General features: G+C 29.5%; 1 protein-coding gene across 2 annotated transcripts; it reads left to right on the forward strand.

The window, feature by feature from the left end:
• The first annotated feature begins 1,553 nt into the window (after nucleotides 1-1,553).
• On the forward strand, nucleotides 1,554-53,433 carry LOC123293242 (homeobox protein Nkx-2.4). 2 transcript variants are annotated; one of them, XM_044873993.1, is made up of 6 exons: nucleotides 1,554-2,085; nucleotides 4,269-4,531; nucleotides 15,755-15,915; nucleotides 31,777-31,872; nucleotides 49,941-50,027; nucleotides 52,943-53,433. In XM_044873993.1, the coding sequence occupies exons 1-6, from the start codon at nucleotides 1,787-1,789 to the stop codon at nucleotides 53,375-53,377; spliced, it is 1,341 nt and encodes a 446-aa protein (XP_044729928.1). In that variant the 5' UTR covers nucleotides 1,554-1,786; the 3' UTR covers nucleotides 53,378-53,433. The 2 variants fall into 2 exon arrangements, with proteins under 2 accessions (XP_044729928.1, XP_044729927.1); XM_044873992.1 differs by having other exon boundaries at nucleotides 1,725-2,085; nucleotides 4,272-4,531.
• The last annotated feature ends 526 nt before the right edge of the window (nucleotides 53,434-53,959 follow it).

Raw genomic sequence — 53,959 nt, forward strand, 5'->3', positions numbered from 1 at the left:
ATATTCTAGCCACACGGGAACCTTGGCACGTTTTCCTTTTTGCAGTCAAAGTTACAGAAATACTTCTACAACCCCACTTCGAGATAGAAGGGAGAAAATTAAGCATCGCTTATCATTTTTATGAGAAAACGAACGAATTAGATATGCAGTTCCTTTTCGAGTATTTAGCGCAAAATTCTTCACTGAAATTTGTTTCAGTTTTATACAGGTTTATTATTGAGATGCACGATATACTTTGTGGCAATCAGTTTTCTGCCTGTACTGTCCAAGTATAGAACTTGACCTTTTAAATACGCCAATAATAATCACAATCAAATTTTATAACACTGGAAACTCTCACACAAAAATAAAAGGTATCATGAAATCTACTTTCAAGTATAAACAAAATTTTTGCAACATTTAAATCGTGCACTCAAAAATGATGACACACTCCAAAAAAAACAAAAAACAAAACAAAGAATTTGAGTACCACACTTGATTGTAAACCTCTTCAGGGGTAATCGAAAAAAAAAAAAATCAATCAAATATAAAACCACACAAGAGATAGCTAGAGCCGAGCATCGTCCAAAGTGATCTTTTCCTGAATGAACGCAACAAAAAAACATTAATGAATACATCACATACCGACCATCGGAATGTTTTTTTACACAGAAAAAAATTGTGTGTATTTGTGTGTGGTTTACTTCAAATCATTTTTTTTTTTTTTGATGATGTGAAATAACGTAATAACTCCTCCCACCACACTTTAATGATGTTAATGATTGAAAGGCGTTTACATTGATATAACACAATGTATGTTACATAGCACAGTCGAAGTTTAAGCTCCTCCCCTTTTTTTAATACAAGATAGAGATATATATTTGAATAAAGATAGATTTATACGTTTTCCTAGATAATCCATCCTTGTGTAGTTGAGATGGATAGTGAATAAAGATAGATTTATATGAATTGATATATTTTTTATCCTTTTTTTTGTGTGTATTGAGTGTGGTATGTTATATTATGTGTATAGAATTGAACATGTTCTCCAGTAACAATATTTGTTTCGATGACAAGTGGCATGTACCTACTTTTATAGTACGTACTCCAGAAGTAAACTTATACTCCGTGTGATGAGAGTTAAGCGCTCTTATAATCCAGAAAGAGTAGAAAAGGAGAGTTCTTCTTTACTTACCGTACTTCAAAATCAGAGTGTAGAAGTACAGTATACCACTTTTAAGCACACTTTAATTCTTGTTGTTGTCGATAAACCGCTCAAACTCGTGAATGTTATTTGATTTATTTATATAGAGAACTTATTATTATTATTATTATTATTATTATTAAAACTAAGGTGGTAGTTCGAAACGTTTTTTTTTTTTTTTAACCTGAATGGTATTCGTTTAAATTGATATTGACCGACGGACTGACCGCGTAATTGATTTATTTTTTTGTTTGTTTTTGTTTTTGAGAGTGGTGTGCGATTATGGAGTGAGAGAAACTTTGAGGTGGTTTTCGGTCGTTTTTTTTGTTTTTTGATATATAATTTTTTTTATTTTTTGGACTCTAAATGTCCGGGTTATCGGGTTTATCTGGTGTTAGTGTCTCATCGACATCAAGCGGTAACGCGAATGATAACAGTGCAAATAATAATGTTGGTGATAATAGTGCGTTTGATCCAAGCGGAGTGACTACCGTCGTCTCAAGTGCAAATGATAATCGAACTACAAATGATTTACATCAGCAAGTACATGTACATCATAATTCCGGTTTAATTTTACCGGAATTAAGTGGCGTTGAATTGGCAATGAGTTTAAGCCCAAAGAATACACATCATCATTCACATTCGTTAAATCATCATTTGAATCATCAATTAGCAAATCATCATCATCATTCATTGAATCATCATCAAAGTTCAGCACTTGGACATCATCATTTAAATCATTTAAATCATTTGCATGCAGCACAAAGTGCTGCGGCTGCTATGCACACAACGCCATTTAGTGTTACGGATATTTTGTCACCAATTGAAGAGAGTTATCGTAAATTAGAATTAGCTGCAGCGTCTGCTGCCTCAACCGTACAGAATCCACCATCACCGTACAGGTATTTATTTAAAACAGATACTTCCTATAGTTTTTTAATGTGATTTTTTAAACATCCTGTATAAAGACTTAATTAATTAAGGAAGTTGATTCAACTACATATTTCAAAAAATCAATACTTTCCAAGTTTTCGAGAAATTTGCAGTTTTTTGAAGAAAGTAAATCATACACTTTTTAAAGTACTTTAAAAAACCATAAAAATGAAAATGAGTTTCAAGCTATTTCCACGAAAATTAACGGCGTAACAATGAAAACAAAGTTTCTCGTACCGTTCTTTTTATGTTTTATTGAGCACAAAAAATGATGAATTTACCACGGGAACTAAAATTGATTAATGTTTGCCATTTTCCAATTTAAGTTATTTAGGTACTGGCAACATGCTCAAAAAGTTCTGGCAGTTATGGATATATATTATTTGAAATATTGCAATTTTATTGCAATATTTTTTTTTGGAAAAATACAAAAACATGTCTTTATCGTTAAATAACTTGACAAAAAGTAAATTTACAAAAAAAGTTTAGAAGGTAAAATATTTTGCTGAAAAAAAGCTTTTCTCTTAAACTTTTTTCTGTAACTTAATTATTTTTTGAGTTATTTAACGCTAAGACAATTTATTTGTATTTTTCGAAAAAAATTTTGGCATTTCAATTGCAATATTTCAAAAAAAGGAGTATCCGAAACTGCCAGAACTTTTTGAGTATGTTGCCAGTGCCTAAATAAAGTAAATTGGAAAGCGGGAAGCATTAGTTTTAGTTCCCGTGGTAAATTCATCAGTTTTTGTCCTGAATAAAACTTAAAAAGATCGGTCCAAGAAGCTTTGTTTTGTTTTCATTACAACTCTGTCAATTTTTATGAAAATGATTTGAAACTTTTTTAATTTTCATGGGTTTAAAAAAGTGTACGATATACCTGTGTAAAAAAAGCCAAATTTTTCAGTAATTTGACGTTAAATACTCTGATATTCAATAGCTAATAACTCGGAAAGTATTGACTTTTCGAAATATGATTCAATGAAAACTTTTGCTTAGAAGTTTTTCCTATATAGGTTTCCGCTGTCAATGCAGTCGTGAGATTGAGAAAATTGAAATAATGATAAGTTTAAAAACAATTTTTAAAGAATATAATGCGTTATTTATTGAAATATAAACTAAAAGGTACAAAATAACTTTTAAATGCTATTATACCTACGTAAAATAAAAATGTGATAAAACTTTCTCAACTTATTCTTGAGCGAATTAATTTTTAAAATTAGGGTAATTATGAGAATGTAAATAGGCGCTTGCATTGAATCTATTTTTTAATTTATATTTCCAAAAATTTTTGTTAAAGCTTTCTGATTTCATACCGAAATTCATCTCAATTTGTTACTTTTGTTTAAGATTTAAAAAAATACTCGAATTATCTCCGACGCGCTCATTATTTTTCAGAAAATATCCATTTTAAGGATGTCCTGAATCAATTTTGTCAAAAGACAAAGTTTTTTTGGTTTAATATAAGATTTTTTGTTATACTATAAAAAAAGGTACTTTACTTGGTTCAAGAAAATATCCATAAGCAGTCTTATTTACTTGAATTAAGAATTGAGAAATATATTTACTTGCTATAAGAACATGTGCTTATTTCAATACAATAATTTTCTTTTTACGGCGTCTCAAACATAGATTATGTGAAAATATGCCCGATATCAAAGGAACTTTTATGATTTCCCTGTAAAAATGTACAAAATCCAATAAAAATTGGAAAACTAATGTGTTTTGTGTTGTTATATTGAACTCAAAAATTTCGATCCTGCAAGTTAACAGGGCATATTTTTGAGACCAAGTTCTTTGAATTGCTTTAATAGCCAAATTAGATCCTAGAAGGTAAGAGATAGAAGAAAATTTTAAATTAGAAAAGTTGATCCTCATAAAAGAACTAACAATTTTTGTTTAATCTAAATTGATTTCGGAGAATCTTAATTGACTTAGAGAACTAGATCCAAATTGATGTCAGAATATGTCCTCCATCAAACTTTGTAACTTTTGTTAAGTCTTCTGTAAGTTATTTTATGATTGGTTAACTACAAAACAAGTTATTAACCATAATAAGTCAAAATGGGGGACAGCTTGTAGAAATATTTATTTTAAGGCCCCCATAAAAAAAATTTAAGTACAAATAAAATAATTTTTCATATTTTCTCTTAAGCAGATCGACGTCTAGTGGTAGTTCAATCAATTCACCGGTTGCATCGTCCGTGGGTGTGCCAGGCAGTACAGGACCCGGCGGTGTTGGAAATAACGGTTCAACAGGCGGTGCAAGCAGTATGGCCGCGTATGCGACGGCTGGACAATTTGCCGCTGCGGCACAAGCACAATATTGTAGTCCGGCGGATAATATCACATTGGGACCACATTATTCAACGCCCCATGGATGGTATCAAAGTACAGCGGCGGATCCACGATTTGCTAGTAAGTGTTTTGTTTTGTGTGTGTGTTTGTGGAAAATTTTGTTTTTTAAGCCTAGACTAATTAATTGTGTCAAACAAAAATTGTTGGTTTCAAAGGCACACTTCTTGTACAAGTTTTCATTGCGTTTTCCCGTGTATAAAAATACCCGAGACTTTCAAATTTTGAGGGCGGATTTTATTGAAGAACTTGAAAAAATTGGTCGAAAATTAAGAGTAAAAATGTTTCGATATATATATGATAGTTTTTGAAATATTTTTACCTAAAGATTTAGGGAAAATGATTTTTAGATATAGATTCATTTCACCACTTTTATGGAAAAACGAGTTTCGCTTGTTATAATTTTCTTTATTTCTTTATAGGAAAAATATTTGTCATACTTTTAACTAATTAATATTAATTTTCTAAATTAATCTTTTTGAAATTAGCCTTGTTGACATAATAAAACGTAAATTTAAAAAAATTTACGCGCTTATAAAGCACATTTATGAGAATTTTAAGATAATCCTCAGAAAACTAGATATTTTGAGAACGTTTTTAAGAAAATACACGTTTTATTCATGACGAATTTACAGAAAAATAGTTTTTTTTGTTAAATTAATGGAATTTTTCATGTAATTTATGGTGGAAGCGACGGGAAATTTAGTTGTATATTATTATTCGATATGTTATTTATATTTCCCGTTGCTTCCACCATTAAATTTGATATCTTTACGCGACGAAACATATGGTTAGTATTTAATTTCGCTTGATTATAGATTTTATCCTGCAAAATTATTTAGACGTACGGTCGACTTATAGTAATTCAAGGAATATTTGTTAGAAAATAGTTCAATTTTTCAGAGAACTTTAAAAATTAATTCTTTTTTCCCAAATGATAATTCTCTATAAATAAAAATAGTTTTTCTTAGTGTTTTCGACTTCTGTGACAGGAGTTTTTTCGCAAAGATATATTTAATATATTATTTATAGTTAAATTAAAACAAAGGCAATTTGATATAGATGTGAAATATTTTCTTGATAAGAATTCCTTTATATTGGTTTATTTCTGTTGGTTTTCTAAGTATGTTATGTGGGAACACACATATACTTACTTAGAAAATGTATAGGAGTGCCTTCATGTGTGATCTTTTACCTTGGTATGTGTGGTTCGAATTCGGTATCTTTTGAAATTTTATCTTAAATGGTTTTCCGTCAAGATATTTACTGGTTTGTTGTTTTATAACTTGAACTTTTTTTCAACCCAATTTTTTCTTAAAATTCTAGAAAATTTGTTGGCTTTTACAAGAATTTTATCGAAATTTTTAATAAGTGGAAAAAATATTCTTAATTTTTAAATAGTTGAGTATATGTTTCTTTTTTTATTTATGGTAGAAGCGACGGGAAGTTTAATTACATATTAATATTCGATATGTGATTTTAATTTCCCGTTTCTTCCACCATTTAATTCGATTTCAAACCAATCTAAGCGAATAAAAGCCAGAAGTATAAGTCATTTAATTTTCATGTGTGCAAAAGTAAATTTTAGACTACAAAGATTCCCTTAAAAAAATTTAGATAATTTATAAAGAGAGAGAGAATAATATGGGATTGGTATGGGATTTTTGAGAATAATATGGGATAGAATAACAAATTTTCGGATAATATAAATTCCGTGTGATATAGTTTGCTTGTTAACTAATAAACATAACTTAAAATGACTTCAATATCAATCGATTCACAGAAGTATATATGTGTGTTTCATCCCAGAACGTTGGTCGGTATTAAAATTAATACCAATTATTATGCAATTGGTAAACTCTAGCGGGATTAGAAAAGTAATTAGGTCTGTTTTGTCTTAACAACAAGTTTATCTTTTTATATAAATTTACAAATAGAAACTTATTATTTTCTCGAAAAAATTGATTTGGAAGCGGGTATGAATTTTGGTTATTTATTTTGTTATTGAAATTAAGTATGTCTGGCTTAAGTGAGAGCGGTTAGTGCGTTTACTAGGGTCCATTCTCGAAAATACTTGTTTTTTATTTTTATTTTGAAGATCAACGCCAATTTTTTAGTTTTTTCAGGTACGGAACCTTAAATTTGCACTTTTAACATAGCTAAAAACACTCTTCATTTAAATTATCGAACAAGAGGGATGAAATGCGAAAAAAAAGCCAGATTGAAATGGTTATATCTCGGTCAAAGGTTCAAAGGAAATTTAATCTACTCTTGATTCGTATTCGACAAATTTGTCGAGAGTTATTGTTGAATAATTTTCAATAATATCGTTTTCGGCAATATCAATTTCGTTTACATCGTCACCAATTAATCCACATGCCATTCTTTACAATAAATTGAATAACTAATTTGCAATTTTTATTAACATTTCGAGTTGAACGTATTCCAAAATGATATCGATACCACTAATAAATTAGTTATTCTATTTGTAATACCTGTCAGTGTACATTACATATACATTATATTTATTAAATATAGCATCAAATTACATATCCTGACTGACTCTGACTGACTGATATACGTGATTTTATTATACTTAAATGGATAATTATTAGTTTAATTGTGTATATACTATATTTATATTTTAAAACTTACAAAGTTCTAAAGTGATACTGTGATATTGATACTTATGATATACAGAGTGGCTCATTTAAATCTATAATGGCTAATGGCTCGTTCAGAAGAAATACGACTTAAAATTATGTCATTATAGCATTTAATCGAGAAAAAAAAACACACGCTGACTACAGAAAAACGTTTTAATCAAAATTTGTTAAGGGCAATAGAAGACATTCGATTGTATCCATGACTTTGACTTGCGTATTTTTTTTGGATTAAAAGCAATAATGACATATTTTTAAGTCGTATTTCCTGCGAAAGCTAACATTTTTAGAAAAAAATATTTTGAATAACAATTATTAGTTTTTAACCGACTACAAACAAAAAAGGAGGAAGTTATCAATTCGACTGTATTTTTTTTTTTTTTTGATGTTTGACCTCAGAACTTTTGACTGGGTGAACCGATTTTGACAATTCTTTATCTATTTGAAAGCTAGTGCTTCCCGTGTGGTCTCATTTCATTTTGGTCCAGTTCTGACAACGTCATCCATAAGAAAACCATAAAAGTCTTAAATTTGCATTACGTATGCACGACAAGAGGACGAATAACTCTATATCACGTCAACCGATTTCGATGATTCGTTTTTTTAGTGAAAAATTAGTTAGTGTACTTCATATTCACCAAAAATCGGAAAATAAAAACAACTTTTAACAAAAAGAAAACCGACTTCAAAAGAAAAACTTTTCCAAAAGAAATTAATATGCACTAAAAAGTATAAAAATAACGATAATATAATGTAGTTAAAATTATTGTTATTTTTGGAGTCGGTGTCCGTCAAGCTAATGTAGCAAACTGTTCTGTCAGAGTTGTTTCTTTGGCTTCATGAAGAAACCCAAAGAACTAGGTTCAATCTGATGTCAGAACGTGATGTCTACTAACAACTCTGCAACTATTGTTTAAGTTATGTTTTGATTGGTTTATTATAAAATGAAATATTTGGGTGATGATAAAATACTTGTTACACCCTGTATATGGTGTAACAAGTATTGATATAATTTTAAAGTCTATGACTAATGTTATTTAATACATTTAAATATCTATGTATAAAATAAACTATTGAATAAACTACCTATTAGCTAAGGCACCTTCTCTGACGAAGTGAATGACTTTGATTGTAGGTATATGGTACACTTTAAAGTGTGATCAAAAAGTGTCCAATTACCAAAAAAAATGCAATTAAATACATTAGGTATTAAACGTTATAGATATCTACTAAAAGTTCTTATATTACATGCTTCTTGAATCCTAACACTTCATATTAAATTTGTTTGGGGCGCTTAAAAAAAAAATCTCTATCAGTTTTGCTTTTTAGGATATTTTATAATAACTTTACCTTTGCCATGTATCTCTAGCACCCCACGCTTTTTATTAAAATTATTTATTTCTTAATCACTCTAATTTTCTTTTTTTGAACTCATTTTCTACTTTTTAATTCAGATACTTACACAAAAACGTTTTTGTTTAGTTTAATTTGATGACGTAATATGGGTATCACTATAAGAAATAACACAAATAACTTTGACAGATATATTCATAGACATCTGATTATAATAAATATAAATACTTATTATTTATGTATATATTAGACCCAGCTGTCTACACAGAACTAATTGATGGTCTATGACTCATACCGATATGAAATCACAGCAGGGCTTAACCGCGTTTTAGGTCACGTGATATAGAGTTTAAAAATTACGATTTTTAATTTTAATATTATAAAAGAAAAATGTGCTTTTATGACTCGAAATCAGAATATTTAAGTTTATTTTTACATAAATTTTAACTTTTTTCAAATTTCATGATTTATTTCTGACTAACTATAATACCCTATTAATATTCTGGAATGTTATCTGCGCTTCCCCCTGGTGATTTAGAAAATTGCCTGAAAAATAAAGAACTAAAAAAAAGATCTTTATTGATAAATTTTTAATACGGAGACGCAAATTTTTTAAACTGTCTCCGAGCACAAAATTTGTTAATCCATCTCTGACGATAGAATTGATTTGACTCTTTTCTCGCCTTTACAACTTTTCCAAATTTGTAGCAGAAGGTGTTTAGAGAGTAAACTAACAACCAGTAAAGAATGAAAATAGTTTTTAATATAAAATACAGTTTTCTCTTCTATTAATAAATAAATAAATAAATAAATGTAATAATATATGACATATTATTGACAGACTTTAACAATATTAAACAAAACAAAATAATATATAAAACTAAACAGTTGTAGGTAGGTATGTGTGTGAGTTTGAGTTTGAGTTTGAGTTAGAGTTGGTAACTGTATTTACAAAGCACTTCAAAACTTACTAAATATCAGCAACAACATACATACATCAGAAACATACAAGTCCATCATATATTATTATTATGTATTTTATATTATATATTAGTATATATTTATTGGGTGATTCATTTTATATGAAGTAGTCATCGATTTTGTTAGGATTGTATATGTTTCAGATTCGTGTATAATAAATAATCGAATTAATCTACGAAACGAATGATAAAATTGCTAACAGGAAAAAAAATTACGTTGTTATAGAAGAAAACATGAAGGTTATAAAGAAGGAGAACGATCGCTACGTGTTAAAGCATTAGCGCGTCTGTCCCTGAAAATTTGTAGAATTTATAGTTCATTTTTCAGCCACCAGCCGCGCTGTCATCAAGAAGTAGTATCTGCGAAGTTAGCTGTTTATGAGTACAAGTAGATGAAGTTAGTTGCATAATGTACAAATTGATAGATCATTTCAAATTAGCGCACAACAGCCCGCTTTTATTGATACTACTTAGCGGTCGCAGCGCCTCACTTATTTTATCCATATTTCGGGGACAATATTTTCTATAGCGATCGTTCTCTTTCTTATAACCTTCATGGAAGAAAACAAGCGAAAAAAACATAGCATTTATTGTTTACGGCTAATCAATGGCTAAGTTAACCGTAAAATAAAACTGTTTTCGTGTGATTAAAAATCAACCTTGTATATTTTTGGAGTTTACTCCTTAAGTCCAAATAAAACGCGTGGTATGAAAAAAAAAATTAACGATGAGTAAAATCTAGTGATCAAAATGAGTAAAATCTATCGTTTGTACCTTTCACTTTTTAGTAATGTGTGTGCATAACTTCAAACTTGTATACGCTGTCAACAAAGCATCTATTGTTTGAAACTGACAATAATCTGACCGGCACAGCATACTATACAACACTTAAAGGAGTAAACTCCAGGCATGCGTCGAAGCTAACACATTCAAGTTTTACTTGCTGCTTTTCCAATAAAAAAAATGAAATTGACCTTGGTTTCACTTTAAAATAATAATGCCTGAATCGTTTAAAATGAATCATTCAGTATGTGTATAATAAATACAGTATTATGAAAAAATTTATGTGTGAGGATGCCAATTCCATTTTCTTAGTACCATGAAATTGTATACGATTAGGGATTGAATTGATTTATGTTTTATAAAAACTAAAAAGTACTGTTGTTCTGAAACCTAGCATCGAAAAATTATAAAAAGAAGAAGTGTAAGTGCTAAAATAAGGGTTTAATCTTGACGTGCAATTGTTATAATAAAGTTATTCCTTATATAAAAATAAACAACTTTTGTTTGAAACATTGCTAAAATAAGGGATTACTCTTGACGTACAATTGTTATAATAAAGTTATTCCTTATATAAAAATAAACAACTTTTGCTTGAAACATTTTTTATTTTTTATTTAAGTGCAAATTAGGATACAATTTTGGTATCCATTTTCTCCAAAACTATAAAAGATAAGGAGTTGTAAATTTGCAAATAATTTCAAATAGTGGTATTGTGAAACATTTTCGAAAAAATTCTAGAAGATAATTTTTGCAAAACTGCAACGAGTAGCATAAAAATTGATCTAGAAATTGCACAACAAAAGGGAATATTAAAATCCTGTCTCTAATTTTACATACTTCTCTTTATACAAATAGAGTTCTATCAAAACTAAGTGGCACTGAACAAGAGAGAGTATAGATACGAATGCACATACATATACATCATACACTCTCTCTTGCTCGGTGCCACTTTGTTTTGATGAACTCTACCTCAATTTCATTTCATTCTCTTTCATGGCTTGTTGTTGATGGACATGGTCGAACAATGAAGGAAGGTATTCTTCATCAGTTAGTTAAAGACACTCCTTTAGTTTTTGTGTATAATATTTTTGCCGTCTTCTTCAGAACCAGCTTCTGTATGTATGCATGTACAATGTACATACATCTAATGTAGATAGATATATCTACTTTTATTTACTGTCTAAAAATACAGCAATGTTTAGCAACTTTTATTTTAACAAATATTACTTACATTGCCATTATTTTCTTACATAGTGACCAAGCAACCTACACAATATTAACTGGATATTATTTTATTATGGTGCGTGGGTACACTAGTTTTGCATTATAAAATCCATAAGCCAATAATAAAGTGAAATATTATACTAACTATTTCTCACATGTTTGATCGCCTAAAAAGATCAAATTTAATGGTGGAAGCAACGGGAAATATAAATAACATACTGAGTAATGATATACAACTAAATTTCCCGTCGCTTCCACCATAAATTACATAAAAATTCTACAAAAATCGAAAAACTAGTTTTCAGGAAGTTCGCACATGAAATGAATAGCATTTTTATGCTATTTCTTCTTAAGCTATTTGCTCTAAATCTTTGGGCATCAATATTTCCAAAAACTATGGTATATATCGCAAAATTTTACTCACAATTTTCATCTAATTTTCACAAGTTCTCTAATACAATCCACCTTTTCTACTTAGAATTCTATCTATTTTGTTTGGATTCTACCATTAAGAGATATAATTACCTACGATTTAGAGTATAATATCTATTAAATACATAATTATATCAAAAGAATTATAGAAAAGAATGGCAACATCTGTTGCCATTAATATTAGTAAAAGTTAATTTTTGCAATATTTCAAAATTTGTAAATGCAATCGAAAATAATAAAATAGAAATTGCATTAAATTATAAATTTTTATTATTTATAATAAATTATGAAGTGTTTTCACATGTTATTATTAAATATTATATAAAAACTATATTTAACTTCAGAATACTGTTTTACAGAGTGTCACTAAAAAGTAATTACAACGCTTTATCACATGTAGCTTAACTAAAAATAAGTCGGTTTAGCTAAACATGCTCTAGTAAAAGTGGCTTAGTTTTATCTTGAAATTGCAATTTTGAAATCGTTTTTTAAACCATGTATATATGAAATATACAATATAGTATATTAAGTTTAGTCCCAAGTTTGTAACGCTTAAAAATAATGAAGCTAGGAAAATAATTTTGTCATAGCTGTTCACTAAATCACCTAATTAGTCCATTTCCGGCTGTCCGTCCGTACGTCCCTCTGTGGACACGATAACTCAAAAACGAAAAAAGATATCGAGCTGAAATTTTTACAGCGTACTCAGGACGTAAAAAGTGAGGTCAAGTTCGTAAATGAGCATCATAGGTCAATTGGGTCTTGGTTCCGTAGGACCCATCTTGTAAACCGTTAGAGATAGAACAAAAGAAACATTTTTTCGTAAACATCACTGTTTACCCGTGAGGGCGCCAATTTGGCGGAAATTTTATAATATGTACTATACTTGATTAACAGTTATGCATGTGTCACATGTTTGTATGTGTAATATGATAAAGAAATCAACACTGACTATGCATGGTATTTCAACAATTAACTCAGTCAATTGTTTGTTTTCACTTGTTCTATCATAACTTTAGTACGGATAAAATGGTCTACATTTCTAAACGACCATTAATATTCCTACCGAACTTTTTTAATTTGTAGACACTCTATAAATTCAATGTCATAAGTGAATAACAAAATTGTTAATATTTTTGAAAGCAGAGATTTTTATAAAGAATAACTTTTTTTCGTAAACCTTATAATCAAAGAGTTTACCATATGTAACCATATTAAGTAGACACCCTATACACACATATATATAGATGAATAATAAATATTTGTATTAGAAATTCTCATGTGTGTCCATTACATTACACACACATATAGATAGTTAAATTTTACAAAGGGTGCAGGAGGATGAATTGTATACTTTAGCTTTAGTTTAGTTTAGTTTACAATTCGAATTCGTTCCAAAATATTAAATAAACAAATGAATGTATCGTTCATTTCATATTAACCCTCCATAACATCGAAATATATCTATCTATCTAGAACTGTTGTTACTGTTAACTGTGTGTGTGTATAAACACTAAATCGAAAACATGAAAATACCGTTTTCACAATTCGATTCAGTTCAATTATATTTATTTATTTGTATTTATACAGGATGTGTTCTATAATGACTGTACTCGAACAAGGTATCAATTAGTATCCATCTATACTATTACAATTCGAAAAATTCCTTTTGTATATAAAAAAGTCTTGTTGTTGTAGTCTTATCAGTCATAATATTTTGTGGGCCATATTTGTTTGCTTGGAGGGCAGTCAAATACAATATTTATAATTTTAGAAAGACCCGAGCCCGGACCTTCTTATCAAACCACACGTATAGGGCTATTATATAAAATCATTGACACTCAATGATGACCAATGAAACCTCACTCAATTGTAATTAAACAGAAACTTTTCTTTCATTCAGTGTCGACACGTTTTGATATGAAAATGAACCTACTACTTATAATAGAATAATTGTAACTGTTTTAACTATTTTTCTTTTTAAATATTTCAAATTCACAAGTTATAAAATAATGCACTCACTTGGTTATATCACTGAAAACTAAAATCCAACGTTAAAATCCATATTTGTGTCTAGGTGAACTGCCTTTTTGTATGCGATAGTTTTTATACAAAATATGAATGTTTTTTTTTTTTAAATGTGGGCTATCATAGGACCCGGGTAATTATTGGTCACATTGCCATGAGTGTGGAACTCGATTTTATAGAAAATAAAGTACAGCTCTTTTTAGTTTATCAAATATCAAATATGTATCTATACATTTATGTGTCTGTCAATTCTCGTTGCGGTCGCAATTTAAGTCGGATTTGAATAAAATTTGATACCAAGAAAGTTTTTGGTATTTGAAAGGTCAAGTTTATTAATAAGAAAAATTGGCCGATAAACAAAGGATGGAAGGTGCGCAAAGTACAAAGTTTTGAGCATAAAAGTACTCCTGTGAAAATTCTTGAAAAACTAAAAATTCAATATCATTCGATTTTAAGTGTTATTTTTCAATCTCTGATGGAATTCGCTTAGCTAACGTAACTCTTGTCCAACGTTTATTTTTTTTTTTTTGAAATGATGTTGCCAAAATGTATTCTCAGGACCCAACACCTATTATTTTCTTGGGAATATTCTAAAAGAAATACAATTAATTGTTCGATATGTGCGTCCAGTACAATCTAAAGGATTATAGTGGATATAAGATATACGAACAAAGCCTTGAATCAATGCAGTATCGAATCGATGTCGATATCGATATTGATATTATATATTTATTTACATAAACTAATGGAACAGAAGACGACATTGTTATATATTTTTATTTTCTAACAGTAAGTAAAAATTCTAATAACATATCCTGGATGCTGTCTGTCATGTTTTTGATATGTTAGTGTTTCCTTTATTATATCCTTTATAAGGTTTTATAATCCTTTATTACAATTACAAGATAAATATTAGGATATTTTTCAAAACAAAATCATAATATTTTTCTTTAGTGACACATGAAATATATCTATTCTTGTTGATAATATGAGTACTAGAGGTAACCCGCTCGCTTGACTACAGGCAATTACAACTTTACTATAAAAAAAAAACTTTAAACAAAAAGAAAACCGACTTCAAAAGAAAAACTTTCCCTTAACAAATTAGTATACACTAAAAAGTAAAAAAATAACGATAATATAATGTAGTTAAAATTACTGATATTTTTGGAGTCGGTGTCAGTCAAGCTAATGTAGCAAAGTGTTCTGTCAGAGTTGTTTCCTTGGCAACGGCTCCAAAAATAACAATAATTGTAACTACATTATATTATCGTTATTTTTTTACTTTTTAATGCATATTAATTTATTTTGTGGAAAGTTTTTCTTTTGAAGGTTTTCTTTTTGTTTAAAGTTTGTAATTTTTTAGTGAACCTTAAGTGCACTAACTAATTTATCATTAAAAAAATAATCATCGAAATCGGTTGGCGTGATATTAAGTTATTCGCCCTCTTGTCATGCATACCTAATGAAAATTTAAGACTTTTATGATTTTCTCATGGATACCGTTCTCAGAAGTAGACCAAAATGAAATGGGACCTCACGGAAAGCACTAGCTTTCAAATATATAAAAAATCATCAAAATCGGTTCACCTTGTCAAAAGTTCTGAGGTAACAAAAAAAAAGTCGGTTTAAAACAAAGATAAACGTGTTATAGCCTAGACTTTCCGTACCCACACTTCTCACTCTGTTTTGTTTATAATTTCAAAAGGTTTACTCCAATAAACGATCAGAAAAAAAGGCAAAATCTCTAAATTTTGACCTATAGCACCGATGATTTTCGGAAAACTTTTGACATTGTATATATTAATTCGTAATTTGTATAGTTTCCAGATTAATGGGTAGTACAGCCGCTTCAGCAAATATGGGTCATCATGGTTTAAATAATATGGCTGGACTTGGTGCATGCGCTGTACCTGATTCAAAACCTATGCAGTTTCCATTGGCACAGCGAAGAAAACGACGAGTTTTATTCACTCAAGCACAAGTAAGTATAGAAATTAATTTTTTCAGGTGATTTTACTCATTTTCCAAAGGCAATCGAATATAGAAAATTTAAAGGAAATTTAATTTACTTTCTTTTGTTTGAAGCAATGCCTATACCTATTTCTCCCCAAAAAAAGATGCAAAAATACCACAAAACATCGAAATTTTATATCGATGGGAAATTTGATTATCTACAAAAAGTTTTATATGTATAAAATTTATCAAAATTTTGATATTTTTTAATAGGGCTCTGCGGTTTTTCCTTCTTTAATAACCTATTGAATGATTCCTGCAATAAAAACCTGAGAACGCCTTAGTTCCTTTCTATAGTACATCAATATAGCTTAATATGCATATAATTTTTAATCATGGGAAAATTTTCTTACTAATTTATTACTTTAAGCTATTTTTTTATATAAACTTAGTTAGTTAGGCAAATCAATTATAAAAAATAATAAAAAGTTTGTATGCTTTTCACTTAAAAATTATTAATATTATTTATTTATTTAAATAATTAATTTTATTGATAATCAATCAATAACTTTTAAGAGATTATTGAATTTTTATTAAAAAATTAAATAAATTATGGAGTGAGATTAAAAGTATATTTTACGCTTTCATTCAAAACTATTTTTCATGCCGAAAGAGAGCAATTTGAGTAAGGAAATTTTTCATAGCCAGTGACAACTATAGCTTTTTTGTAGTTAAACTGGTCGCCCTATTAGCTCAGTTGGTTAAGGCGTAACCAATGCCGCCCGCGGTATGCTTAGGGTAGCGGGTTTGATTCCCGCCGTCGCAACAAAATAGTTATGATGGGCTGGTGTAGTGCATGGTATATGCATGAAAGAGGTGCACTCAGCCTCTGAAATTGAGAAGCTGATAAATGAAATTATCAGCGGGAAGGTGGTAAAACACATATACGGTATCACAAAGGTTCTCTATAGCCTAAGTGTGACCTTCGTGGACACACGTAAGCTAGATTATCTTTTCGAGTACTTAAAGTGTCTATGCTTCTAACTCCAGTTTTGAGTTAAATTCTGAATTATGTGCTCGGGTAAATATAACAATATTTTCATGTAATATTTTTGACTAAATTTAATATACCCCTGATAAATTACACACACACAGGGTATAAAAAATAAAGCTGTTGGCTTTTTGTATATTTTCTTAAAATATTTCTATTTACTTTTCTTGTTAATTAAAAAGGTAGATACGTGTACAAACGTATACAGACTTCACTAATTAATTTTTATATTTTTTTAATTACATTAAAAAAAATATAAATAAATAATTATAATTATTATTAATTAAAAATTATTATTAAAAATGACGACTAATATATAATAATGTGTAATGAAACGAACAGCTTTGTTCTTTAATCAGTAAAAGCAGTCATTTATTTGTATTAATTATGAAACCTTAAGGTTGATCGCACATCCAAACTAATAAACTTTATTCTTGAAATTTTTATGAAATTCTTTAATTTCATTTAAAATAAAAATTGTTTTCTAAATTTAGTCCAAGCTTTTTTGTTCATTACAAATTTCTTATCAAATTTCTCAAATGAAATCAACTTTCGGGGATTCATATAATTTCTAAAGATATGCAGAAAGTTTAAATACTTATAGTGATTTTTTATTACAATCTGAAATATATCTACAATTTTCTTCATATAATTGATTCTGATTTTTGCATTCGACAAAAATTTGACTCGTTTATTAGACGTTTTCTACGTACAAACTTGTTTAATTTTCATAATAAAATCAAAAAATTTCAATTTTTGAAACGAACAGACTCAAGTAAAACTCAATTTAAAGAAAATGATATATTGATTAAAAAAAATTATACTAACTCAATCGGGTTTTGAACCGGGAATCTTAGTATTCAAAGCGGGGATGTATACCACTAGACCAATGTCGCAACAAAAGAAACCAATATCGTAAATGAAATAAGTTAATGTATACTTTCATAATTTTTGATGTGTTTACTACCTTAATAAATAATATGCATTAAAAAATTATTAAAATAATAATAAATGCATAATAATATACGTGTAATGCAAATTACTTGTACTTAAAGACAGGTAAAAGTACTTAATTGTACTTATATGTTCTTTAATAATGATATTAACTTGTTATTTAAATTAGTATTTTAATGAAAATTATATATAGGGTGATTATTTATTATGAACAAAAAGGAAAAATAATTTTTATTCTTAATTTTATAACAAATATATAGTTATTATTTTCTAAATCTTTGATTTAATTGGAAAATTAGAATTATCCTTTAATTAGAAAATTATCTCAAAACAATTTAGTCGAAAAAAAGAGTGGCACGCTTCGTGTATTAATACCTTGATATTTCATATATACAGGGTACAAAAATAATAATTGTGACTATAGTTGTGACGTAATTATTATAATTATTAATTTTATAAGAGCATACAAATTATTAGATATTTGACTAATTTTATGAAAGTATAACTAGGGTTTTTACTTGTGTGGTATAAATAAATAAAAAATGGTTAATTTAGTAAATGCTTATATTAAAAATTATTATTTTCTTTCTATTTAATTTAATATTTATTTTTATAAAATACTTAACTTATTACTTATTACTTAGTAGTTTGGTTAGTAGTCATGTGTATATTACTTAAGAAGTACTTTTTAATACTTACTTAGTACTTAATAAACAATACTTAACTTATACACTTTTTAATAAAATTAGATATTATCAATTATAAATATACACCGAAAAATATTTTTAATACGATATACACTTAATAATGTTTACTGAAAATTATTTATTAAAAAAAAAAGCCGTAGATAGGGGGTCTGGTGCGACCCTTAAGGATAACTTTTCAACATAATAAATAGTTAAAAAAATAGAAACTCTAACGAATTGAAACGGCTTGACCGAATATTATGAAATTTTTTTCGGATAATATTGCCGTTAATAAACTTTGTTCGATTTTGGAGTAAATCTTAGGTAGCGGGTTCGATTCCCGCCGTCGCAACAAAACTAATTTAATTAATAGTTGTGATGGGCTGGTGTAGTGCATGGTATATGCATGAAGGAGGTGCACTCAGCCTCTGAAATTGAGGAGCTGACCAATGAAATTATTAGCGGAAAGGTGGTAAAACACATATATGGTATCACAAAGGTTCTCTACACCCTAAGTGTGTCCTTCGAGGACACCCAATATAACCTAACCTAATCTAACCTTCTTAAAAATTTGCACGTATATTGAAATTTTAACCACACATTCCTTGAGTAAAAATCTGCCTATAAAGAAATTTTGAACCGTTAAATCAAACATTGTTGTCATGCTCATACATCCATAAAAGTAAAAACTCAAAAGTTTTTATATAGGTAGACTTTTACTCAAAGAACATATGTGGTTAAAATTTCTTGAAATGAAAGAAAATAATTTTAGATTGAAAATATTGAACATACTTTATATGATTAGAACGTACCTAATAACTAATAAATAATAAATGTATATTTCTAATTAATTATATAATTTAATAACATTAAATTAATGTTTTTTTTTTAACTAGTAAGTATTTGATTTTGATTTTAATAATAATTTTTATTAATAATAATAATTGCGCATTAATTATTAATAATTATTAATATTTTTAATTATCTAATAGTGCATATTACATCTTTCATATTTTATTTATTATATCCAATAAATAATAGTTGAAAAAAACTAAAAAAACACGCTTTTATAGCAAATCGAACTAAAAACTTAAAAATAATTTTTAATAACAAAGAGTTTATATTACCGTAGCAGAAGGTTATACAATCAATCATAATTAATTACTTAAAAATAAAAATATAATAAAATTTAAGTTACAAACAGAATTATTAAATTCAGAGTGAAAAGCGTGGGGTGCTTGACATATTTAATGTTATACAATCATTCTATTGGCAAATATCTATGAGTGGAGAGTTATGGAAATGTAGTGAAATGCACCCCACGCTTTTCACTCTGAATTTAATAATTCTGTTTGTAACTTAAATTTTATTATATTTTTATTTTTAAGTAATTAATTATGATTGATTGTATAACCTTCTGCTACGGTAATATAAACTCTTTGTTATTAAAAATTATTTTTAAGTTTTTAGTTCGATTTGCTATAAAAGCGTGTTTTTTTAGTTTTTTTAAACTATTATTTATTTTATACTTTTTAGTACGATTTATCAATTAGTTTTTTGTGGATATGTGGTATTAAAATGTATTACGAATCGTTTCGTAATCTATTCATCTCATTTAAAGCATCACTATTGCACGGGGTTTTTCCTGTTAACTTAGAGCAATCAAGTTCTTCAATGCGAATACCGTCTAAGGTTCTTACACGACTAAGTGCCACATAAGCTTGTCCAGCAGCAAACAGTCGTGGGCCTAGATAAATGACTGCATGATCAACTGTACAACCTTGCATTTTGTGAACAGTCAAAGCCCAAATCAGGATTAGTGGCAACATTCGTCTTTCAGCAGTTCCATAGCTACGCCCTCGTGGTTAACAGTGAAGTTTACAAAAAAATTTTTCAAACAAAAGTTGTTTATTTTTTTTTAAAGAACATTTTTTACATTTGAATTTTTGTTCTATCTCTAACGGTTTACAAGATGGGTCCTACGGACCCAAGACCCAATTGACCCATATTGCTCATTTACGAACTTGACCTCAGTTTTTAGGTCCTGAGTACGCTATAAAAATTTCATCTTGATATCTCTTTTCGTTTTTGAGTTATCGTGTTCACTCTCATAGAGGATATATGAAAAGAATATATTTATCCTGCCGGCCCTAACAAGGATAGTGGGAAATTATTAACGAATTATTGCATTGTCACCGGTTCTTGAGGCGTATGCAAAGTTTCAAGTTAATCAGATGTTTAAAAACCGGTGAAAATCGTGCTCAAAGATTCCGTTACATAGTTACATACATACAAACATGCAGCCCAAGTTAATAAAAGCGTTGTAAAAATACTTAAATACAAAAAGGAATTTTTTTCTAATTATAGAAATAATTCTCAAAACAAAATAATAAAAAAAAATCTTTGATGGATATTTAATTCAAATCTATTTATTATCTTTTTGTATACTTTTGATCAAAGAAAATGGGACCATTAATCCGTCAAGATGATCAAAGATTTGCTCACGCGTTTTAAAAATGTTTCAAATATTTATTAATCATAGCCTCTACATATTTTTATATAAAGTTATTTTTTAAAACACTAGCATAAAAATAAAGAAATAAATAAATAATTAAATGCATTTCTTAAAATATTATTTGATATTTATTTTGATAAAAACAAGTGAAAACAAACAATTGACTGAGTTAATTGTTGAAATACCATGCATAGACAGTTGCTAATTGCGTTTACATTTTACCCAGAATTGCTTTAATCTAAGATCCCACTTTCCCAAATGAAAGCTTACCCTGATAAAAAATAGAAAGAGTATTAAGTCTGTTTGAGTCTTGAATCACTTTTGTAAGATACTTGAACTATGTGAGGCGTGCCATTGAATTACACAAGAAAAATTTAATTAAGATAAAAATCAAAGTATCGAAATATTTGGAATAAATAAGAAAGATATCTAGGACAAATCGACAAAGAAACTGAATTTGAAAGAAAACAAATAAAAAAAAAAAGAGTCTAGTAATCAGATTAAAGTAATTATCTTGTAATAAATTTAAAAAATTGTTTAACTGTTGAAAACAATACGTATTACACCGCCAGTATGCCTCTGCCCCGTAGAACAGTCATGCACAATGCCAACGGTGGTCGATCGACGTGCTATGAGTGAAAGTAAATAATTTTGTTAAGACCTACTGTGTTGATGCCGGCTCAGCTCGACTCGGCTCCTATATATAAATTCATGATATTCATAATTACATATTTTGTTTCAAGTATTAAATAATGCCCTTAATTTATTACATGTACTGCAACTCTGCAAGTCATTTTATTTAATATCAAGTATTTTATAACGCAATTTTACTGTAATTACCTGTGAATGACATCGGTAAAGATCGATTTAACACGATCTTAAGAATTCAGTGCAAATTTTAAATAAAAAAATAATAAAAAGTTTAAAGCTTGTTTCTTTCTTGACAATCGAAGATACAAATAAGGTTTTTTATTTCGCATTTTATACTATTTTACGCATATAGGGACTGATTAATCTAGTTGGGAAAAATGTTCTGGGAACATGAATTCTGGATATACAGGGTAGAACATTTTAATCTATTATGGCTAAAAAAGTTCGTTCAGATTGAAGCTAGTTTTTGGGGTTGCTTTATTAATCAATTTTAATCCTAAAATGTAAGAGATAGCATAACACATTAAATTAGGAAATTGGTTGAAAATATTCTTTCGAAAATTGTAAGATTTCGGAGGAAATACGACGAAATACGAAAAATATATCATTGTTGCATTGAATTGAAAGAAAAAAAAACGCAAGATACAGAAAAATGCTTAAGCAAAAGTTGTCCAAATGTTAAAATAATATTTGCAACTAATTTAACAGCACTTAGAATCGATATCCTAAGCCAATATTTATTTTCTAGTGATCAATTAATAAATTATTAATTTATAAAGAAATAAAAAGCACAAATTTTATTACAAATTTTATATTTTCCGGCATTGAAACTTTATGATACCTTCAAATATAATTTATATGAAACAAAATATTGAATCACGAAAACCATTGAATCTTGTTGAGTTGGATAAATGTTGTTTTGGATGACTTATTTACAAGAAACATAAAACAAATACTCACGTGTGCTGTTAAGTCTGTTGTTTGTTTAAATGTTTGTTGATATTATTTATATTCGATGGATATACTTGAAATTTTGGCAGATCGTTGCATTTTTAGCCAAGATTGTCATTTGTAACCCAAAATTCTCACTGTAAAAGAAAATCATTATAAAAGAAATTTGTATCCGTTTCCACACTACCATTGAGGTAGGATACATCAGCGCGTTTTTTTTTACGTGGTATCCCCTATAGGCCTAATCCACGATCTTTTCCTTCTATTTAAGTGCATCCGGTTACATTTAAACAGAAGAAAAAGATAAATAATCATCCAATTTGTCGTGACCGGAACATGACAAATTGGATAACATTATCGCAATTCCTAAAAAAAAAATTCACAATCCCCAAATACTATCAGCCTAAATTTGACATCACTTAATATAATTACAGGGCAGGTATTCCTAAAATATAAGAAAGAGATAAAAAAAAACATAAATATCCCTGGAAAAAAATTCAATTATTTCAAAAAGAAAAGGGATAAATAAAAATTGCTTAATTTACAATAACCTTTATGCATAAATATTTCTGAAGGTCCATTTGAATTAACCATATCAACCTAGTTATAAGTAGACTTACCCCAGAATGAAACCAATCCAAAATATCACAGGCTATAACACAGGCGAAAAATCCATGCAATCAAGATCATTTTTTCCGTACATTATCTGTCTAGATATACCTAACTCACTTTAAGTGATGACTGCGCTTTTTTGCATGTCCCGTCTCACCGTCATCATGAGTTGATACATAATCCCCTATCGAGGCGCTTAGCTTTTAGACAGACATAACGAGAAAAAATTGATTTTTGACTACACAATTTGTCATAGTGTTATAACACATGCAACAAATCGAACGAGTTTTTCCTGAGAAACATCATACTAACCTTAGTTAGTCAACGTCGCTTCTCAGAATTTAGGGCAGACCGAATTTACAAATTTAAAATAATATATTTAAAAAAGAAAATAAAAAAAATTTAAAAAGAAAAATTAGGCAATTTTTCAACCCAGTTATAAGTTGACTTACCCCAGAATGAAACCAATCCAATATATCACAGGCTATAACACAGGCGAAAAATCCATGCAATCAAGATCATTTTTTCCGTACATTATCTGTCTAGATATACCTAACTCACTTTAAGTGATGACTGCGCTTTTTTGCATGTCCCGTCTCACCGTCATCATGAGTTGATACATAATCCCCTATCGAGGCGCTTAGCTTTTAGACAGACATAACGAGAAAAAATTGATTTTTGACTACACAATTTCTCATAGTGTTATAACACATGCAACAAATCGAACGAGTTTTTCCTGAGAAACATCATACTAACCTTAGTTAGTCAACGTCGCTTCTCAGGATATAGGGCAGACCGATTTTACAAATTTAAATTAATGAACTGATATTTAGAGTAAAATAAATTGAAAAAAACCAAAAATATCTCTGGGCATAAAAGTTAAAAATTGCTTAATTTGCAATAATATTTATGCATAAACAATTAAAGAAAGTTCTAGGATAGGATATGATAAAAAAAGGAAATTCTAGGATAGGATATGAATTTTACAAGTCACAAACACAGAATTATACGAATGACATTGTCGGAGATGAAAAAGCATAAATATCTCTGGAAAAAAATTCAATTATTTTAAAAAGAAATGGAATAAATAAAAATTGCTTAATTTACAATAACCTTTATGCATAAATATTTCTGAAGGTCCATTTGAATTAACCATATCAACCTAGTTATAAGTAGACTTACCCCAGAATGAAACCAATCCAAAATATCACAGGCTATAACACAGGCGAAAAATCCATGTAATCAAGATCATTTTTTCCGTACATTATCTGTCTAGATATACCTAACTCACTTTAAGTGATGACTGCGCTTTTTTGCATGTCCCGTCTCACCGTCATCATGAGTTGATACATAATCCCCTATCGAGGCGCTTAGCTTTTAGACAGACATAACGAGAAAAAATTGATTTTTGACTACACAATTTGTCATAGTGTTATAACACATGCAACAAATCGAACGAGTTTTTCCTGAGAAACATCATACTAACCTTAGTTAGTCAACGTCGCTTCTCAGAATTTAGGGCAGACCGAATTTACAAATTTAAAATAATATATTTAAAAAAGAAAATAAAAAAAATTTAAAAAGAAAAATTAGGCAATTTTTCAACCCAGTTATAAGTTGACTTACCCCAGAATGAAACCAATCCAATATATCACAGGCTATAACACAGGCGAAAAATCCATGCAATCAAGATCATTTTTTCCGTACATTATCTGTCTAGATATACCTAACTCACTTTAAGTGATGACTGCGCTTTTTTGCATGTCCCGTCTCACCGTCATCATGAGTTGATACATAATCCCCTATCGAGGCGCTTAGCTTTTAGACAGACATAACGAGAAAAAATTGATTTTTGACTACACAATTTCTCATAGTGTTATAACACATGCAACAAATCGAACGAGTTTTTCCTGAGAAACATCATACTAACCTTAGTTAGTCAACGTCGCTTCTCAGGATATAGGGCAGACCGATTTTACAAATTTAAATTAATGAACTGATATTTAGAGTAAAATAAATTGAAAAAAACCAAAAATATCTCTGGGCATAAAAGTTAAAAATTGCTTAATTTGTAATAATATTTATGCATAAACAATTAAAGATGGCTCATTTAATCTTAATTTACCTTTATTAACATAAACTTACTTAGAAACAAACCCGAAAATGAAATTTAAGATTTGGAATTCAAATGAAGGGAATAGATAAATGTCAAATAAATAAGCTATTCATAGTGAATAGTAAAACACACACTCAAATTAATTATATTACTAAGAATAAATTATCACATGAGATTTAGAAAATAAAAATAAAAATTTTACTTACCTGGATTTTGAACTCCATACCTGTGTAAGAGGAGTAGGACTCGCTATACTCTCTGCCACACGACTTGATGCTTGTTACAATTTAAACGGCCATAATCGGTGATAAAACTGGACCAACCTAATGAATAAATATATTTTAGTGATAAATAATTAAAATAATTAAAAATAATTTTATTATTATCTAGTGTATGTACAAATATCAGCCAATTGATTCTCTGTAGGTATATGTTCAATTTTTAAATTATCTTTTTTTAATTCTGATCGAATGAAATGGTATTTAATGCCAATGTGTTTACTTCTTTTACTTTCCCAATTCTTAACTTATTGAATACGTGATTGATTATCCTCAAAAATTACTGGTTTAACGATAATATTAAAACATTCATTTTACAAACCGCAGCTAGCTAATGCAACTTAATATTCTGTTTTTTAGATTTTCAAAATATATTATTTCCAAATAATTGAAGGGCGTACATGCGTCAACGATAATAGTAGAGAAATAAAAAACAATATGGTAATGCGATAGTTTAAATGATTTTCTATGATTTAAGACAAGAAAAATAACCTGTTATCGAATTATTTTCATTGAATTTTAAGTTTAAAAAATTGACTAAAAGTAAGATTTAATATGGGACTAAATGGAAAATATAAATACGATATTATTCTAAAATTATATCGATACCAATACTTTTTTTTACAAGCTTTTACCAGGTAATAATTATTTAAACTTTTAATAGAATTTCAAAAAAATTTCTATTAATTTAAAATTCTTTAAAATTTACATACTGTTTCCCTACGAACGCACGTAGCAAAACAGGTTCACGCATGTACGTGAACTTAAATAACATTTCATTCGATCAGAATTTAAAAAAAAATTGATTACATACCTTCAAAAAATGAACTGGCTGATATTTGTACCAAAGGTTTATCAAATCAAAAATTTCACAAATTTGCTAAGTCCATAGGAATATGTTTTGTTTGAATTGAGCGGAGTGTTGAAATCAATTGAATACAAATTTAGTTTTATTTATTATTTTGATAGAATTTTTTTCGATATTTAGTAACGGATTGTAGAGTTATTTAGTTATTCATTTAAGGACGTACATTCATGAGACTTGTAAGTAGACAAATAAAAATAATTATGATGATAAAAAAGTTTAAATGATTTAAGAAAGAAAAAATATACAATTATATAAATTAATCGAAACGTAATTAATGTTAAATTTTAAATTCAAGAAGTGACAAAAATTAATCTTTAACATAGGTTTAAATGGAAAATATAAATCGATATTTCTCAAAAATTATATCGATAACTATACTTGAAACTTTTATCAGTTAGTAATTATTAAAAATTTTAATAAAATTTCAAAAAAAATTTCAAAATTATTTCAAATTTAAATACTGTTTCCATATAAACGCACATAGCAAAACAGGTTGATGAATGAACGTCTTTAAATAAAAATTATAATTATTAATATTAAAACTGTGTGTTTATTAGTAAACTCTACATCTAAAATAACACTAACGTCAAAAAATTTTATCGAACCATAGTACATATTCATTTTGTTATATTTATTATAAATAAATTTTGTATAAATGAAATTGAATCTCTTGGGAATAATTTTGAAATCGAAAAATCGAGAAATCGAAAAATTTTGAAATCAAATAAAAATACTTGTAGTCAATCACTAATAATAAAACAACTAATTCTAGAATGTGATTTCAATTGGAAAAAATAAACAAATGATTCAAACATAATTTTTTTTAATTAATATTAAAAGTTTTGTTTAAAAAAGTATTTGGACAAAATGTGAAACAAATTAAATATAATATAGAATTTTACAATGTACAAAAAAAGAATTAGAAAAATCTAAATTAAAACAAAAACTTACTCAGAAACAAATTCGAAAATGAAATTTGACGTTTGGAAGTCAAATGAAGGTGAAACACAAATGTAACCAACTAACCACTATGAACGATGAAACACTACTGACCTAATGAATAATTTTGATTGACCACACCCGAAAAAAGCGCGGAAATTTAACACGCATTTAAATTAATGAAATTAATTTGAATAAATCAGAACATGAAATGTAGAGAAAAAATTTAAAATTTTTATTTGCCCGAGCTTTGAACCATAGACCTTTGATCTATGAGTCGCACCCGCTTAACACCGAGCTGCGACACCTCTTATATGATGAAACAATATCAAGAGACATTATCGGTGATAAAGCTGTACAAACCTAATGAAAAACTTTGAGTGACTAAAACACCTGTGGGATTGTTACACAAACTTAAATTAATAACGTAGGGAAAAAAAAAAATTATCTACCTTAGTGGGTTTCGAACCCACGATCTTAGTACTACGAGTCGGACTCGCTTACCACTCCGCCATATGACCCGATATATATACATACAATTTAAAATAATATCTAGTGCTAATATCAGTGAGAAAATTATATTAACCTAATGAATAAATAAATTTAACTTATTCCAAAATAAATGCGTATTCAAATTAATTTAATTGATTTGCAAAAAATCATATTAATAAATTCATTAAAAAAAAAAATTAAAGTTTATACTTATCCGGGATTTGAGTGAGAAAACCGAATAAGTATAAACCGAAAACACATCCTTCTAAACCGAAACACATACAAACATACAGCCCAAGTTAATAAAAGCGTTGTAAAAAAAATAAATATTGACCAGATTTTCATAAAGTTTTTTATTGGGACAAATGCTTCATTTATTATAATAGAATTACAATGTGATTGACACTACATTTCACTGAAAATGCGTCATATTATGACTACTATTATACTAGTTTTGGTATAGTTCTATGGTTGATTCGACATTTACCTCTTTGTAGTAAAAAATATGTTAATCTTACTTTATGATATATAACTTTTAGGATTTATGATTTTAAATTGTAGCTAAACTACATAAATCAAATTATTGGAAAATAGTAAAATAAAGAAACTTAGTCTTTTAGAATTAAATTTATTAGAAAAACAAGTGAAAACAAACAATTGACTGAGTTAATTGTTGAACTACCATGCATAGTTAGTGTTGATTTCTTTATCACATTACACATACATACATGTGATACATACATAACTGATATTCAAGTATAGTACATATTATAAAATTTCCGCCTAATCGGCGCCCTCACGGGTAAACAGTGATGTTTACGAAAAAATGTTTCAAACAAAAGTTGTTTAATTTTTGATAAGGAACATTTTTTACATTTAAACTTTTGTTCTATCTATAACGGTTTACAAGATGGGCTCTACGGACCCAAGCTCGATATCTTTTTTCGTTTTTGAGTTATCGTGTCCACAGACGGACGGACGGACGGACAACCGGAAATGTACTAATTAGGTGATTTTATGAACACCTATGACAAAATTTTTTTCCTAGCATCATTATTTTTTAAGCGTTACAAACTTGGGACTAAACTTAATATACTATGTATATTTCATATATACATGGTATAATTAATCCTGACTGGGTACTACAGAACATAACGTGACTGACACTACCGTCATTTTGGATTGCTAAATAGTTGTATTTAAAAAAACTTAGAAATTAATATTACAGGACAATAAATTGGAATTTAAAAATAAATGGTGTAAGCGCAGATAAATGGTATATTATATCCATCTTTACTGTATACAATACATTTACTTGCGTTTACACCATTTTTATATATAACTTAACTTTATATGAAAAAAATTCAATATTGAATTTGAATTGAGCAAAATGTTTGTAAAATGTAAAAATTTTTCATTAATAAGTCAAGTTGCTAAAGATTAATACACTAAATAGGCAAATTGTTCTAGATTTAAGATTTAGATTTACGTAAATAGTTTTAATTATAGTTTACATACAATAAACTCGATTAGGTGACTATCAGTGGGTAGTTACCATTTATGATATCTATTCAGTAGACCTATTTATAGTTCCTTTAGGAACTGATAATAGAATATTAGGATACCAAAAAAAAAAACAAAAGTATATTAGAAACCCAAAGTACCCCGCGATTTTAGATTTTAAAATTTCTTTCTGTGAAACTTTTTCTAACCCATCCAAAAATGTTTTTAAGATCATTCTGATCTAAAGCTCTCACACGACTACACAAATTTTTAACGAGTAATTTTCGAGCTTCGGGCGTTCAAAGCTACGAATATAATACAGTTTTAGAATATGAGTAGGAAAATGGCTTTCTTTGAAATACTTTCTAACCCACTCTAAAATATTTTTTGGATCATTTTGATCAAAAACTACTCGTTAACATGAAATATTCTTGTTCTTACTTTAAATTATCTCTATTATTTTTAACTTCTGATAACTCACAACTTGTTTTTTTTTGAATAAAAAACATAAACTTTGGACAAAAAATATAAATTTGGCAGATTGTAAATTATTTTCAAAATATTCTTAAAATTCATGGCAAGCTGGATCGATTAAAAAAGTTTTAGTTTCCTAGATAACACAACGTCGGATTTAGGGGCCGTTTTAAAATTGTTGCACATTTTTTTGGGTTTACCTCCCAACCAGCAAACAAATTATAACGTGCGATAGGGAACATGGTTCCAAAAATTGATTAAAATTAAACACTTATGATATTGAGTGTTTATAAATATCAATAAAATTTCATAAATAATATACCTCATCTGGTTATTAGATGGATGAAAGTCGACCTTATACCCGCCTCTTAAACCATGGATTGTATTTCGGTATGAAGTTGCAAGAACCGCACATGGTATTGGTAGTAATATTATTAATAATAGTTAATTGTGATCTTATGTAAATATATTAAGTACATACATAAATACATACATAAACACCCATTAATGGTATTTACTTGAATATTAATCAGCCATTCAATAATAAATATTAATTATTATTTCCGTTAATATTCATTTATTATTTATTATTAGAGGCTTACTAAAGTTACTTAGCTTACGTTACTTAATATATACTTTGTATTGGCTGACTTATTAACTAACTTAAACTAACTATACATTATAGATATACTAGCTTGACTCGTGCAGAATTCTCAATGAAACTGTACATCAATATATAGCTCATACTTCAGAATAACACATGAGATATAATTTTATAACGATATATTAATAAAAATAAAAAAAATTTAAAAATTAATTTAATTTGATCGATTTCTGTAAAAATAGTCAATATAAAATATTTCACGGCCATCTTTTCTGATAACTCAATGAATAATTACGACTAATTTAAATTTAAAAAAATAGAAAACCATACATATATTTTGCCTGTGTAAAACGATCCTTTCAATTATTTCGAGTGTCGAGCGAGAGCAATCTTTACTTTTAAACCCAGCGAAGCGGGTGGGTATCACTCTAGTATGTATATATATATCACTACATAGTATAAAACAAAGTCGCTTTCTCTGTCCCTATGTCCCTTTGTATGCTTAAATGTTTGAAACTACGCAACGGATTTTGATGCGTTTTTTTTAATAGATAGAGTGATTCAAGAGGAAGGTTTATATGTATAATAACATCCATTAAATAGTGGAGAAGTACTGCTATTTTTGAGGTTTCTAATGTGATGTCGTAAATAATTACATTTTTTCCGCATACATTGCAAACGCAGGCTGAACCCTACGAGTTTTATCAAAATAATGTACTAAGTATTGTACACATTGAAAAGGTCTACAGAAAAGTTGCACCCGTGCGAAGCCGGGGCGGGTCGCTAGTAAGAGATAAAATAACAAATTTGGCTTTTAAAAGGTGTATAAAGCTTGCGTATTCTAGAGCAAAATTACTTTAATTTTTGAGGCAAATTGGATCTAATATGCAAAATGTCCATTTTCAATTAAATTCAACTGAAGTTGTTCGAACATTACAGAGAATTAAGTTCTATAATCTTACGAAACTTCTTGAGACAATTCGAGAAAAAATATTGAATTTTCAGGAAAAGCTCTAAGAGATTAAAAAACCTGATTGTCTTTATTTTGAAAAATATGATTGAATATTGGATTTTTTTTTTTGCTTTGGACAAAGTTACAGCTTGTAAAAACATGACCCATGTCAAGTTAAAATAAAAATAATATTAATAATTTTTAATATTTTGATTTAATAAATTTTGTGTTTTATTATTTCAGGTGTATGAATTAGAAAGGAGATTTAAACAACAAAAATATTTATCAGCTCCAGAACGTGAACATTTAGCATCGCTAATACATTTAACACCTACTCAGGTAACCAAAATACATATTAAATGTCTTTTATTATTTATTAATAAATAAATTTTAAATTTTAAAAAATAATATTATTTTTTTCTATTTATTATTTATTTTTTTTTGGAAAATTATTATTTTTATAATTTTAACTCTATTTTTAAAATCACGTTTCAAATTATTATTATTATGCTTCTTTTTTTTTTTGTTAAGGTAGTACAAGCGATAAGTTTAGACTTGCGCTTGAAATTATTTGTACCTTATTTTCAACTTTGATGAATGTAGACGAAAAATAAAAATAAAATTTTTCGATAGCTGCCTTAGTTTTCGAAATATCGAAGTTAAAATAAAATTCACTATCAGAATTTAAAATATATATTTTTTTTAAATTTGTGTCCCCACAACCGCGCTCATACATCCTTAATTAGTCGGGCATAACGGTTTTTATTTTGTTTTCAATAATTTATTAAGGTTTTTACTTTTTTAATTTCCACTGACTAGCTTTGGAGAAGTCTGTGAAAATCTATCATCCATCTATCGTTTTCTTATAAAACCAATGTTAAATATGTCTACTTTTGAAGTCATTTATTTATGTAAATAATCAGGGAACCCTACTTTCAAAATAGGGTAGTTGATTTTGCTAATAAAAAGCCACCAAAAATTTATTTCGGAAAATACACACGCTTTCTTGCCAAAAACTTAAATTAAATTTTAAACCTTTTTTAAACTGTCAAAAACGCGGACATCCAATTTGATGACGTAATATCGGTATTATTATACGAAATAACACAAATAAGTTTGACAGATATATTCATAGACATCTGATTATAATAAATATAAATACTTGTTATCTATGTATACATTATATCCAGCTGTCTACACTGAACTAATTGATGGTCTATGACTCATACCACTATGACATCACAGCAGAGCTTACCCGCGTTTTAGGTCACGTGATATACAGTTTAAAAATTACGATTTTTAATTTTAATATTTTAAAAGAAAAATGTGTTTTTATGACTCGAAATCAGAATATTTAAGTATATTTTTATATAAATTTTAACTTTTTTCAAATTTCATGATTTATTTTGGACTAACCATAATACCCTATTGATTTAAAAAGACTGCATATAGAAGTCCAAATTTATATACAAAAAATCAAGCCTTTTATCCTAAACTGCTCTGGCGCTTGTACATCCTTAAATTTTTTTTATCGATACTTATTAAGTACAAATGTGCGCTAAGTCTTTCTTTCAGTAGATGTTAAGAAAAATCGTCCCCTTGAGAATTACTAAACTTTTTTGTATTGACATAAATATCGGTCAAATAAACACACTTTCAAATTTATAATATTAGTATTAAAACTTGATATACAGGTCAGGAATAAATGGAATTTCTCTATTAGTCATATATTTAATTAATATATTAAACTTTTTTTTTCAAATGACAAGAACTTATAAATATGTACTTGAGTTTTGATTAAGTATTCCCGCGTGGCTATCATCGAATCAAGTATATTTTAATAATTCATCCCGTTTTTGTTTAAATTTTTTTTATTTATTAAATTTATTTCAATTAATATTGATGATTGGTGATGCTCTGAATGATGTGGGCTGGGCGCACTCCTTTCTTAAGGTAAAACCCTATATGTGACCCTTTCATTACAGCGGATGTTGGATATTAAACTCATTTTGTTTAGTCAATTTATATAAGAATGTTTAAGATGATGATGCACGGGTTTTATGAAATTAAAGTTGATCGGCATTAAGTTTAGTCCCAAGTTTGTAACGCTTAAAAATATTGATGCTATGAACAAAATTTTGGTATTGGTGTTCATAAAATCATCTAATTTGTCCATTTCCAGTTGTCTGTCTGTCGTCAAAAAAACGAAAAGAGATATCAAGCTGAACTTTTTATAGCGTGCTAAGGACGTAAAAAGTGAGGTCAAGTTCGTAAATGAGCAACATGGATCAATTGGATCTTGGGTCTGTAGAACCAATCTTGTAAACCGTTAGAGATAGAACAAAAGTTTAAATATAAAAAATGTTCCTTATAAAAAAATAACCAACTTTTGTTTGAAACATTTTTTCGTAAACATCACTGTTTACCCATGAGAGCGCAAATTAGGCGTAAATTGCATAGTATGTATTATATGGGAATATCAGTTATATATGTGAGACATGTTTGTATGTGTAATGTGATAGAATAATCAACACTGTCTATACATGGTATTTCAACAATTAACTCAGTCAATTGTTTGTTTAAAATTAATATGAATTTTATTAAAGTAAATCATTTTCATAAATAATAAATTTTATTCGACCCCAAATATAATAATTCTAACCTTTCTAAACTCTCTAAGTGTAACAAGGCAACCAATTTATTTAAACTACCACACCAGTTAGTCAGTCAACCAGTCAGCCAACCCTATAGTTCATCCCTTTTATTAGGTTATAAAACACAACCCCTTTTTATTTAAATTGTTATTTCAATATTATATATTATATTATTTATTAATATTGTGTGTGCTGTGTGCTGTTGTTTGTATGTTAGAAGGATTATCTGGATAATATTTTATGGGGGAAGTATTGGGAAAACATTCTAATTATTAGTTAACAATGCATTAAAATCATTTTATTTTCAATCTATAGAAAATAGTTTATAATCAGAGTACGAAATTTAATCATTATCAGTTGTGTCTAAAAAATTTGATTAGTTTGCCCGAAATAAAGTAGGGCAGAGTAGCCTAAATTATACTCCTCAACTTTTATCTACATGGATAATTTTAAACAACAATTTATTTTTTGAAACAACTTACAGCATAAAATAATTATTACCTTATGCAAAAAAATGACAAAATATGCATGATTAAATAATTTAAAAAAATAGAATAGTTGATTGGAAAAAACAAACGAGAGGTGTCGTGGGTCACCCGGTTGAAACTATGTTCCTATCGTATCTTCGTATATTAAAAAATGTAACGCTTATTTTTTTTACTCAGATTTTTCCTGGTTTGAATGACTGATTATGCACATGTTCAATTTTGTAAAATCATTTTGTGCTTTTTTCTTCTGTCTATTTTTTAAAATATTCAGTGTGACTTGTATGTCTGTGCATTGGAAATTCTGAAAATTTAAAATATTAATTTAAGAAGTCAAATACTTGTTTTATTGTTTAAAGAATTAAATATTAAAACTACTTTAACTCTATACTTAATAGATTCATTGCAATATTAGTTTAAAAAAGACATACTTCTGATTTAGTAGTCAACCCAATATGTGCGTGCATTACCTTCATTTGGCTTGATCAAGATATTTATTATGACATAACATAAAATTTCCTTGTTCTTACTTTAAATTATCTTTAACTTCTTCTGATAATTCACAACTAATTTTTTTGAATGAAAAATATAAATTTTGGACTAAAACATATAAATTGACGGATTTGAAATTATTTTCAAAATATTCTCAAAATTTGTGAGCTGAATCTATTAAAAAAGTTTCAGTTTCTAAAGTAACACATCGTCGGATTTTGAGGTCGTTTTAAATTGTTGCACAATTTTCCTCCCAATTTTTCAATATAAATGTTTTAAAATCACTTTTGTCCAACAATCTCACTCCCTTCTCAATAATTTCCTGTTCGGATGGTAACTATATATATATAGTATAGCTTCAAATAAAGTGATTTGTTATTTTGATTGTGTAAGGATATAAATTTTGCATCAAACAATTAAACACATAAGTATTAAAATCCATGAACTGTTCTTGTTGTGTATAAGGTTTATTAAATACGTATTAAGTAAGCATTAGGTATTAGATATTATTACCCATTTTACCAATATTACCATATTATTATTATTATTATGATCAGAGTTAATCACTGTGAGAAATAATTATTTATTATTTTAGTATTTATCATCAAGTTAATAAATCAATTTTTGTGTATAAGGCTTTGTTTTTTATTGTTTAGAAAGCCTTTATTTTTTATACACAAGGAACTGCGAAACCTGCACATTGCATATTGCACGGGCGGGCGTATGTCAAAATCATGACATGTCAGTCATAATTTTATGACATTAATCATTTTTAACCTGTTACATTAAATATTCTGAGGAGAGGGATTGAAATTTTAAATTAGTTATTCTGTTCTATGAAGATTATAAATAAACAAGTGAAAATATACAATTGACTGAGTAAATTGTTGAAGTACTATGTATAAAAAGTGTTGAATGTCAGTGCTTGTATTATCACTATATATGTATTATAAAACAAAGTCGCTTTTTCTGTCCCTATGTCCCTATGTCCCTTTGTACGCTTAAATCTTTGAAACTACGCAACGGATTTTGATGCGGTTTTTTTAATAGATAGAGTGATTCAAGAGGAAGGTTTTTATGTATAATACATCCATATTATAGTTGAGTAAGGGGTTGAAATAGGGGTTGAAAGGGATATGCTTCAAAAGCTAAAAAAGTGGGGTATCAAATAAAAGAGCATGACGTGTACATTACAAAACTGTTATCGCACGCAAGGAAATGTGGAGGGAGGGGTGCAAGTGGGGATGTTGCCCAGCAAAGCGGGTAGTTCACAGCTAGTTTTTTTATAAATTAGAAATCAGAAGAGTTTAAAAAAAGCCAAAAGGTCGTCGTATTGGACTTTTCGAAAGTATTTTTTTTTCTAGAATTTTTCGTTTTTCGAGAAAGTTTCACAAGACTACTAGTTAAAGCTACCTGCAAATTTCCAACTCCCTATTTTTTACAGTTTTGGAGAAAATGGACTCTAAAATTTTGTACTAATTTGCACTCCCTGGATAAACAGTAATGTTTACGAAAAAATGTTTCAAACAAAAGTTGTTTATTTTTTTTTGTAGAAAACATCTTTTAAGTTTAAACTTTTGTTCTATCTCTAACGATTTACTAGATGGATTCTACGGACCCAAGACCCAATTTACCTATTTTGTTTATCCATGAACTCAACCTAACTTCTTACGTCTTGAGCACGCTGATTTCAGCTTGATATCTCTTTTCGTTTTTGAGTTATTGTGTCCATATAGATAGACGGACATTCAGCTAGAAATGGACGAATTAGGTGATTTTATGAATACCTATACCAAAATTATGTACGAAGCATTAATACTTCCTATTTTGTTTATCTATGAACTCAACTTCTTACGTCTGATTTTAACATGATATCTCTTTTCGTTTTTGAGTTATTGTGTCCATAGATAAACGGACAGACAGCTAGAAATGGACGAATTAGGTGATTTTATGAATACATATACCAAAATTATGATCGAAGCATCAATATTTTTAAGCGTTACAAACTTAATTAAAATGAAAGCATGATTAAATATTCTTGAAGAAAATCTAAATTTTAAACAAATTGGAAATTTTATTTTTGGAACTATCCTTTAATAATTTTCGATTTTTTTTGAGGGTTTTTGAGCCTTTTTGTGCCCCCTCAACGAAGTATATGATACAATTAGTAATTTTACATCGATAACGATAAAAAAGTATTAATTAATTAAACAAACTGCACTCTATTCCCATCTCTATAATAAAAAATAAATATATTTCATCCAAAATCAAACAAACCACCCGTGTATTGCTCGGGTTATTATTATTGAAAAACCAAGGGGATGAAATTATTTTTTTATTTATTTTTTGATCATAACCTTATTTTATTTTAATTGGATTAAAAAATTATGTATTTTACGGTTTTTTTTTATTATTGCTGTCTGTATATTCTATTTAAACATAAAATAAATATACAATCATACAAATTCGATTCAATTTACCTTATCTAGATTGTGGCTTTGGCAATTTTTTTTTTATACAAGTCCTGTGGTGCGTGTGGCTTTTGGAGTTGAGACCAATAACTTTCTAATTTAGTAAATTAATTATAGAATTGGTATAATAATATGGGGTATTTTGGAATATTTAAGGCAATAAAAACTCAAAAAATTCCTCTCTAAAAATGATATGTATTGTGGAACACCCGGTTGGAAGTATGTTCCTATCGCATCTTCGTATATTATAAATGTAGCGCTGAGTAATTAATTAAAAATATTTGTTTTGTGATACGCTACCTTGCAAGTTTAGTGTAATTAGTTTCTTGTAAATGGTTTTTTTTCTCTCTCACGATACTGTTTGCATATCGGTGCATTGGGAATTCTGAAAATTTAAAGTATTAATTTAAGAAGTCAAATACTTGTTTTATTGTTTAAAGAATTAAATATTAAAACTACTTTAACTCTATACTTTATGAACTAATTGTAATATTAGCTTAGAAAAGACATACTTCTAATTTAGTAGTCAACCCAATATGTACGTACATTACCTTCATTTGGCTTGATCAAGATATTTTATATGACATAACATAAAATTTCCTTGTTCTTACTATAAATTATCTCTATTATCTTTAACTTCTTCTGATAACTCACAACTCATTTTTTTGAATGAAAAACATAGACTTTGGACAAAAAATATAAATTGACAGATTGTAAATTATTTTCAAAATATTCTCAAAATTCATGGCAAGCTGAATCGATTAAAAAAGTTTTAGTTTTCTAGGTAACTGTTTCACATTTTTTGGTTTTATCTCCCAACCAGTAAACAACAAATACCCTTTCTTCGGCCGGGTACTGCTAGTATTTTATAAAAGTTTCCATTTTCAGGATGAATACAATAATATTTGTATCATTAAAGCTAGTTAATAATGTGATGACATCAATTATTTTGTGGCTTTGAAGAATATATATCCAGTTAATAAGATACACAAAAGTAAGGGATACACGAACGTACCCTATAATGAACCCTTATATTGTGGGGGTGAAGTAATGTTGTTAAGTGTAGAGATCTGTACAACCAACCATTTGTTATATCTGCGATAAAAAAAATTATTTACTTTATTACATATCATGTAACAATTTTTTTGTTTTCATCATGAAAATCGAAAATTTTTATTTACGCCAATTATTTAAACATTTTTATACCATGTATATATATGAAATATATATCAAGGTATACTAAGTTTAGTCTCAAGTTTTTAACGCTTAAACATATTGATGCTACGAATATAATCTCGATATAACTCGGTCTGACAACGATCTGACACCTCGATAACTCAAAAACGAAAAAAGATATCAAGCTGAAGTTTATAGCGTGATCAGGACATAAAAAGTTAGGTCGATTTCGTGAATGAGCAACATAGATCAATTGGTTCTTGGATCCGTAGGATAGTTTTGGAGAAATCTATGAAAGGATATCATTCATCTATCGTTTTTCCATAATAATTGGGCAACCTTTTCCCTTAAAATTTGCAGAATTAATTTATAGTTAGTCCAACGTCAGTCGCCCTATTAGCTCAGTTGATCGAGGCGTAACCAATTCCGTCCGCGGTATGCTTAGAGTAGCAGGTTGGATTCCCGCCGTCGCAACAAAGTTAATTTAATTAATAGTTGTGATGGGCTGGTGTAGTGCATGTAATATGCATGAAGGAGGTGCACTCAGCCTCTGAAATTGAGGAGCTGATAAATGATTTTATCAGCGGAAAGGTGGTAAAACACATATATGGTATCACAAAGGTTCTCTATAGAATAAGTGTGTCCTTCGTGGACAGCCAATATAACCTTACCTTGCTGAAAAACACTTCTGGAACATTTTTCTAGACATCATTCCGAATCCAGCAAGCTATCACTGCACGTATTTTGAACTTGTTAACTACAATTTGAACTTGTTAACTAGATTAATAATTTACATAATCAGAAAGCTATTGATCTTCCCACTCCATATAAGAGTCATATTCATCACAATTAGTTTATTTTGTATCTGAATTTAATATGACGTGATGTGATGTGTGTGTATGAATTATTATTATTATACAAAAGCGATGATTTTTATTCCTGAAGGCATACACATTTATTCCCTATTTTTATTTTATTTTGTATATTGCTTCCTTAATATTGTTTTGTTAAGGATTTAAGGATGTAAGGTATATGATTATTATTACTTTATAACTATATTTAAATTGATTCAAACCTATCAATTATATTTTTATTTGTGTAAGTATCTATATTCAAAATATTGTTCAATCAAATCAATATCAATCATTTTTTCGAAGAAAAAATGTAATTTATAATCAAACTATTCGAGAAATACATAATGTGTCAAAAAAATAAGGTGACATTTGAATTTAAATTATGCGCGGTTGTTTTGCGTCATTTGCGGAACGCTATCCGTCTAAAAAGGCCGGAATTGTGGTAATACAATTCATGGTTTTTACACCACGATAATACACCATCCCATACTGCACTCATAGTTCGTGATCATTTCGTCAGAAACTCAACCCATATCGTTCCGCAACCACCGTACTCACCTAATCTGGCGCCATGCAACTTCTGACTGTTCAGCAAGCTCAAAAGACCGTTTCGGGGACATCGTTTTGATACGATAGAGGAGATTCAAGGCGCATCGAAGACAGAACTGAAGGCAATCCCGGAAAGTGACTACAACCAGTGTTTCGAAGATTGGAAAATCCGGTGGCATAAGTGCATTGCATTGGGAGGGAATTACTTTGAAGGGGATGAAATTGATTTGGAAGAATAAATAAAGAATTTTCAAAATAATGTCACCTTATTTTTTGGGCACAGATAACGTTCATTTTTACGGTATCGAAATATCTTAAGATTAAAATTATATCATTTTAAATGTAAAACATTCACAAATTGTACAGTCTCAGTTTCTCTCTCTCTCCATATTATATTCCTGTATAATATAAGGGATCATATTAACGTTGATTGCATAGTAAACAACATCTATCCCATAGTAATATAGTAATATATGAAAAGTTAGTAACGCAAGCAAGCTAACAGTATACACAGTGAAGGTACAAACTGCTTACTAATACTTGCTATAGTAGTTGTTATTGCCGTTGGTTGCTGAGCTACGTGCTCAAGTACCAGGTACTTGAAAGTACTATGTAACTGTGTATACGCTGTGCTAGTACTATATGCTAGTATCCGTCAGTCAGCAACTCTCATATTATTACATATTATGTAGGTATATCTAACTTTGTCTTGGGTATGCATTTCTACAAGATGGTACTCCCAACAAAAAATCTATACTGTTTTTTATTAATCACTCCGAGAAAAAGTCATTAAACAAGTCATGTAAGTAGAGAGTAAAGATAGCCATTCTTACACACAAAGTAATAAGAGTATCGTTCTTCTCTGTTGGGTGAAGGAAACTTGCTCGGTAACAGAGCCGAGGAGTTCTTGAAAGTAAACAGAGCTGATATTAGAGTCATCGTAGAGTTACTCACAGGGCATGATAACCTCAGATTGGAAAAAGACAATGTCCCGCGTGTGACAGATGCGGAGAAAATACGGAAGAAACATCGATCCACTTTCTCTGTTACTGCCCGACGCTCATACAGCAGCGAAGGAAATGGTTTGGTCCGGCCATAGTCGAACCAGAAGAAATTAGGAAACTCAGCACTAGGCAAATCCTGGGTTTCAGTACATCAGTTGGTTATAATAGCCACTGAAAAGCGTAGCGGGGATAGAGTACAAGGGTCTATTTGGCTAGGTTCTCTGAACCATTGCTTCGAGGCCCGATGCTTGAGCATGGCACGCTAACCTTCATACCCATACCCATACCCATCGTTCTTCTCATTTCTTCAGTTGATATAGTATATACTAGTTTCTTACCTAATTTGCGCCCTCACGGGTAAACAGTGATTCAATTAATGCGAATATGTTTCAAACAAAAGTCTATGTCTATTTTTTTTTTTAGGAAGGAAAAAATCCTTATTTAATTGCACTAATAAGATAATAAACATAAATTGAATGACACGGAAATTCGAGAGCAACAAGGATAATAACATAAGAACAGGTAGATTGCGTCTTACAAAACAAACGGGGCGAGATTAAAGTAAATCAAGTGATCTGTTTGAGATGAAGTAGTTATCTAACTATACCAAAAAAACAATATTTCAATGCAAAACAAAGGAGTTGAGTTTTCTGACTTTATCCAGAAATTTTGGTATAAATACTTCTTTACTGTGTGGCATGTGGGGGGACAACTTGTATGTTATATACTTTAGATATAGGAACGACATGACATCGTATTCGTAGGTAGCTGGTGGCTCTGGTATAGCGTGCTAATATAAGAAGTACCATCATATCCTTGTTAAAAGCAGCATGTAAAGCTGAGAGGGCTGAAGGCTGACGACTGAAGCTTGTTTGTGTCTATGTTTCTATGTATATTATTATTATTATTATTATTATTATGTCCGTCCCCATGAGCTGCTGCTTCGATATCAATTCTTCAAGTTGTTGGATGCTATGCTGACGTCGCTCTTTCAACTCTCAAAAAATATACTTTTTTTTTATTATATTGCGAGAGAGAAATTTTAGTTACTATATACTTGGGCGACGTTTTTTTTTTCGTGTGTATGCACATTATTATTTGCTTCGCTGTAAATTTTATTTTTAAATGAAATATTTAGAGAAAGTAATTTTATAATGTGGAGATGAAAGTTTTTTGATATAACAAAAAAAAAATGCACTTTTTTAAAAGAATCTGTTGAAAAAAAATCCTAAAGAACTTCCACGCATACAAAGACCGCCTCTGACATCAGATCGGATCAAGTTATCCAGGTTGCGTTAGTAGTCAATTTAGATCCTAAAAAGTAAGAGATGGAATAACACTTTAAATTAGTTATAGTTGATCCTCATATAAAAAAAAGGATATTTTTTATTGAAAACATTTTTCAAAAATCGTTAGCTTTCGGACATAAATATTATTAAAAAGCATAAAATGATCTTACAAAATTGAATATGTGCATAATCAATCATTCAAACCAGCAAAAAAAAAAAAAAAAAATGAAAGCAAAGTGTCCCACACGCATTAATGTCGCAATCAATCTATATTTATGGACATAAGTAATAATTACTAATGTAATATAATCTAATTAACAATATTTTGAATATTAATTAATATATGCATAACATAATTACATACAATACAATTGACAAACTGATACCACTCCTGGTGATAATAACAATATGATTATTATCAAATCACTAGGAGTTCCTCTAGGAGAGACAAGACAATTGAATACGATATACACAATACCTACTGATGTTATGTTAATTATATGCATTGCATTATATTATATCTATAATATCATATGACAATAATAATATCTAAGACTTGAAGAAGCTTCTCTTGAAACGATAATTTAATCATAACATTAATATAATAGTTATTAGAAATGCAGGACAATCAACCCTTCGAGACGATAGAAAAGGTGAAGTTTAAGAAATGGTATAAGATCGATCTTCACTCATCCGATAATCAGATGAGACATATTTTTGATGAAATTTTTTTGATTTTTAAACACTTGTATCATAAAAACGTAATTTTGGGGGGGGGGGGGGTTCCTATTTTTTGGAGGTTTACGATGTGCTTAATGAAATTTTTCAAAGTTTTCTGTTAACTTGACTTAATTTTGAGTCTATTGGTGAAAATTTCATCTTTCTATCATATATAGAACTGAAAAAAGTATTTTTGAGTGGTTTTTCCAATTATTCAAGGGGGCTACAATGAAAAGATGAATTTCGAGATGTTTCCCGTAGGTCTCATGTCTACATGTTTAGAAGTGCTATAGAATTTGTATCTTTAAGTGAGTCAGTCAATTTTAGTTATGACTAATTTAATATAAAAAGACAGTTTTTTACCATTTTCTCGAAAATTTTGAGGTCATGTTAAAAATGATTTATATCAAAGTTCTAGATTTTAGCGTGATCCAGAACTTTTCTACTGAACACATTTCATTTTGACCGCAAATTTAGTCAGAAAGTGCAATAATACAAATTTCCACCCCTTTTTCACCCCAAAAAAACACCCTCCTCACAATTTATTTTTGTTTTGAGAAAAATTATGTTAATATAACTGGTAACTAGAACAGTATTATTCTAAAAATTATTCGATTGCAATATTTGTTTTATTTATTTAAAAAATACTTATTTATGAAATAAATTCCTGAAAGGTAAAAAATAAACAAAATATTATTTTATATTTATCAAATGCCAAATATTAATTTGCTATATATAATAAGTCTTTTAACCCTTTTGAAACCTACAATTGTTATTTTAAGTAATAAAGGTATATATTTTTATAATCTATTATACAAATCAACCCCCTACGGTTATGATCAATTATCTATCGATCGATCATATTTAAACATAAGACCCTTCGAAAAAGCACATACAAGACCCTTTATTCTTATTATTTACCGCTGTTAAATCACTTTGTTCACACTAAACGAACAACAGTATTATTTCTGTAAAATGTTATCAAAATATTGTTTTATTTTTCATTTATAGAGCAGAAAGTTTTCTTGGAATATTTTGACAGATTGGCGTTTTTAATGGATATTCCAAAATTAACGCAATTTTGATAGAAAATTAAGTTTTTTAATTAATACAGTCAAATCTGGATAAGCGAGAGTTCAAGGGAGCACAATCTCATTCTCGCTTATAGAGGTTTCTCACTAACTCGAGTTTCTCACTAATGCTGGTACATGCGGGTAGCGTTTCTCTCTTATAGAGGTACGCAGCAATAACAAGTCACAGTAAGTACGAATGTAGTAAATATGTAGCTATAGTTCCTCCTTAGTAATATAAATAAATAAAGTTCGACTGTCACTTATAGAGGTATAGATAAGTAGCAGTCTCATTTACAGAGGTCCATGAGGGAAAAACGACTCTCTCTTATAGAGGTTTCTGTTTCTCGCTAATAGAGGTTTTGGGAGCTTAAAATGACGGGTCCTGGCTATTACTTTCATTTATCCATTTCTCACTTACCCAGGTTTAACTGTAGTTGAAAATGTTTTATTGATTCAGAAAGTTTTGCAGTCTATAGGGTTATGTATAAAATAACCGGTAAAATTTATAGCATTTCAGAAAAAATTCGAAAGTTCTTAATAGCACATTGAAAGTTATTGCATAAATGTAGATGAATAGTGATGTTACAGATCTGAATTTTCTACCTGAAGGCATGAGTGGTCGCAAACTTGTTATCAAAAAACTTAGATTTCAAGATTCTAGGTGTTCTATTACGGTCTTATCTCTCTGACCTAAAAAAGCTAACGATTTTTTCGAACATATATTTTGAACAAAAAATATAAATTGACAGATTGTAAATTATTTTCAAAATATTCTCAAAATTCATGGCAAGCTGGATCGATTAAAAAAGTTTTAGTTTCCTGGGTAACACATCGTTGGATTTTGGGGTCGTTTTATATTGCTGCGATAAGGAACATAGTTTTATTTTATTTTAAAAGTACTTAATATAATTATTTTTATGAAGACATGTATTTGTAGTAAATATTTATCATATTTATAAAATGATTATATATTTTTTTTTGAAGATATTATATTTTTTAGGTATACATACTTCAAAACTATGGAGAAGTATTTTTAAGCATATTTAAGTACAGAAGTACATTGGTATACATACTTAAAACAAGTAAAGATATAATACATATATACTAAAATACTACTTAAGTTTTTTTTATATTATTTAAGTCAAAAAGGTACTTATTACTTAAAACAATTTCTTAAAACAAATTTTGTGTTTATTAATTATATATCTGCACTTGAAAATTAACAAAAACATATACAAACTTACCGACTAAACTACCTAAAAAAAAACTTTTAATTTAATTTGTTTAGCTAATTAATTATATTAAAAACAAATTAATTATATATTTATGTGACAAATAATAAATATAATAAAATAATTCATAAATAATAATAAATAATATTATATTAATTTTTATTGACTTATTTTTTACTACAGTCATTTTAAACAATTTATTTACAAAAAAGTCTCAAAAATAAGCTGTAAGTTGTTGAAAGTTTCGATAGTAAAACGCCAAGTGTTACCAATGAGTATTTATTATTAATTTTAATCGATTCTCTTTACGGCTTTTGATAAATTAATTATTAAAGACAGCCCTTTTAATCTGGTGGTTTATGTAGACGAATCATTTTAGAACAAAAAAGGCTAAAATGAAGAATTTTTATGTACCTCAATCTATCGGGCCATGTTCAGGAAGGTCTATATATCAAAATTTGCATCTAACTTCTTGCCGCTAGAAAGTTTGGCCATTGCTATGGGCCCAAAAAAGCCCATTATTATAATGTTATTTTTGAAAATTTCAAAATCTTGAAAATATGCAACAAAATGGACCAGAAACGTACATTTGAGAGTTTATGGAGGTTAGCGGGCCATGCTCGAGCATCGAGCCTCGAAGCAATGGTTCAGAGCACTTAGCCAAATAGACCCTTGTACTCTATCCCCGCTACGCTTTTCAGTGGCTATTATAACCAACTGATGTACTGAAACCCAGGATTTGCCTAGCGCTGAATTTCCTAATTTCTTCTGGTTTGACTATGGCCGGACCAAACCATTTCGTTCGCTGCTGTATGAGCGCCGGGAAGTAACAGAGAAAGTGGATCGATGTTTCTTCTGAATTTTCTCCGCATCTGTCACACGCGGGAGATTGTCTTTTTCCAATCTGATGTTTGAACTTGTTCAGGTTATCATGACCTGTGAGTAACTCTACGATGACTCTAATATCAGCTCTGTTTAGTTTCAAGATCTTCTCGGCTCTGTTACCCTCGTAACTGGCCCATGCCTTTAATTGTTTGGTTTTTCAGATTATCTCTTAATCTGTTAAGACCTTCTTGGTATGGCATCCTCGCAAACTTTTCTTGAGTGGGAGCCATGGTGGTTCCCAGTTTGGCCAGCTTGTCTGCTCTCTCATTACCGTTCCAACCAGGATTTGATAGTTAATTTGTCCTAAACCGTACACAGAATCGATATGAATTTTTCGTAGAAGACGTGTAAAAGGATAATTAATTGATAAATAAAATTTCAATTAGATCATTTCATTTTTTGGTAACGAACCCAAGGACTGTTTTTGAGAGATGAAAAGCCAAAATGATTGTGGTCTATTAATGAAATTAATGTTTGTTAGAAGGTCACTTATAAAGAATTAAAAACGTCTTGTAAAATTGTAAGTGGGGAAAATCATCTACTGGTTTTATAATAAATAGTGTTTTTAATGTTTACACAAATAATGGACTCTGTATTACCAACCTACCTCGAAATAAAAACAGCATATTTAATAGATTTTCTATATACAACTTACTTGTACATTAACTAACTCTTTATTGCTATGGTTTAGAGATTTCTTCATGGGCGGTACATTGGCATAAATTATCAATTTTAGCTGGTTAGGTTAGGTTATATTGGCTGTCCACGAAGGACACACTTAGGCTATAGAGAACCTTTGTGATACCATATATGTGTTTTACCATCTTTCCGCTGATGATTTCATTTATCAGCTCCTCAATTTCAAAGGCTGAGTGCACCTCCTTCATGCATATACCATGCACTACACCAGCCCATCACAACTGTTAATTAAATTAATTTTGTGGGGACGGCGGGAATCGAACCCACTACCCTAAGCATACTGTGGACGGAATTAGTTACGCCTTAACCAACTGGGCTAATAATTTTATATCGGATGATGATACAGAACAGCGAAAAGCTACAATTTCTTCAAATGTCTGTAGATATTTCCTGCACTAGTCATCGAAAAGTTGCTTTCATTCGAAAAGACTTCTTTATCATAAGAGATTTAAAATAACATAAAATTGACCTGGCAAATAATACTCTAAACTTGTGTTTTTGGTTAACACTTCCCGTTTATTAAAATTTGCCATATTATCTGGAAGAATGAATACACACATATACGTTGTTCTTGGTTCTTAAAAATATTTGAAACGTATCCGCCCATGCATGCGATGACAAAAAAAACCTGAAATGGATATAATACAAACATATAACACTGGATACTGCATTCTTGTGTCCATTAATGTGAAGTGTTTAACTTTGAATTCATACTTAATGGTACTACTACCATCATCCATGGTGTGTACCAGCAGCCAATAGGTTAGGGGCCAAGTACAATGTGTGATAATCATTTCAGAACGGATGAAAATTTGAGAAATTGTTCTCAAGGTCTGTCTAAACACTTTTTAAAATGTAAATAGACTAGTGTCAAGCTCGAAAAATGGCTTGGAACTCATGTCATGCCCAAAATGACTATTTGAACGATAATCACATTAATTATTAAAATTAGACCTGTGCTCAAAAAGACCTGTGCTTAATAATAAGTACTAGGATGGCCGAGCTTGGCTCGTTATTTATTTTGAGTAAAACGTTTTCTAAAAATGAAACCAATCTGGATCGATTTATCGCATCCCAAAGCTCCTGCGTACTAAATTCCATAAAATCTGTTGGAGCCGTTTCCGAGATTTCTTTCAAATTTTTTTTGATTTTATGAAAGAAACATAATGATAAGCAAAAGTTTGACGGGTTAAGATCATGTCTAAACATCCTCTAAGGTATATAACCTTTCTGAAATGAATTACTAATATTAGGCTTGGCCTTATGACTATACAAAAACCAAGCCATGAAAGATTGAAAAGCATTACTAACTAACTAACTAGATACCAGCGATGGTCATTAAATGCATTCATCGTCAATGACAGTCATCATATGTGTGAGATAATCATGTGTGTGGTCAATATTGTAGGAAAAAATACAAGCAGCGGGATATGATCCTTAGAAGTATGACCACTTACTTACTAATTTATTGATTTTTTATTTTACAAATCTTACTAAATAGCTTTGGAGCCCGTGACAGTAAAACTCGTCAGGGTTTATTCTGGCACAAATATTTTTTGCTAGGATTTTTTACTAGTGTGACAGATATTTTGGTCAAGTTTTGAGCTGTCACACCGAGATATTTCGAAAGTATAATTCAAAACGAACACATTTACAAAAAAAAAAGTAATTCCGCGATAAGCGTAAATTTTTATTGGCTTTATATATATTTAAAATCGGTGTGATAGACCTTTCTGCCACGAAATGAGCTGTCACACCATATTTTCTTAAAAATAGATAAAATTTGCAATAAAATAGTCTCTTACAAATTAATTTCCATGAAAGAGCAAAATCCTTGTTATTATTAAAAATATAAAAAATATTTCTGCCAGGATAAACTGCGAAATTTCGAAATCCTCGTAAGGGCAGTTTTACTGTCATGGGCTCCTCGCTTATTGGATTCTCGAGGTGAAAATATTCACTTTATATCATCAAGTTAATATTACAATTTGTTACTTGCTCAATGGAGTTAGAGAAGGGATAAAGAGTAACTGACTCTAGTCGTATGTGGGAGTTTTATCTTGGTTCATACAAAAAAAAAAAAACTACTTCAAACTTGAAGAATATGACATGTTATGGTGTTTATGTATTGACAGAATTTGTTAGAGATATTATTATGGAAGAATAATTGAAAAATTAATGTATTTAGTTTGAAAAAGATTCATATAAAAAGAGCACTTTTAATTCTGATTTCATTTCTATACTCGGAAATTTTTCTGGAGCGAAGGAGAAGAAGTCGTAAAAGGTCGTCTTAAAAAATTAGTTGATTGTAATCGATGTCCCAAAATTAACGAAAGATTTGAATGGTTGTTCCATTTGCGTGGTAAAGTGTTGATAATAGAAAGCAAAGAATCTGTCGTGACAGCTTTTTGCAGTTAAGGACTTTTTTTAAAGATTTTTTTCAAAGGAAGGACTTACCATACGTTAATCGATAGGTTTTTTTGAGATCTAGAACTTTTCAATTCAATTTTTAACCGCAAGCCATTGCTTTTTTTTACTTTTGCGATTTTTTTCAGTTAACTTAGCCATTGATTAGCCATAAATAAAAAACGCTGATGTTTCTTGGCTTGTTTCCTTCTTTAACAACGTATTTTTTGTTTTCTGATAGTAATTTTGTCATGCGTTTCATAAAACAATTAGATTAATTAAAGAAAATCTTAGAATAAACTGAATTTTACCTTGCGCCAGATAAAAATGGACAGTGAGACATGGAATTCGAGAATTTCTAGAATTATATTTTTCTTGTTAATTTGAAATAAAAAATTTTTTATTTTTTTTGTTTCAGGTTAAAATTTGGTTTCAAAATCACCGTTATAAGTGCAAGCGACAAGCAAAAGAAAAAGCCATGGCCGAACAAAATCAACATAATCAGGTAATAAAGAAATTTTTTATTATCATTATCTATAATTTTGAAAATATTTTCTAAAATTTTTTTTCGTTTTTCGAGAATGTTTGAAAAGGCCCGCCTGAGTGGCCGTTTTTTTTGTTACCCTAATAAACAGTACTGTGGAAATTTCAGAGATACAACACTTTTTTAGCTATTTTTAGTTTTATTGGCGTATATTTCTTGAGAGATAACGTAGATACTTTTCTATGAAAATTTCGATGAAAATTCTTCACAAATACATATTAGAAGATCGTATACATATACCATCTATTCTATAATATATACAGGGTGTCTTAAGTTGGCTACGTATGAAAAACTTTTTTATTATTGCGCCTCGAAGCAATGGTTCAGAGCACCTAGCCAAATAGACCCTTGTACTTTATTCCCGGTACGCTTTTCAGTGGCTATTATAACCAACTGATGTACAGAAAACCAGGATTTGCCTAGCGCTGAGTTTCCTAATTTCTTCTGGTTCGACTATGGCCGGACCAAACCTTTTCCTTCGCTGCTGTATGAGCGCCGGGCAGTAACAGAGAAAGTAGATCGATGTTTCTTCTGAATTTTCTCCGTATCTGTCACACGGGGGAGATTGTCTTTTTCCAATCTGATGTTGGAACTTGTTCAGGTTATCATGACCTGTGAGTAACTCTACGATGACTCTAATATCAGCTCTGTTTAGTTTCAAGATCTCCTCGGCTCTGTTACCGAGCGAGTTTCCGTCACCAAACAGGCTTTTGGCGATTCGCCCTCCCTCGTAGCTGGTCCATGCCTTTAATTGTTGGTTTTTCAGATTATCTCCTAATCTGTTAAGACCTTCTTGGTATGGCATCCTCACAAGCTTTTCTTGAGTGGGAGCCATGGTGGTTCCCAGTTTGGCCAGCTTGTCTGCTCTCTCATTACCGTTCCAACCGAAGTGTCCGGGGATCCAGGTAATATTGACTTTATTGTACCGCGCCAGGTTGTTTAGACTGTTTCTAGTCTCCTTGACGAGTCGCGATGACACTGTACAGTTTGATAGCGCTGTGAGTGCTGCTTGACTGTCTGTGCAGATACTAATCACATCGTCCTTCAAATTGGCCAATTGGATGTGGTCAGCACATCTCATGATGGCTACCACCTCTGCCTGGTAGCCATTCTTTAAAAAATTCTTTAAATACATTCCTAAAATTGTTTTTTTACAAAATTGTTTAAATTCCCTCCTACGTATCTCGGGAGTGAGATTTCTACCGAACATTCCTACCGAACTTTTTCAATTTGTGAACACCTTTTACCTGCGATATCAAAAGTGAATAGCTGAATAATAATATTTTTGAAAGTAGAGATTTTTGTAAAGAATAACTTTTTTTCGTAAACCTTATAATAAAAAAGTTTTCCATATAAAACCAAGTTAAGTTTGACACCCTGTATATACTGTATATATATATTTGTAAAGTGAAAACCACTTGAGTTCAGAACAGTATGACGAAGTTATATATTATAATAATACGTGTAGAGTAGAGAGTAGTAGTAGGTTTGGAGTATTTGAAATGAGTCCCTGTTTCATTTCATCTTGCTTCGTTGCCACTTATATAGCACTCAAGTATTTACGTCATACTCGCGGCCATTATTATATTATTTTATATATACACTAATGTTCATAAAATTCTGTTCAATTTTATTGGTTTTGATTGCATGGTAAGATTGATCGGCCAGTACACTCTAAATTTCTTTAGTATGAGCACAAAGCCAATTGTATACTCGTAGGGACGCATTTTTGGAGGGCAAAACTTTGGAATGCATTATCTCCAAAACTATAAAAGATAGACAGTTGAAAATTTGCTGGTAGTATCAACAAGTAGTCTTGTGAAAAATTCTTGAAAAACGAAAAACAATTTTAGAAAATATTTTCGAAAATTTCCGGAATTAGCGAAAATCAAAAGAAAAGGCGACATAATTGTGTTGGTTTTTTAAATTTTCTAATTTATTAAAAATATTGCAAGCACATTCTATACAGGATATTTCAAGAAGTAACTCAGTCAATTGTTTGTATTCACTTGTTCCTAAATACTTTTGAAAATACTTGATGAATATTTCTCGCGACGCCGAAAATTTGTCAAAAAATTGATGTTTCACATTGATTATCGGGCGATACTATAAGAATTACTGAACTGATTTTTCCATTTTTTCAGTCAGTCAATGTGAGCCGTGGATGTTACAGCGTAACGTGAACAGTTCTTGTTGAAATACTGTTAAATATATTAGTTGTGAATATATTTGGAAACCTAAAGGGCTAGTTTTTACCTTTTGAAGTACTTTTTCAAGATGTTTTTAAAGTAGACTACAATATGAGACTAGAATCTGTAAACCCAATAGTTTCTGACATTAAAGATGTTCAAAATTTATCATTTTTTCTAACTTCGCAATTTTTTGCAATATTTCAGACGTCACTCGAACTACTTTGGCGAGAGGTAGTTTCACTTACCTCCGACGGAGTGTGCTAGTGTTACTCAGAGTCAAAATCCATTCAAAACGACAGAATTTTGCAAAAATTTTGGCAAGTTCGAAAAAATCATAGACTTTGAAAGGCTTTACCTCAGAAACAATTAGGTCCACAAAGACCATTCTGGACGCATATTGTAGCAAATTTAGTCTGCTTTAAAAACTAGCTCTTTAGGATTACAATTGCCAAAATATCTTAAATTTTCACGGGTTTTTTTGCAAAGTTGCGTTCGGTGCTCGAGGTCACAAATTTGGATAATTCATTGGGCGAACATCATTTTCTGCTATAAATCAGAACTTCCAGATTTGCACAGACTGTAATAATATGGATAATATGGGATAACTTCATTTAAATTATACAGAACTCCGAATAATTCCTGATTGTACCCAAGCATAATGTTTTCTTTTCTTTTTCTTTGCAGTCGTCAAGTTCACCACGGCGTGTGGCAGTGCCTGTCCTGGTAAAAGATGGCAAACCATGTTCAGGTGGTAACAATCAACAAACGGGTGTTGGTGGCGGCAACGGTGGCACGGCTGACATCATAACTGGACGGAACAACGGTGGCAGTGGTGGCAGCAACAACGGAGGCGGCGGCGGTGGAACGGGCGGCCAACAGACAGCCGGAGGCGGTACAAACAATTGTAGTGGTGTTACAAACACCGGTAACCATTTACATGCGTTACACCATCAAACGGCTGCAGCACAGGTGGTCACATCACAAGCCGCCCAATGTATGGCCGCGGCAAATGGCAGCGCCACCATTGCTATGGCCGCCGCGTACCGCAATCAAAATAATTATTTACAACATCAGCAACAATGTGGCGCGTATTTACCGTTACAGGGCCGGGCTTGGTAGTGGGACGTATATGAGTGAAATTTGACCAAAGATATTTTATGGTGAACACACACGAAAAGTTTTGGTTATGATTTCACTCATAGTAATTTAAAAAAAAAAAAAAAGTGACAAACTAAAGTGACGTCAAAATAAAAAACACAAAAGTGCGTAAATTTTTTTAAATAATATCTAGTCATTAAAAAAAATTTTTTTAATTTTGGTTTTAATAAAATAAAATATAAAACTCTAAACGGTGGTAGATTTGTAAATATAGTTTTTTTTTTTGCAGGTTATAGAAATTTTGTATAAAAGTTTTTCCGTGGTATTTTGTAATTTTTGTTAGTATTTTCTCTAAAATTCACGAAATTTTCTTTTTTATATCTCTAAAACCGTTCGCAAAGTGAAATAAAAATAGTGAAAAATTAGGAAATTAGCAAGCTTTACTCTACAAAAAAAAGTAGGCTTTTTTAATAGTTTTAATAAATATTTAATTTCAAAACGTTCTCGGATTTTTGTGTGACGTAATTCCTGTATTTTTTCAGTCTCAAAAATGTATAGTTTTCCCGAAAACGCGAAAAAATAAAACATTTTGAGGGCAGTTAG

This window comes from Chrysoperla carnea, chromosome 2, assembly GCF_905475395.1.
Source record: "Chrysoperla carnea chromosome 2, inChrCarn1.1, whole genome shotgun sequence".
Taxonomy (NCBI): domain Eukaryota; kingdom Metazoa; phylum Arthropoda; class Insecta; order Neuroptera; family Chrysopidae; genus Chrysoperla; species Chrysoperla carnea.

Coding starts and splice junctions, on each gene's coding strand:
- LOC123293242 (XM_044873993.1), top strand. CDS start 1,787: ATGAGTTTAAGCCCAAAGAATACACATCATCATTCACATTCGTTAAAT. Junction 2,086..4,268: donor AATCCACCATCACCGTACAG/GTATTTATTTAA, acceptor TTTTCTCTTAAG/CAGATCGACGTCTAGTGGTA. Junction 50,028..52,942: donor AACAAAATCAACATAATCAG/GTAATAAAGAAA, acceptor TTTTCTTTGCAG/TCGTCAAGTTCACCACGGCG.